The 72089-nt window shown below is 36.3% G+C and overlaps 2 protein-coding genes and 1 non-coding gene across 3 annotated transcripts; 2 read left to right on the top strand and 1 right to left on the bottom strand.

Annotated features, from left to right (window-relative positions):
* Nucleotides 1-29666: 29666 nt before the first annotated feature.
* On the top strand, nt 29667-32264 carry LOC133034392 (uncharacterized). The gene has a single exon (XM_061109472.1). It carries the CDS (start codon nt 29667-29669, stop codon nt 32262-32264), a length of 2598 nt encoding a protein of 865 aa, XP_060965455.1.
* Nucleotides 30150-30256, bottom strand: LOC115715439 (small nucleolar RNA R71). The gene has a single exon (XR_004011310.1). It is a non-coding gene; the product is annotated as a small nucleolar RNA R71 (small nucleolar RNA).
* Nucleotides 32265-57659: 25395 nt separating the features above from the next.
* LOC115718899 (SMR domain-containing protein At5g58720) lies at nt 57660-63394 on the top strand. Its single transcript, XM_030647710.2, has 11 exons — nt 57660-58748; nt 59035-59060; nt 59916-60035; nt 60318-60403; nt 60655-60890; nt 61671-61747; nt 61825-61881; nt 61998-62065; nt 62168-62274; nt 62438-62508; nt 63006-63394. The coding sequence occupies exons 1-11, from the start codon at nt 58205-58207 to the stop codon at nt 63126-63128; spliced, it is 1515 nt and encodes a 504-aa protein (XP_030503570.2). The 5' UTR covers nt 57660-58204; the 3' UTR covers nt 63129-63394.
* The last annotated feature ends 8695 nt before the right edge of the window (nt 63395-72089 follow it).

The following is a 72089-nucleotide window of genomic DNA, read 5'->3' as shown; positions in this document are numbered from 1 at the left end:
AATGTTAAAAATTCGTAGGTTTGGATAAATTCGTAGGATTAAAAACTATTTTACTAAAATGATTATATCTGGAGTTCTAGAGCTCGGATTGAGGTGATTTCAGTGGCGTTGGAAAGATAATTCAGAGATATATCAATTATGTAGAAATAGATTTATCGTAATTTTAACTTTATTAGGGTCAAAATTAAGCTACAAAGTGACGACCTGTTAAGTTTAGTATAGAAACCCTAAGTTTTAAAATTCAAATTTAAAACTTATATCTAACAAATAAGATTTTTATTTAATTATTCTATTTAGAGTTAAATTAGCATCAGATTGTAGAGGTTATTTTATTATTTTCTTTTATAGGTTTAATTAGATTATAAAACCTAAATCTATCACATTCCTGATACGTAATATGCAGAGCCTCTAACCCTGAGAAAAATAAAACTCAATCTCAATCTCTTTCTTTCAGCCTGAACACAATTCTAGCCTGAACACAATTCTTAGAGAAGACACTCATAAAATCCTATACCCTACAAGTTATTCATCTCGCTATCTATCAAATATTTATAATGTTCCTTCTTGTTTCGTTCTCTTCGCCAAACAACACTCATGATTTTCATCAACATAAGATTGAGATCATCATCACCATTCTAATAATTTGAGATTTCAAGATCTAGCACTGATTAAGAAGAGTCATCAGGAGGTAAGAGAGTTCTTCCACTTATTGTTGTGAACTTTTAGGTTAAACTATGAAATTTCGTTTTTATTTTTTTTCTGAAAATTATTGTCTTAGTAAAATAGTCATATCTCTCTCAATATTGATCCGTTTCAAGCGATTTTTGTATCATTAGAAAGCTTATTCGATGATGTAAAATTTTCATGAAGAAATTATTCACCATTTCGGTGATATTCTATGTCGAAAATTATCATCTTTCTGATATTGTTGTAAATCGTTTTTTTCATATTCCCAGAAAAAGTACTTTCAGTTAAAATACCATAACTCTCTCAATTCTCATCCATTTTTAATGATCTATATATGGTTTCAAAGCTTATTCGATTTCCCATAAGTTTTATGAAGGAACATTTTGTTAATTCGGAGTTATACTATGTCGAAAAGTTATTTTCCTTCTGTATTATTTGCTTCGTTTCTTGAATCTTGTTCTTCCAAAACTGTTTTGGTAAAATTGCAATATCTCTTTCAAGATAATTCCAATTTCGAAGATTTTGGTATCATTGGAAAGGTAATTTAATTTCCTAAAACTTTCATGAGGATGTTATCTTCTAGTTCTGAACCTTTCAATACAAAAAGTTTGTATTTTTGCTAAGTCATATAATTCGTTACTCTATATTCCTTCTCAGAAGTAGTTTCAGTAAAACAATCATAACTCCCTCAATTTTAATCTATTTTTAATGATCTTTACATCATTGGAAAGATAATGGAATTTCCCATAATTTTTATGAAGACAACTGTCACTGAATTAGTGTAGTTGTTGGTCAAAAATAGTGATCTTTCTGCTATACTGTAAGAGTACGAATTTTAATATTAGGGCCTTGACCCATGTCTTATTATAGGTAGTAGTGACGAGATAACAAGTCTTAAGCAGCGGGATTTGAGGTAAGGAAATTAAGTATTTTTTATGTGTTGAACTGTATAATTTAAATTATTTGTCTATTGAAATATTATTTGTGATGTATTATTGTGAATGTGTATATAGTACTGAGAATGTGTGGTATGGACACAATATGGGTTTGTGAATTGAAATATATTATGGTTGGTACGATTTGTATGTTGTATGTTGTATGATGTATGTGGTGTGTTGTATGTTGTATGTTGTATGTTGTATGTTGTATGCTAACGTCTCAGGTACAAATGAGGGGCCATGGTGGGGTATGATACGGGGTAAGGCCGTTGAATGTAGAGATACCCTACCCTACATTTGTCTGATTCGTGTATGACATTGTTATGGTGGGGTATGATACAGTGATGTACTGTTGAATATAGAGATACCCTATCCTATAACAATGGTATAGGGCTACATAGGCCCAGGTTATTATATGGGCAGATTAGGCCCAGGATATTGTAGGGCCAGGCTAGGCCCAGGTTATGTAAGTAATGGCTATGATATGCCAATGTTATGGTAAAGGCATGATATGATTGAAATAATTTTTATATGTTATTGCTATGATTGTGCTATGAGTATGATGTCAGGGTTGTGATCCCTCATATATGTAATGGTTTCGTTTAGTACAAATATATGGTATATGATATAGCTTTCTATATCTGGAGTTATTTAAATTACAATTATGAGCTAAGGCATATAATTTTGTTAAGACTGGATATGTTAATGTTATAAAGAATCGTATTATTGTGAATTTTAAGATATGTTTAGTGTATTGAATGCTATTGTATGTTAAGCATTTCCTTACTGGGCTTTTAGCTCACCCCCCTTACTTTCCCCCTACAGGCAATAGACAGGAAATATTGAATGTAAGTTTGATGAGTTGGGTCAGTTCTGGTATGTATACTGCGAGGGGCTATGGACGAGCAAACGGTCTAGAACACCGGTGGAGCCTTGGTTTTATTTTTTTATATATAGTAAAGTAATCTGAGCTCAGTGGGATGTTACAAGTTTATTTATTTATTTTTTTGTACTCAACTACTTATTCCCACTGTGTATTTCCAAACATCTTTGAATCTTTTTAATTAATGCATCAAAAATAGTATTTTGTAAAATAAGGCAAAATATTGGGGCGTTACAGTTGGTATCAGAGCAGATCGTTCCTTAGCCCGAAGGATACTCACAGTATACATACAGAAGACTGAAAAGATCCCTCTCTCTATAATGTAAGTGTTAGTTTTAATATGCTTAGTTTTGCCATTAATAGTTTTATATGTGATACATAGATTTTTGTTAAAATATGTTTCCTAGAATTAGTGCCTCATCTGTAGTGGGTGCTTAGAGAAATTAAGAGTATATCACCTGCTATGATCGATTACACTTTTTATGAAGAATATGAATAGGTTTTATTTTTCTTTATTGTCTTGAATTGAAACTAGGAATGACAATGTTCCTTTCTTGAAAATTTAGAATAAATTATATTAGGAATTCATAAGACTTTGTTTGATAAATAGAATATTACTAGTTAAGCTTCACAACATTAAGTTTAGATATATTCATGGAATCTTCTCTCCTTATAATTGAACTCTTTTGTTTCTATTAAATCAACATTTTTTGTAAGAGCTCACACATGCAACTAGAAGATCAGTTAGAATCAATGTGAAAGGAACGACCAATAGAGGTGGGGGCTAAGGATGTATGTTCCGCTGACCCACAGATGGTTGATGTTCCAGAGAACCCAATAATAGTAAGGCTAACGATCTAATAGAGGCATTGGAAGGACTATGAGCATGATTAAGATGATTTGTTGAAGAAGTTTTCACAGGCTCAGCGCAATAGATCACCAACACTAGTAGTGGAACTTGAAGCAAATAATGAAAGGTACCAATAGCCAACTACGCATATATTTTCACCTATCTATGAATGGTTGAAGAAGCGGTCTCTGCACCTAGCTATGAATGGAAGCCCAACATATAGGAAGTAGGGATGACTTAGAATAGTAGACGTTATACTAGACTGGGACAATATATTTTACGAAACCCACTTATTAAGAAGGATGAAAGAATAGATCTTTAAGGAGCAAGTACTATCTTGTTGGATATTCCATAAGTTATACACTTCTAAGTTAGATGGTAAGAAGTATGAAGAGTGTATGCAAAGACTGTAGAGAGAAGTCTATAGAAATGAGTCAGGAGAGGACGATGCCATCATATAGAAAGGAGTGTAGTGTGCTGAATAGAATCCAAAAATAAGAAGATAGAAAGAGACATGATAAAATTGCTTGAGGTAATAGCTTATGAAGGTATCTTAAACATTAAGAGATAAACAGAGCATTAACAAATAAAAGATTACCGAAGGAAAGTTGTAAACTTTAAACTCAAGGTCATCTACTTGGTGGAGGAGACAATAGAGTAAAATGCGCATGGTTTCGACAGTGACATTTTCAAAGGAGAAAGACTAAGAAGGTCTAGGCACGACTTACAATTTGGGTACAACATGAAGAAGAGACAACAAGAGGACAACTACTTGGAACAGGTCACAATTGCACAACTAATACATTGTGAATACAAATTTATGGTGGGTGGTACAACAAACAGCTATAGAGAGGAGATCACAAATTCAAAAGAGGAAGAAGAGAAATTAACTTTCACGAGTGACATACTTAGATTCTACACACCCATCGACACAACAATAGAAGGGTAGTGCATAGCTTCAGGAGAAAATGCTAGGAAAGACTCCTTAATATTAGAGACATGGGAAAAGTGAGACACATATAAGGCCAAAGTGACGTATCTTAAAGAATTTCATGGCATGACAAGGGCCATACGAGTCTTTGAGAAGTGTTGGGATTAGAAAATGCTCATGAAACGTAAATGGATTCAAGGCACATCGTAAGCAAACAAAGCTACAATCCACTCACAATTTGCTTTATGGACAATAGTATAAGTATGTTGGAGTGTCATCATAAGAGTCAACTAAGGAAAAAAAAACCTCACAAAGAGTGCAACTTTGATTAAAAGTGATGGTATTTCTGCGCCTTACATCGCTCGAGAAGAGAATGACAATGGATCTGACAAAAGTTAAAATTATTGAGAGGAATGAATTTTTATAAATATAGATATTTTTCCCGACCTAGAGGGTTAGTAATGGAGAATCCTAGAAGAACACATCTAAGCTGGAATGAGACAATAGCCATTATCTGGAAAATAACTAAAGTTCATCTAATTGAAAGTGAGGAACTTATAAGGAAAGGGATGGATATATTGATAACATGATTGCATTCAAATATGGAATAAAATGCTTAAGTGAATTATAAATTTATTTTTTAAAGGTAGTTTAGAAAATAAGAGTTAAGGATCCCTCACTAAGGAATTATAAATACGGAGTCTCTAGTAGTAAATCAAATACAAGTTGGGGTATAGGAGGTATAATAGTGATGGACAGAGTAAGGTCTGTTCGACATGGTTTACCAATTATATATATAGTATCCTTACCCTGATAACTTGGATGATCAATACATTATGAGATTGGTATGGTTGACTTATTGTTAATAGTCAACAGATAATTAATAAGTTAGTGAATTTAAGATATAAATTCTTGATCTGCTTATTGGAAGCTCGGATATATAGACCCATGGTCCCCATACTAGTTGAGACCATACTGCTTGTAAGACTTAGTTAATTGATTTTAATTAATCAATTATAATTCTAAAGTTAGACTATGTCTACTTTATGAATTTTCACTAAGCAAGGGTGAAATTGTAAAGAAAAGAGATTCTAAGTTTATTTATTAATTAAGAAACTTTATATGTCTAATTAATAAATGTATTAAATGACAATATTATTTAATAATTAATTTTAGTTATTAAATAATTAGAATTGTCATTTAAATGGTTGAATTTGAAAATTGGCGTTTTTGAGAAAATGAGATGCAGAAATGATAAAACAGCAAAATAGCATAAGTGAGGCCCATTATCCAAGGCCCATGGCCGGCCAGACTTATAGGGTTTTATCATTTATTTTTTCATTATTTTAATGCCAAATAATTCTAACTTAAACCTAGGTGGTTACCTATAAATATATAGTGATGGCTCTCATTCACACTTAACTTTAAGAATTCTGTTAGATGAAATTTGAGCCTCTTTCTATTCTCTATAGCCGAAACCTCTTCTTCTCTTTTCTTCTTCAATAATTTCGAAATCCTTGAGTGATAGAGTAGTGCCCACACACATCAAGTGGTATCTCAATCATAGTGTGTAAGACTGTGGAAAATCAACCAACAAGAAGGAGATTCAGCATCAAAGGAAGGAGAGAAAGAGATCTAGGTTTAGATATTGATAATGCTCTGGTACAGAAAGGAATCAAGGGCTAGATATCTGAACGGAAGGAGTCATTATATTCCACTGCACCCAATGTAAGGTTTCCTAAACTTTATATGTGTTTATTTCATTGTTTTAGAATTCATATTAGGATGTTAATGAAACATACTTGTTAGTAAATCTAGATCCTGGTAAAATATTTCCAACAACCGGTATCAGAGCCATGGTAATAATTTACTTTCATGAAATATGAATTAAAACGATGTTTTGCATTGATTTGGATGGTTTCATGTGGTTTATGTGCTTATTTGATGATAGTTTAGAAATCGCAATATATGTTACTGAAATATTTTTTATTTCGAACTGGAATTATTTTTTCTGAAAAGTAAGCGAAAAATTAATAAATTTAGGCTTTTACAGAACCCAATTTAGATTTTTTATGAATTAGTTATGATTTTTTAAAGTTGAACGACAATATCAGGATTTGAATCCACACGCGCGCGCGGACGCTGGGACAGCTCCTTGTCAAATGAGGCTGCTTGCAGCCTCTTTGCTCGGCCAGACACCCCATTTTGCACGCGCAGGGGTATGCAATGCATACCCCTGTGCCTCAAACTTGTTTTCGTCATAACTTTTGATTCAAAAATCGTTTTTCATTGAAACAAAAGCCAAATTTTGGTAGAATTTTGTGTAGAATCTAAATTTTCAATTAAAAATCTAATTTTCAGAATAAAATTAATTTTTATTAATTTTTTAACTAATTTAAATTAGTTTCTGATATAAGTAGGCTTTGAATTTTGAAAATTTGACTTCTCACAAAAGAGCCTTATGGTTATTTTTGAAATTTTAGATTATTTTATTTATTTTATTATAAGATTAGATATTTTTTAAAAAATTTTAAATGATCTTACTTTGATATTAAAATATTATCTTTTAAAAATAATCTTGTACTAATTTCAAAATTTGCTAACCATATCATATCTTTTTCAAATTTGTTATTTTCAAAATATATTTTATTAATTAAAATTATAAGATTAGGAATATGTTAGGTTTAACATTTTATCTTATTAGACATTTTTTTTATTAAAATTATATTTTGGCAAAAATAACATGAAGATTTGAAAAATTAGTTAGTTTAGTTTGAATAGATATTTTAGGGTTTCAAACCATAAATTTTTCAAACTTATTATTTTATTATTTTTTTAAAAAAAAATTCTAACCATATAAAATATCTTATTTTTCAATTAGTTTATTTATGTAATATTTAAATTTATTAAATTATAAGACTCAGAATATAATAAAATATCTAAATTTAAAATTCAAGATATTATATTATATTATCTTATTAGAAATTTTAAATAAATTTAAATTTTGAATAAACTTGATATTTGAAAAATTGGTTAGATATTTTTGATTTTTTGTTATAATTTAAGAAATTTAGGAGTTTGTTGAATTTTGAATTTTTTCAAATATTCTCTAACAACCTAAATTTAAATTCTAGTTAAGATATTTATTTTAAAATTTAATTTTGTTTTAAATTTTAAAATTGAAATATTTTAGCTTACTTTCCAGATATTCCAGATCAGTTATTTGTTTGTATTGTTTGATTATATTATTATGTATTCAAAAAAAATTTTACAAACCTATTATTATTTGATCTAAATTGATATAATTAACTTGTTGACAGATCCAATGATCTGATTTTAATCATAGTTCAATTGTCAGTAGATCTTATAAATAATTTGTAATAGGTAAATTTTGCAATTTCTTTCATCTATGTAAACCTAGTAACATGATAGGGCACATCCAAATCATTTGACCTGTGTGAGCCTATATGTTTGTTATTGGGCTTAGATGCATATAGGAAGCCCATTTAAGTTTTACTAAGTAAATGGACTAGGTTGCTAAAATAAATTTTGACATAAGTAAATTTATTTAGGCCCAATTAGATTTGGGCTTATTCAATGAATAACAATTGTTTATTTAAAGGTTAAATTCCTCTCTTTTGGGCCTTGTGTGAGAGTTGGGGGCCAATAGAAGTGGGTACGACATACTGAACCCAACTCCCCCTCACATGAACTACCCCAATTGTGAAGGCCCATTTGCCTTATTTAAATAATTGTTTTAGCTTAATTATATTAGTCTAACCTAATTAAAATTGAATTAGCAACATAATTAACTTTTAAAATATATGAAATTTATTTTTTCATTTAATATTTTAAAGTTAATTTTAGAAAAACACTTAGTAAATGAAATTATTCTAGATAGTTATTTCTAGTACTAGTTATTTTTTCTAATATTTAATTAGGAAAATATTATAGATTGTGAAATTAATTGTTTAATAATTAATTTTGGTACAATCTAAGTTAAGTATATTTTTCCTAGTATTAAATTAGAATTAATAATTAAGTCTTCTCTATACTTAATTATTTATTTCTTGAATTTAATACATTTAATTAAATTGAAAATTTAAATATTTAAGTTGATTTTCATCATGATACTTAAATATTGTTATTTTCATGTTATTTAATTAAAATTGAAAATTATTTTAAGTTTGAAATCTTATTTCATATAACTTAAATTTGAATGATTTTCAAAATATATTTTATTTTATTTTATTAATCTTTTTCCACAATTTCGAGACTGCATTTCTTAAATGCAGAAATTTCAAATTTTATTTGAAAAATAGATTAAAGTTGTAAATTATTTATTTTAATTTTGGACCAACGTAAATCAATGTTTTTTTTCATTTGATGATTAATTAAAATAAATGAAGTAAAATATATTTAATTAGAAAATGAATTAATTAGTCAATGAAAATCTAGATAGATATTATTTGTTTTTGCTTGAAGTATTTTTCTAGTGTATTTAATTAAATAGAAAATTTAATATTTAAGTTGATTTTCATCATGATACTTAAATATTTTAAATTTTTCTTATATATTTAATTAAATAGGAAAATTATATTTTTTATTGTAAATTAATTTATTAATTAATTTTGGGCCAACATTAAATTAGAATAATTTTTCCAGAATTTATTTTTTTTATTTTAAAGCATTTTTTCGAAAATAGTATTCTTAAATAATTCAATTTTTCGAAATGCAATGTATATTTATAGAAAATTAAATTTGAGTTGTAAATTAATTTTGTAACAACTTAAATTGAATATTTTTCTAAATATTTATTGGAAATTATTACTAAGATGGAAATAATTCATGTTATTTTCATACCCATCTAAGTATAATTTATAAATATTAAATTAAAATTTATATTTAGAATTTTTCATTCTAAATTAGTAATTTTAATTAAATAAATATATATTTAAAATAAATTGATTAAAATAAATATTAGAAGAAAATACAATTTTTTTTAAAATAATGAGCTTTATTATTATTAGGATATTCGATCTCCATTGTTGGTCTTACAATAGTTAAATGTTTTCAATATAACCTCGAGACGCTAGACTTCGTTCCCCTTATGGATGGTTATTCGTTGAACACATTTAACACCGTAAGATCTCATTTGATAAGTGTTTTGTAAGTTTTCGTCTCTGTTGCTCCAAAATTCGCCCAAAATACGTGGACCAGTCGAGAGGGGACACGTGGATCAGATAACTTGGAAAGATTTGCTAAGTCTTTTTATGCCACCAGGAAGCGCTATTAGCATGGGTCCCGGAGGAGACACCCGGAGTACAAGGTACTCCAGGAAGCTAGTATAGCATGAAGGCTCTCCGAGAGGTGTCAGGTCTCTCCCGAGAAATCAAGTCGCATTTAATGCTGCATGGGAGGAAGCGTGTTGGGACTGTAACACGCAATAAAGTCTGACTAAGACAACCCCCGAACAAGAATAGGCGCTACAGTAATGATCATTTAAGTCTAGCGACGGCTACTCTGCGAAGAGTCACGTCAATCACAAGACAAAAAGGACATTCTCCATAAAGACCCTACAGCACCTAGGGATTTGACCATGCATCACCCATGGTATATTCATCGGAAATGCCCAACTTTATGGATACTTACAGACACATGTGTAAGAACAATTCTAGGGATTACCCCACCAAAACACTATAAATACCCCCTCAAAGCTCATTTAATGGGGTCGAGAATCTTGGTTGCAAAAGAGCAAGAAGAGAAAAAACTCACCAAGAACATTCTCTGTATTTAAGAGAAAAACATTCTCTCAAGTGTAGAATCTGTATTAAATACATCCATTAATAGCAGTGGCTCGTGGACTAAGGCTCATTAACGCCCCAACCACGTAAAAAGTCTTCATCTCACTTTCTTACAGCTCCTTATTATAATTATATTTTAATAGTTGCCGAAAACCTCGGTCAACATTTTGGTGCTTTCATTGAGAGCTGAGGAAAGCTGCTTCACAACAAGCGTTTAACTTCACGACAATGGTGGAGACAAGAGCTACACGTCATCCTCGCCCTCTAGAAGACGCTCAAGATCCCAATGAGGAAGATGTAGCCTCAAGGGCAGCAGAGGAGTCCGAGGAAGAAGAAGAAGAAATAGTTCCCGATGAAAACTACGAGGAACATCTCGACGAGTATGCCTATGACGGAGGAAGCTACTCGGAGCTGGTGCTCCTTAGACAAAAAGCTATCGATCATGAAGCTGAGATCGAAGCTCAGAAAGCGCAAAATCAAAAAATGCAAGAAGTGATGCTAGCCATGCATAAAGCCATGGAGGCAGCTGGTATTCACGTGCATCCCAAGGCGATGGCCGCTGGACTCGACGGGGAGCCAGCAACGTCTTCGCCTAATTCCCAGCAACAAAGGCCTAGGGAACCTAGCCCTATAAGGCACCCTGCTGAGGAAAACCAAACAAAAAACCCTACTTCTGCCCCTGGTCGAAAGAAAAAGGCGCAGGATCCGCGAAAGGTCCGCTCGGATTTCCCTAAAGGGAAAGGTCCGCAGAGGGACAAGCCCCAAAGAGGGAGTCTTGGCCCTCAGGATCGAGGGGACCGGAAAAGCGTTTCCGTGCACCAGGAACCAGGGGGTAGAGGAAGAAGAGGACAGAGATATCCACCCATTGATCTGAGAAATCAAATCAATGGGAATCAAGGTGACCTCCGGGATCACCTTGACCAAAAAAGATACAGGCCCGTAGTCTCCTCGGGTACTGTAAACGAAGGGATTATGGCAGAACTTGCCATACTTCGAAAAGATATTGCTCGAGTCTCCCGGAGGCAGAAGGGAGATGACTCCGACTCGGACAGTGAGGATCGGGAGCCTTGTGCCAAACATATCCTGGAGGCGGAGCTCCCTAAAAACTTCAAAATGCCCGAAATGGCAGCATATACTGGGAACTCCGACCCCAGTGATCACTTGTCACGGTTCAACCGGGTCATGACAGTCATGCGGGTCAGCAATGACGCCAAATGCTTATGCTTCCCCCTCACTCTGAGCGGATCGGCAGAGGAATGGTTCAAGAAATTGGAACCAGGATCGGTGGGCTGTTGGAACAAACTCCAAACCAACTTCCAGAGACAGTTTGTTGCTGCCAGGAAGGTCAACTTGGAGGTTAGTGCCTTGACCAACATCAAGCAACTGCCCACCGAGACCTTGAAGAATTACATCAAGAGGTTCCGAGAGGAAGCCTCGAAGACCAAGAAGGTCGACGACGGACAATGCCTTGCGCTTCTCCAAGCAGAATCCGCACCGGGACTCCCTTCCGGAACGAATTACATGCAAGAAGGCGCCGCTAGCCTTCGTGACTTCCGAAGCGAGTCCAAAAATATATTAACCTCGAAGAAGCCCGCATCGTGGCTTACGGAGGCTATTATCCCACCGGGATAGCGGGATACATGCCAGGAGTATCGCCTCGGCAATCGTCCCGACCGCGACCCCTCCGGTAAGTGGCATACGGTTCTCTGCTACTCCGGATACGGCCTGTGGCCAAGCTTTGGCCCCGCATCATCCCATTACGCAACCCGTCCGGGTGAATGGACGGACCCCTTCACAGGCCGCCCCGACCGCTAGCTTAATGTGCCCTACCTGTGGGTCGAGGAGCAAAAGGTCCTCCAAGGGCGCACCCGAACGGAGAGAAGCGCCAAAAGAAGGGGTACACACCCCAATACACCCAAGACACGTAGCTCACGGACTCTCGAACGTGTATATTTTGCCACAAGGCAGAATACGCACTACCGGAGACCACAGCCATTGTACAAAGACAGCTCCCGGAGAGATCCGAGTAAAAGGTGCGAGTACCACAACGACATTGGTCACAGCACCAATGAGTGTAAAAATCTCAAAGACGAGATTGAGAATTTCATCCGTTTGGGCCACCTCTATGAGTGGATCAAAAATAGGTTGCCCCACCTTAATCCAGGGCGGTGGCGGGGGGTATGCCTCCGGAACACCGGGGGTACAGCAGAGTATTGCCTCCACTGCTCCCGCAGTGACACCCAGCATATACCCGGACTACCGCCCCGGCCTAATGGACGGGTAGCCATGATCTCCGGAGGTCCCCATATCGGAGGAAACACCCGCAAGGAGCGAAAGAGATATGCCGAGGCCGCAATACACAGTGAGGTGTGGGAGGTCACTCAACTCCCGGCTCAAAGGCCTCGGCTAATGGACCAACCCATAACGTTCACGGAAGAAGACGCCAAGGCGGTGCGTTTTCCTCATAACGACCCACTGGTCATAGAGACCCCCATCGCAAATAAGGTGGTGGCTAGGGTCCTGATTGACAACGGGAGTTCCGTGAACTTGCTCTTCAAAGAAGCCTTCACTGCGATAGGGTTGACCGACCGGGACCTCTCGCCTAGTGGATCGCAGCTCACAGGGTTTAACGGGACGACGCTAATCCCGATGGGAAAAGTCGGCTCCGCTACCCTGTGCCCCGATACCCCCCAAAGCACATTCAAGTATTGCACCTTCGTGGTGGTAGACTGTCCAACAGCCTACAACGCAATCTTAGGCCGACCGGCCCTCGTCGACTTTGGTGCAATAACCTCAATCCGACATCTATGCCTAAAATTCCCTACCCAGGAAGCCGGAGTCGGAACGGTGAGGGGAAATCAAGGAGAGGCCAGGCAATGTTACAATGTTGCCACCCACTTGCCAATACTCATGGTCCGGGGGCCCCCTGAGATAGAGAAGGCTGAAGAGGACGAATTGGATCCTCGCATAGGGTCCGAAAGGGTCGTAGAACCAATAGAGGACGTCGAAGAAATACCAGTGTGCGACGACGACTCCACCAAAGTACTCCGGATAGGGAGAAGCCTGGATCCGGAGGAAAAAGATAAAATAATAAAAACACTGAAGGGCGCCATCGACATTTTCGCATGGCGCCAAGAAGACATGACCGGCATTAGCCCTCATGTCATCACCCATGTACTCAATGTCAACCCGGACATGCCCCCTGTACAGCAAAAGAGACGCCCGCTCGACTCGGTGAAAGCCGAGGCCTTAGAGAAAGAGGTGGATAAACTTTTGTCCAATGGCATGATCCGCGATGTATACTATCCGGAATGGCTGGCCAATCCGGTCCTGGTGCCCAAGCCAAACGGGACCTGGCAGGTTTGCATAGATTTCACAGATCTAAACAAAGCCTGCCCAAAGGACTGCTTTCCGCTGCCCAGGATCGACCAGATGGTAGACGCCACGTCCGGATTTAAGCTGCTGTCTTTCATGGATGCCTATGCTGGGTACAACCAAATAAAAATGCATACGGCAGACCAGGAGTGCACTAGCTTCAGGACCGATAAGGGGGTATACTGTTACCTAGTCATGCCTTTCGGACTGAAAAACACCGGAGCCACCCATCCCCACTTGGAGAGTATTTGTGGATGGAGCTTCTAATGAGAACGGTTCAGGAGCCGGAGTGGCTATGATATCACCTACTGGATTACGGCTCCAGGCAGCACTCCGATTCAACTTCACAGCTTCGAATAATGAAGCCGAATATGAGGCCCTGATAGCAGGGCTAAAATTGGCTAAAGCTGTAGGAGCCAAGAGGGTGGAAGTCTACAGCGATTCTCAGCTGGTCGTAAACCAAGTTTCCGGAGAATACCAAACTCGCGGCGAAAGGATGGCCGCGTACGTAACAATAGTCCGAGAACTACTCCACGAATTCACGGACTATAAAATAGAAAGAATCCCCCGAGAAAAGAACGCTCACGCGGACTGTCTGGCTAAGTTAGCCTCGGACAGCGAAATCGAAGAGCTGGGGGTAGTACCAGTGGAACGCTTGGCAGAGCCAAGCATCAAAATAAAAGAGACCACACAAACGGTTGGGCAAGAACCCAGCTGGATGGTCCCCATCATAAAGTACATAACCACAGGTGAGTTGCCCCAAGAGAGGGCATTGTCTCGAAAGATTCAGTATCAGGCTCATCGTTATGTAATGATGGATCAAATTCTCTACCGGAGAGGACTCAGCATGCCTTATTTAAGGTGTGTATCGGACCCTGAAGCTAGACAAATCATGTTGGAGGTCCATGAAGGGTTCTGTGGAGATCATACGGGAGGACCCAGCCTCTCAAAGAAAATATTGAGGCAGGGGTACTTCTGGCCAACAATGAAAAAAGATTGTATAGACTATGTCCAAAAGTGTGACTCGTGCCAAAGGTACGCGAACATACCGAGAGCTCCTCCAAATGAGATCACTTTGATGACCAGCCCACGGCCCTTCGCGTCCGGGGAATAGATCTCATCGGGTCTCTACCTACGGGAAAAGGAGGGGTAAAGTATGCAATAGTAGCAGTGGACTACTTCACCAAGTGGACAGAGGCTGAGCCTATGAAGACAATAACTGCTAAGAAGGCGTTGGACTTTGTTATCAAAAACATAGTGTGTCGATACGACTTGCCTCACAAAATAGTCTCAGACAATGGAAAGCAATTTGATTGCGAGGAATTTACTGACTTTTGCAACCAACACGGAGTGGTAAAAAGCTTCTCCGCGGTAGCCCGGCCTCAAACAAACGGCCAGGCGGAAAATAATAAAATCCTAAAGGTCACCTTGAAAAAGAAGCCGCCGTCCGTAAAAATAATCGGCCTGAAGAATTGCCAAGGGTATTGTGGGCCTACCGGACGACCCCCAGAACCACAACCGGTCACTCGCCGTTCTCAATGGCGTACGGTTGTGAAGCAATGGTCCCGGTGGAAACATTATTCCCATCCCACAGGAGGACGACTTATGATCCGGCCACCAATCAGGCCCTGCTCCTAGAGGCTCTGGATCAAGCCGAAGAACTCCGGGATGAGTCCCAAATACGGATGGCTGCTTATCAAAAGAAGGTGACCAAGTATTTTAACTCTAAGGTTAAAAATAGAAAATTCGCTATTGGGGATATGGTCCTACGAAGGGTTTTCCCAGCCACCCAAGAACCCGGAGTGGGGGTACTTGGACCAAATTGGGAAGAACCATATGAAATCGAGGACGAAATCGGTTCTGGCACTTACAAACTGAAAAGAATGGACGGAACTACTGTCCCAAGAGCCTGGAATGCCGATCACCTCAGAAAATATTACCAGTAGCGAATTAAACTTAGATTTTGTTCAAATGGTTTGTACCGTCCAAATGTATGCCTCCTCTATATTAAATAAAACTGAGTGCCTTAAAAACAAAGTTTCTATGCCACTCAGGGGGGTACTAGGGCATACCGCACGGACAAACAAAAACAAACTAAGTAAAATATCCTGACCCAAAGGGCAGGTCAATCTAAGTAAAATATCCTGACCCAAAGGGCAGGTCAATCTAAGTAAAATATCCTGACCCAAAGGGCAGGTCAAAAAATATGCGCAAAAATAAAGAGCATAAGTATAAAAACCCTGAGCCAAAGGACAGGTTAAAATACCTAAGTGTGACAAATAAAGATCGCATATATATAAGAAAAAAATATCCTAGCCCGAAGGGTAGGTCATACACATGTAAATGGCCCGGGGACAGGCCTTAAAGATATAATTGTCTCCCCTTCAAATAAAAGCTGCCGCCTATATGTAAATTGTTCTAAGGCAGCAGCAAATATGTACAAACAAAAAAAAAAGAGTTATAAGAAGAACGGGTAGAATCTGGGTCAATAATACGGCAGCTCAGTCAGCCCGCGGAGGAAGACGAGGTCCAATCCGTGCCTCAAGCGCAGCATCAAGCTTCTTCTTCTTTTCCCAAAATCTGGCAATCATGTCCTCGGGTTTGGGATAAAAAGTAAGCTTGATACTCTGATCATTGGTGGCCCAAGCCATGTAGACACCATCATCAAAGCGCTTCGGGCACCGGGCGCAGGAAACAGGAGAAAGGAGCTCGGCCCTCTTGGCCTTCCTGGTAGACTGATCTTTGTAATCCCTAAGCTCCTTCAACTCTGCAGCTAGAGCGGCCTTGGATTCGATATCCGACTGGTGAGTCTCCTCTAGAGACCTCACCTTGGCAGCCATTTCATCCAAAGCCTCCCTGGCCTCCCGGAGATCTCGCCTGGCCTTCTCGACAGCCTCGGTTTGAGCCCTTAGTTCCTCCTGATGATGGGCCTCCATCCTGTCTCTCCGCTGGGCCTCGGCCTGGATCATGGCCTCCGCCTGAGCCTCCCTCCGGTTGGCCTCCTCTTCCTTGGCCTTGGCCGCTGCCTCCTGGCGCTCGGCAGCCTCCTGGTAGATCTGCCTCTCCGCTGTGAGGTCTTGGAGGACCTTCCTGACGTCGTTCATGTCCCCAAAGTCGGACAGAGCGAAGCCATGGTTTATGATGTTCCTGGAGAGGCGACCAGCCTCAGCAGCAAGCTGAACCATAACGAGGTATAAGGAAAAATTTCTCAAAGGAAGAAAACAAAATACAAACAACAAAAAGGAAACGCAAAAAGTTGCAAAGTACTTACCACTGTGAGGGAATGGCTGAGGTCCTGGACCTGGAAGATAGAGTTCAGGGAAGCACAAGTGGCAAACTGCTTGGGCGCACAACGTGTAAGCTGAGAAGCAAACTCACCGGTCATCTCCGCGGCAAAGGGAGCCAAAGTGGGCCCTAGGAGGGGACGGAACCAGTCCGTTAAGGGGTCCAGATTGAGGTTCCACGGATCATGATAGTCCGGGTGGTTGATGCTCGCCTCAACCTCAGCACGCAGAATCCTCCTAAGGGCCTCCACTTCGGCATACCCCCGGGAGTACTCGTCCATAGCATAGTTGTGTTTGGCTACGCGAAGCTCCTGCCTCACCTCATCCCCCGGAATCGGGGTAAGATCAATGTGGGGAGGAGCAGGATTTTCCTCCATCGGGGAAACCCCGCCGTCTAGGCCATGAGCAGGAGTGTCGGCCCTCCGAGGCCTCTTCGGCTCGTCCTGAGCAATCATCTTGCCCTTACGCTTGCGAATCAGAGCCACTTCAGGCTCCTCCTCGTCCTCCTCTGCTACCACTGGAGGGGCTTGAGGCTCTCCAGTACCCTCAACGGCTTCCTCCGAGAAGTCCCACCCTTTCCCTTGGCCTTCTCCCGGAAGCACCTCCTCGTCATCCACTAAGTCAATGGTTTCGGGGGGAGCGCCGGAAGGAACCTTCAAGGAAGGAGCCGGGGGAGAGGGGGTAAAAGCCGGAGGAGCCACGGGAGTATGAACCCCGGCAAGCTGTTCTAGGATGGCATCCATGGAGGTACCTGTTCCAATAAAATAAGCAAGTGTTAGAAGTTCGTGAGGAACCGCTTATAAAAGATGCAGCAAATAAGCTACTCCTACCCGAACTTCCTAATTCGGCCCTAGCAAAGTCCCGAACTTTAATGCTGGCAGTATCATCTCCAAGATAACTGTCTGAGGGCCGAAACCAGCTGGACGCTATGTAAGCCGACGGACCTAAGGGAATAGGTTCCGGAGGGCCGGAGCCCATCCGGGACCGACCTAGGTAATCTCCTAAGTTCGTAAAATAAAACTCATTCAAATGATCCCCCCACCGGGTCGACGGCATCTTAAACCTACGGAGACGCTCGTCGAACCCTATGGGCCTATGACTGGTATATTCATCAACGGAAGGAACATAGCGAATTATCAAGGGAGACTTACCACCGGCATCGGAAGTGCTAGCACCGGGAGCACCCGAGTTTGGTTCGGGGGCTGAAGGCTGAGGCCGGAAAGTCTGATTCTCAGAAGAACCTTCAAGACGAAGGGACCTCCCGGCGGAAGGACCCCCAATCTCTTCTTGAAGTATCTTGTCAAAAAATTTAGCCTCGGACTTCCCGCCAATGGCTTGGCTCCTTCGCACCACCGGACCCCCCACGCGAAGCCCTCTCCCAGAGGCAGCCTGGGCCTTAGAATACGCCTTCTCCTGGGCCTTCCGGTAGAGATAATCTTGGTACTTCTTCTATGCCGTAGCAATGAGCTCATCCCGGAAGGCCTTCTCCGCAACCGGCGCCCTCACATTGGGGCAGATGACCCGTGAGAGGTTGGAGTCATCCACGGATTGATGAGAAAGGATAAGTTTGGCCTTCCTACAATTCTCCGTGGTGACCAGGCCCCCGACATCAAGATCGGCTTGGTCGTAGGAGGCGAAGGCTTGGGCCCTTCGAAGGAAAGCCTGAGTGGGAAGCGTCCGCTGGTAAGGTGGGATCCGCACCCACTCCGTGAGAAGCTCCGGATGGTCCACGGCCCTGAACCCGGACGAGAAGAAAAAGCGGTGGCGGCACTCCTTAACATGAGTCTGCCTATTATATGGAACCACCCCCTCGTTAGCAGGGTGGATCCGGAACCCATAAAAACCATCCTTAAGTTTGTCCCCTTTCTTGGGGACGGATACAAGTTCATAAAAATATAAAATTTCCGCCGGACTGGGAGACCCCCAGCCACGGGCGGTGTAAAAAATAAATAAGCCTGAGAGCAGGCGGTAAGCTTGAGGAATAAGTTGGTATGGCGCAAGGCCGACAAATACAAGAAAATTCACAAAGTAATGTTGGAGCGGGAGCATGGCACCGGTCATCAAATGGGTCTGACTCCAAGCCCCGAAGCCCTCATAGTTGTGGTTAGGCGTCTCCGAGTCACGAGGAGGCCGGTGGAAGGTCCTCGAGGTGGAGGGTTTGATCCCAGCCACATTAATAATGTTCTCCACTCGGTGAGGACAAGTCGTGGTCGATCGAAGCTCGCCGCTTCCCAACTGGGCTTGCACGGGACTTGTACCCCTCCCGGGCAACGGGTCCCGGAGAAACCTCCTCCAGGTGGCCATGCTTTTCCCTTTCTTCTTCGAAGATTTCGAGCCAGAAGCAGACATTTTATGTTCTGAGAGAAACAAAAGGGAAAAAGAAAAACCCAGCAGTTAGGTCCCATACCAAGCCCTAAATCAAGAAAAAGGGAGTGGGGGTCCCCTAACCGCTGGAAAGAGGCCCCCTCCGGACACGTGTCACCTGGGAAACTCTGGAGAGAATCCCTCAACAAGTGTCGGGTGCAGTGAAATCGCAGAAAGTGGTTTCGCAAAAAGAAAAAAAAAAGGAGAGAAAAGCCATCCTATGCCCTAAGCAACTGTTAAACGAAGAACACATGGCCCTCTTCAAACAGAACTGTATAACTACAACAGGGGCATGATAAATGGTGATTCTACAACTAATGCAGCAAACATAAAAAAAAAAAGAACTCGAAGAATTTAAACACTCACACACCCAGAAGCCTCTAAGTGCGAACCCAGAAAACGAACGAAGTAAATATAAGCATGTTATTATCTAAGGATGCAAGAAACTTACAGTCGATCGTTGAACTGGAGGAACTGAAAGGTGGTCGAGTGAGAGTTGAGAAGCACTGGCAAAATCAAACACTGGAAAATTGAATGAAGTGTCTGAGTATTAAGATAGTTCGTGCTACTTCGAGAAATTTTCTCTCTAGGAAATTCGAGCAGAAATGGCAAAGAATGGAAAGTAACCGAAATGAAGGAAAGGTGGTGGCTTTTATAGGCAAAAGTGCATGAGGAACAGGCGTCTTCACCTACCAATCTCACGGTGGGGGAAACGCACGATTCGAATTTCCAAAGATCAACGGACCAGATCAATCTACCATTAAGGCGGTGGAAACGTTTGAGTATCCGTCTGACACCATCAATGCGCCGCATCAATCATGGGGCGTGAAACGAATCGACCTCTGCAAAAGCGAATCGCTGCATTTAATGCCATTATCAGACACACCTCCACGCGCCCCCAAGTCGTATCAGAAGACCGAGGAGGCGGCTGGAAACATTCCTGCAAAAAGCATATCGCTGCATTAAATGACATCATTTAATTTGCCTCCACGCGCTCGAGGCTCGAGCTAGGGAAACGAAGGGTCAACCGGAGACACTTGAACAAGCCTTGGTTTATTTTTACTAAGTAAACAAGGCTTGGGGGGTAAATGTTGCTCCAAAATTCGCCCAAAATACGTGGACCAGTCGAGAGGGGACACGTGGATCAGATAACTTGGAAAGATTTGCTAAGTCTTTTTATGCCACCAGGAAGCGCTATTAGCATGGGTCCCGGAGGAGACACCCGGAGTACAAGGTACTCCAGGAAGCTAGTATAGCATGAAGGCTCTCCGAGAGGTGTCAGGTCTCTCCCGAGAAATCAAGTCGCATTTAATGCTGCATGGGAGGAAGCGTGTTGGGACTGTAACACGCAATAAAGTCTGACGGCACAACCCCCGAACAGCAGCGCTACAGTAATGATCATTTAAGTCTAGCGACGGCTACTCTGCGAAGAGTCACGTCAATCACAAGACAAAAAGGACATTCTCCATAAAGACCCTACAGCACCTAGGGATTTGACCATGCATCACCCATGGTATATTCATCGAAAATGCCCAACTTTATGGATACTTACAGACACATGTGTAAGAACAATTCTAGGGATTACCCCACCAAAACACTATAAATACCCCCTCAAAGCTCATTTAATGGGGTCGAGAATCTTGGTTGCAAAAGAGCAAGAAGAGAAAAAACTCACCAAGAACATTCTCTGTATTTAAGAGAAAAACATTCTCTCAAGTGTAGAATCTGTATTAAATACATCCATTAATAGCAGTGGCTCGTGGACTAAGGCTCATTAACGCCCCAACCACGTAAAAAGTCTTCATCTCACTTTCTTACAGCTCCTTATTATAATTATATTTTAATAGTTGCTGAAAACCTCGGTCAACAGTCTCTATTAGACTCTCCCCTACGGTGACTACTTAGAGATAATCTTATAAAACATGAAGTAATGGTGGAAGCTCATAAAATGAGAATAACCTTGACTCTCGCCTACCGGGACAATGTTGGATTCTTATTTTGATCGAATAAAAGGTTGCTAGAATGGTATGCATTTTAGATGAGCTGACAACTCTATTCAATGAATGATACTTTGACTCTCGCCTACTGGGACACTGTATCAGTTTGTTGGAAACCTTGAAAATTATTTAGGTTTGTATGTTTTAGTATTTTCATTTGTCATTCCTACTTGCTATATGTTTGATAATTTCTGAATTGTGTATGAATTTATATTGAACCATGTTATTTTCTGTTATTAAATTGTAGTTTAATTTCGAATATTCATTGTTAGTCTAACTTGGTTTGTTTTTTCTAATGAGATAAATCCCTAATGGATATTCACCATTAGACAAACATAATAGTGTTAGATCTCGAAGGATAAATATTGTATATGCAACATCTAGCTGTTCATCAATTGATGACACCTTAGACTAGTATTTTACGATATGAAACAAGAAGATTGTATAAATAAGATTACTTTGACTCTCGCTAATCGGAGCATAGTTGGATTCTTATTTAAACAACGAAATTATCATAATTCCTCTTAGCTTATTCATTTCGAATTAGCTCAATAACATATCATTGGATGAATGGTCTATATATCATTTCATGTCATTCTATTTTCTCCCGTCAGAAATTAAATGACGCATATGATTATAATCCCGAAATTCTATTCCACAATGATATAAGTCCTCAATCTTAGAAATCTCCTACTTGTATGGGCAAATCTGACTTAGAGGTTATATTAGTAGTGGTGGTCCAAGAAAGAATTACTCATGTATATTTGGTATAAATTTAAGTCTTTGACTTTAAGTTTTAGATTCCAAATAATTTTTTTTAATACAATACAGTTTCACTTTCACATGTGTTTAATAACCATTTTCTATCAATGGATTCAAACTGTATGGAATATGAGTTTAGTATTCTGTGACCAGGATCCACTTGCACTATTCTAAGAACTTTTTAATGTAACTAAACATAAGTCATCAAAAATACACAACCACATTATTTTTATTAATCTGTGGCATTTGTATCTTGTTCATAGTGGTTTTGACAAGATCAATCTCTGGAAAGAGTTAATATGCCTATATCCACTGAAAGTAAGTTCATCTCATTCGCAGATGGATGTACATTCAGGGGTGGATATGAGTTTTTCGTTATATTCTTAAAACGATCACTCTATATTTTACCTTATGCAAAAGAAATTTGAAATGTTTGAAAAATTTCATGAATTTCTAGCAATGGTGAAAACCATTAAGGTAAGTGGTTAAAGATCTTGCGAACTGATAGGGGTGGAGAAATAGTTAGTAGATATGCAGTTCAAAGATCATTAAATTGATTTTTGAATTATATCCAAACTCACCTTCCCAGAAATTTCGATTTGCATATTGATGATTAGTTACTAGTCGTTGCCTAAATCCTTCTATGGTAATACAATTTCAGAATGATGCAATGGTTGGGTACTTAGTGTAAACCATTACTAGATTCATGGATGACCTAATCAAAATCTTAAGAAAAGCTAGAACTGTTAACCATGGTTTGTTAGCTATTCTAAGTGATTAGGGGTGGACCATCCATAGTCAATAGATAAGAAAGTGTTTGTTTAAACAAATACTACTTTTCTAAGAAAATGACTAAGTCTGAAAATAAAGTAGCAAATAAAGGAGATATTTTTTTCTTGATTCCAAAAATGTTCTATCATCTTATTCCATATGATGATCCCACTGTCTCTGTTGTTTTGACACAACCGAAGAGGTCAATACCACTTAGTTTTCTTAGACATAATTCACGGTACCTTGTCGTAGTGGGAGAGTTTATCATCTTATTCCATATGATGATCCCACTGTCTCTGTTGTTTTGACACAACCGAAGAGGTCAATACCACTTAGTTTTCTTAGACATAATTCACGGTACCTTGTCGTAGTGGGAGAGTTTCAAGGAACTTCACTTCTTATGACTTGGAAGACACTATTGATTAAAATCCACTGTGAGTTTAAACAAGTAATGGATTGTCAAGATAAGAAACTAAGAAGAAAAGCCAAGAGAACTATGGTTTAATCCATTCACATGGAGTAACCTTAATTTTTCTATTACAAGGACATAAAAGGAAATTTTGTGTATAAGTCTATTCAATGGACTTAACAAGACTTCCTGTTCCTAATATTATAGGTTTGAGTTTATCTAAACTTATGGCTTGTGGTATACCTGGTAATTACTTACTCTAATACAAGCAACTTACTTTAGTAAGATGCTGAAGCATTTTCTTTCTAATAGCAATCTATAGAAGCTTTTCGACTTCTAGGCATAGATTTTATTTATCTAAGGAAAAGTCTCAACTATTCCAGAAAAGATAAAGCCATGAAAGAATTTCTTAAATTAACAGTGAGAGGTCTCAGATATGCTTTAGTATGCCTTAGACCAGACACTTGCTGTTGAGTGGGAGTAATGAGTAGGTATCAGATTAATCCAGGAGAAGAACATTGGAAGACAATCAAGTAAATCTTAATATTAAGAAGAGGAACTATATGTTACTCAATAAGGGTGTGTTTAAAACTCTTAGACTACACCACATCAGATTTCGAGACTTGCCTTTGTGCTAGAAAGTCTGCTGATAAGATGGTGATTACTCTGGGGGTGGAGTAGTGATTTTGGAGAAGTGTAAAAACCTATATGAAATCTTTAAGTCCACCAGAGAGATACTGAATTTTAAAGTTGCAGGAAAGGTACTTATTCAGTCCTAGGAAAGTTCTATAGAATTGTGGCACCGTTCCAACCTGCCTTAACTACTAGGGTTACTTCCTGAATAACCAAGAAATAGTTGCCAAAGGTATAGAATCCAGTATCCCAAAAGAGTAGACATATAGAGAGGAATTTCACATTATCAATAATTTTGTGATTAAGGAAGAGTAATGGTGGAGAAAAGGTTGTGTTTAATTAAACCTTTCAGATCCTATTACGAGGAGTTTATTACTACTACACTTGAATTGTATATCAAGGTGTGGAGATTATTTGAAATGCACATTTTATTTTATATTAGTGCAAGTGGGAGTTTGTTGGGTTTTATGCCCTAAATAAAACTCATTTCAATATAATCAGATTTACTTATTAATATAGATCAGAAATAACATTTAATGTTGCATGGTTCACATGATTTATTTCATGATTATATGTACATAATGTATGAATTCTATTTAAGTCAAGAACATATCAATTTGTTAATGATTATAGTGTTGTCAACACAGTGGAATATAATCTTAATTATATGTTCGAAAGTTTATTCCCTGATTTGTCAGAACACTGGATTTAGACTGACATGGTATAATCAGCGATAGGTATTCTTACACCTTGGATAAGTGTTATGTCCTTTCCAGGACATTGGCAAAGTTTACCAGCACCGGATGTATGGAGTATACATCGGAAGGGACCGATATTGAACTTTGATTAGATATATTAGAATTTACTGTAATATCTATTCAATTCAATATCACCTGTTGATCCTAGATCAAATGATCTTAATCCTGATATGATTAGGTTCAATCTCAAGAGTGTTATTTGTGTTCTTTGATTTGTTAGTTAAGCCTACTTTGGGTCAGGGTGATACGTACATTTTGGGAACACGGTAGTGCAATTAAGTGGGAGCGCTAACATAAATATGGAATCTATAACTTTTATCTGGCGAATAGAAAGTAAAGGATGATTTCCTTCGAGCTTAACCAAACGAAAAATAAATGGTGGAGATCTCATTTTACTTAGCTGAAATATCATTTATACAGGGTTAAGGGTTTTAAGGATAAAATACATTGTAGGGTGTTACCGTAATTTAATCCCTTTACAGTGTAAATCATCTATATAGAGGATCATTGATCACATTAGGATTATAACAATGCATAACTAATGACGTGTCTATATCGTGGAACATATAGAGCGTTCTATATACTGAGAGTGCAATTCTAAGTTCTATGCGTGGATTCAACGAAGAATTAATAAGTCAGTGCATTTAAGATATAAATTATTGATCTGCTTATTGGAAGCTCGGATATATAGACCCATGGTCCCCATACTAGTTGAGACCATACTGCTTGTAAGACTCAGTTAATTGATTTTAATTAATCAATTATAATTCTAAAGTTAGACTATGTCTACTTTATGAATTTTCACTAAGCAAGGGCGAAATTGTAAAGAAAAGAGATTCTAGGTTTATTTATTAATTAAGAGACTTTATATGTCTAATTAATAAATATATTAAATGACAATATTATTTAATAATTAATTTTAGTTATTAAATAATTAGAAATGACATTTAAATGGTTGAATTTGAAAATTGGCGTTTTTGAGAAAATGAGATGCAGAAATGATAAAACAGCAAAATTGCATAAGTGAGGCCCATTATCCAAGGCCCATGGCCGGCCACACTTATAGGATTTTATCATTTATTTTTTCATTATTTTAATGCCAAATAATTCTAACTTAAACCTAGGTGGTTACCTATAAATAGATAGTGATGGCTCTCATTCACACTTAACTTTGAGAATTCTGTCACATGAAATTTGAGCCTCTTTCTATTCTCTATAGCCGAAACCTCTTCTTCTCTTTTCTTCTTCAATAATTTCGAAATCCTTGAGTGATAGAGTAGTGCCCACACACATCAAGTGGTATCTCAATCATAGTGTGTAAGACTGTGGAAAATCAACCAACAAGAAGGAGATTCAGTATCAAAGGAAGGAGAGAAAGAGATCCAGGTTCAGATATTGATAATGCTCTGCTACAGAAAGGAATCAAGGGCTAGATATCTGAACGGAAGAAGTCATTATATTCCGCTGCACCCAATGTAAGGTTTCCTAAACTTTATATGTGTTTATTTCATTGTTTTAGAATTCATATTAGGATGTTAATGAAACATACTTGTTAGTAAATCTAGATCCTGGTAAAATATTTTCAACACCTAACCCGTCACATTGTCCAATCTTGCATATTTTTTTAATTAATAATAAAATTAATAAAAATTAATTTTAATTTGATAATTAGATTTAAATTTGAAAAATAAGAATCTACGTAAAAATCTACCAAAAATTGAAATTTATTTCATTAAAAAATGATTTTTATAACCTGAAAAATTGAAAAATTAGAAAATTCGGACATTATGTGGAGAGGCTGGCCGAGAAGACAGCATGCATGCATGGTCATTTGGGCACACGAGCTAGCATCAAACACGATGTTGATCGAGCTTTCTCGGACAGCTTCTTGTTTGAGCAATGTTGTCCGAGCGAGTGTCCCAAAATATCAAGCCTCCGTGGGCGCATCTAGGGTTTAACCCTTGCAAAATTTCAAAACTTCAAAATATCATTTTCAATTTAAATCCAAATTCAGTTTTGTAAAAGGATAATTTGCTTATTTTTAACCAACTTTCCAAATAAAATAATTCCAGATCAAAAATCAAATTATTTTTTATAGAAATTTTGTAATAACACAATCAATCATCAAACTCACAAAAATTATCATGAACACATCCAAATCAATCAAAAAAAGTTTTAAATCCATTTTTAATGATAATAAATGATTACGATGGCTCTGAGACTAGTTGTTGGAAATTAATTTAACATGATCTAGATTTACTGACATGTATGTTGGATTATAATTCTATAATCTTACATCATATATATAAATTTCTTAAAATAATGAAATAAACACATAAAAGTAATAGAAAACTTTACATTGATGGGAACCAGAATAATATGACTCAATCTGTTCAGATCTCTAACCCTTGATCCTTTCTGTTGCAGAGTATGATCAAGATCTAAACTTGGATTCTCCTTCAATTGACAATTTAAACTACACAATCTTCCTCACTATGCTAAGTATTGCTTTGAATCATGTGGGTAATTTCTCAATACCAAGGACTACGAATTTTTTTTTGAATAAACATGATTAATGGTGAAAAATACACATTTCTTGATCTTAAAGTTTAAAATAAATTAAATTTAAATTAATATTTTCATGAAATTAATAGAATATATTTTTATATTGAAAATATTTTATTTCAAATTAATTTATTGTTATTATGTAGGAATTAAAGTGTGTTGTTGAAAAAAAAATGAAAGCAAGTAGCAAAATTGTAAAGAAGGAAAGAAGAAGCCCAAAAAGGAGCAGCCCAGGCCCAAGCCACTCTCTCTAGCATCCCAGTTAGCCGTGGGCCACCACTGCCTCGTCAGCGCCAATTGGCACCTCGGCATTCATTCTCGCTGCTCCCACATAAGCGCCTGCCTGGCACCAATTACCCTTCCAACTCGTGCGCCACATGGCGCATCCTTATTGGCTCACCTGCTCCCAAATATTCTCTTCCCAATTGCAGCCCTGCCACACGCTAGCTCCCATGCTCCCATACCTGCATAAAAGTCAATTAATTGAAACATTAAATCACCGAAGCTTTTATCAATCAACAACACAATAATAATAATAATAATAATAATAATAATAATAATAATAATACATAATGATTAGAGTGGAACCATAGCTTCAGAAATCAAAAGCTGCCATCCTTTTTTATTATTATTATTGTTATTAATTTTATTATTATTGTTGTTATTATTACTTTGTAACCCAAAACTATTTTTATTTTACATCTTAATCCTTTTTGAGACTCTATAAATAGGAGCTCATTTCTATTATTTGTGTGTAATTTTTAGTGTAGAGAAACTATAGCAAAATTCTCTCAACTTTTCTTCTCATCTTTTCTCTTTAGAAATTTTATGAGAATGATTAGCATAATGGTCTAATCTTCCTTGGAAGGTTAGGGATGATTCTATATGCAAAGTGAGGTTATTTTGTATCTTTGATTCACTTTTTGTTGTAATGTTTATTTGAGTAATGCAAGTTCATATTCCACTTTTATTTTTATGTTCTTCTTCCATCTATACTATCTATGCTATTATACCAAATATATATATAGACTTAGTCATGCTCTTTCTATATATTTTTATTTAGTGATTATAGTAATGGTAGTATTGCTCATTTCTATCTTTTATGTTCATTTTTATTTACTTTTTGTTAAATGATATATAGGTTTAGTCATGCTCTCCCTATGTGTCTAAAAATTAATAAAAGTAATATTAATGTTCATTTCCTTCACTATCACCTCCATCTCCATCTCTATCTCTTTGTCATTATTTTTACTAAAAATATATAGATTAGTCATGCTCTTTCTATGTGTTACTATTTAGTAAAAATAATATTGATGTTTAGTTTTATATTTAATCTTTTATTGCATTATTGCTTGATGTATAATGTCATTTCTAGGTTCTACATAAGATTAAATTATTTCTTTTATTTTTAAGAACTTGTATACTCAAAATATGTTGAACTTTAATGTTACATCATTTGTGTCAACTTAGTGAATCAAAGGTACAAAATAGCTAAACAAGCATATGGATGATTCTTGAAGCCTTTCTCTCTTCTACTATTGATTACACATCTATTTGCTTTCTTTTAATATTTATTATCAAATTAAAAATCACAAAATCATTGGTTACTATTATCACTTATTATTAACCTTTTGTTTTTATTTTTTTTACTAACGCTTTTGTCCATAATCACCTCCCTGTGGAATCGACCGCCCGATCTATACTACAACCACTGCTAGTGGATGTCACATTTGGGCGTTAAACAAATTTTGGCGCCGTTGCCGGGGAGGTAATTTTTCGAAAGCTAGCGAAATCTACAATCAAGAGGTTAGTAATTTTTTTTTTTTGTTACATTTTATTTTCTTGTGAATATTGTCTTATGCTGTGTAAATATTTGTAAAAAAAGAAAATTACCAAGAATTCAAAGTATGCTCTAAGGTTGCGGTTTTATCCGATCTTCCTTATCAGAAATGATTTCTTGAAAAAAAAAAAAAAAGGTCTATTCCCTTTATTTTTTTTTTATTATTTTTTTACTTTAATTTTTGTTTAGTGTGATTGTTTATACTATCTTTTAGTTATTGTTTCTTTTTTTTTTTTTCATTAGTGTTTTATTTGTCTTTTTCTTAGTACTCATAGTATTTAAGTCCTCTAAAAAATCATAAAATACAAAAAAAAAAAAAAGTAAGTTATAAAAACTTCTTCATAAAACGCTTAGTATTTGGTACAACGGTGTAATATTGTATATGACACAAACCAAGATTGTTCTGTCTAGAAAGATTGGTTTTTAAATAAGGTTTGTGTTAGTGTACCCTCCACCTTACCTGGGAACCTCGGTTCTGTCTAGGCAAGGTTGGGACGAAGCGGTACCTTGGCAACCTTTCCAATTGGCCTGGGAACTTTTTTTGTGTTAATCATTGTAATATTACATTTTTGTGCTATTTACTATAACAAAAACAACCTTGTTTTATCAAAAATAAGCAACTCATTTTTGCTTAGAAAGGTCTTTGGTCGAAAAGGTTAGTGAACCCTTCACACTTACCTGGTAACCCCGGGGAGTTCTAGTAAGTTGTGAAGGACCATTCTAAAAACCTCCAAAGTAACCTGGGAACAAGTTGAACAAAAAAATTAAATATATTTTTAAAAAAAAAAAAAAAAAAAAAAAGCAAACAAGAGTGGATGAGTAACTCTTCTTCTGACGAAACCACTTCTAGTGAAACTTCGTCCAATCCATCCACTACTCCTTCTCCCATTCACACGATAATCGGTAATCCTTTCGCAATGAATAATAATAATGAAATACAACAGAGAACACTTAATGATTACCTTCACCCCACCCAAGCTTCCATACCATCATGCTTCATATTTCCACCTAATATGCCAAGTCTTGGTGTCAAACCCGGTATTATTCAACTTTTGCCAACTTTTCATGGAATAGAAAATGAAAATCCATATGTGCATATTAGGGAATTTGAGGAAGTTGTTGACACTTTTTATGACCGAGCAACCATCAATGATGCTGCACGCTTAAAGTTTTTTCCCTTCTCCTTGAAGGATAAAGCTAAAAGTTGGTTGTATTCTTTGAGATCTAGGTCTATCGGAACATGGGAAGAAATGACCAAAACATTTTTTGTTAAATATTTCCCTGTCCATAAGACCAACAGTTTGAAAAGACAAATCTCAACATTTTCCCAAAAAGACAATGAAACGTTCTATCAAGTCTGGGAGAGATTTAAAGATCTCTTAAGTCAGTGTCCACACCACGGGTACGAGAGTTGGCGCATCGTCAGCTACTTCTATGAAGGCCTCACAAGTCGTGAGCGCCAGTTCGTAGAAATGATGTGCAACGGTGAGTTCCTTCAAAAGGAACCCGAAGAAGCTCTTGAGTTTCTCATTGAGCTTGCTGAAAAATCTCACACATGGACTGGTCCAAGTGCTGCTGAAAGCACCAACAGAAATCGACCAGCTGGGATTTACCAACTTCGGGAAGAGGACAGCTTAAAGGCCCAAGTCGAATCTTTAAAAAAGCAAATTGAAATCCTTACGACTAAAGATGGCCAAAAAGGGTGCATGGTTGCCCAAGCACAATCCAGACCACTCGAACCTTGTTTCGTTTGTGGAGAAAATGGGCATTTAGCTAAGGACTGCTTAGTTTACAAAGAAATGAAGGGGGTTCATGAGGAGCAATGCAATGCCTTAGGGCAATATAACAAGCCATTCTCCCATACGTACAACCCTGGTTGGAGAAACCACCCGAATTTCAGTTGGAGAGATAACTCTAACCAAGCTCAAACATCTGGAGGACAATGGAGAAATGAGCATCAAGCTCAACCTCCAAAGGCATATCCTACGCCTCAATACAATGCTCAACAACAAGGGAACTCCCTTGAAAGCACTATTCATGCATTCATTGAGGAACAAGCTAAAATCAATCGCCAATTAAAGGAAGATGTCCAAGAAATAAAAAGTCAATTTTCAAAATTGACCGCATCCTTGGCTATTTCTGAGAAAGGCAGACTTCCTTCCCAGCCTCAATTTAATGCACAAGGGCAACACATGGCTGAAATCTCCACCTCTAATGATCGCATCGTTAAAGGGGTTAACGCCATCACAACAAGAAGTGGTAAAGCTTTGGAAGATCCATCCATCAAAACCACTACTTCAAATTCAAAAGTTGCCCCTGACAGTGCACCGATAAATGGTCAAGCAAAAGTACCATTTCCCTGTGCTCTTAGACCTGTTGGGAAAATTCCTGAAAACCGAGCTGAACTCCTTGAGCACTTGACACAAGTGAAGATTAATCTTCCTTTGCTTCACATCATAAAACAAGTGCCAGCTTATGCCAAAATCATCAAGGACTTGTGCACTGCTAAGAGAAAGCACCATGTCAAGAAGACTGCTTTCTTAACTGAACAAGTGAGTGCGGTGATCGAACAAAAGACACCGCCAAAATACAAAGATCCTGGTTGTCCCACCATTTCATGCCAAATTGGGACTCATGAAGTCAGCCAAGCTTTGCTTGACCTTGGCGCGAGTGTGAATCTCATGCCTTACTCTGTGTACTCGCAACTTGGTCTTGGAGAAATGAAGCCAACATCTGTTGTGCTGCAGCTTGCTGACCGTTCTATCAAAAAGCCTCGGGGTATCGTTGAGGATGTTCTTGTTAAAATTGAGAAATTCTATTATCCCGTGGACTTCCTTGTTCTGGATACTCAATCTGTGGTCAACATGGAATCCAAAATTCCCATCATCCTTGGAAGACCATTCCTTGCCACTGCAAATGCTTTGATCAATTGTCGTAATGGTCTAATGAAAATATCATTTGGAAATATGACACTCGAGGTCAACATTTTTCACATTGGGAAACAACTTCAAGAGGATGAAGAATGTCATCAAACATTCATGATTGACAATCTTGTTTCTGAAGAGATTCAATTGCAAAGAAATTTCGTTAATCTTGATGAACTCCTCTCACGCCTTGAAAATGCAAATCCCAGTTTTGTTGAGTCCACTCTTGCTACCGTTGATCAATTGGACACACAAAACAGAGGGAAGAAATTTTGGAAGCCACACTTTGAAGCATTACCTCGTGAGAGGGAAACGCTAAAAGCTTCTGCCGAAGAACCTCCCAATGTTCAACTGAACCAACTTCCAAAGGGTTTGAAACATGTTTTTCCGAGAGATGGCCAAACCTTTCAGTTATCATCTCGTCCGACCTTCAACTTTCTCAAGAATTGCAGTTACTCGAGCTACTGCGAAAATACAAACTTGCGATAGGTTGGACGTTTGCTGATATCAAAGGTATTAGCCCTCGAATTTGCACCCACCGAATTAATCTAGAAGAAGAAGCTATCCCACGAAGGGACCCTCAAAGAAGACTGAACCCACCAATGAAAGAAGTGGTGAAAAATGAAGTGTTAAAACTTCTTGATGCTGCTATCATTTACCCGGTGGCCGATAGCAAATGGGTCAGTCCAGTTCAGGTAGTACCTAAGAAATCAGGTGTTACTGTTGTCCAAAATGAAAAAGGGGCCCTTGTTCCCACCAAAACTGTGACGGGTTGGCGCATGTGCATTGATTATCGAAAATTGAATGCCGCCTCCCGTAAAGATCATTTCCCGCTCCCATTCATTGATCAAATTCTTGAGCGCGTAGGCCGGTCATCCTTTCATCGCTTTCTCGATGGTTATTCAAAGTTACTATCAAATTGAGATTGCATTAGAGGACCAAGAGAAGACCACTTTCACTTGTCCTTTTGGAACATATGCTTTCGGCGTATGCCATTTGGACTGTGTAATGCACCAGCTACTTTCCAAAGATGCATGATGAGTATTTTCAGTGACATGATTGAAAACACCATGGAAGTTTATATGGATGACTTAACCGTCTTTGGAAAATCTTTTGACGCATGCCTTCTCAATCTTGAGGCTGTTTTAAAACGTTGCATCGAGAAAGGTCTTGTGCTTAATTGGGAAAAGTGTCATTTTATGGTATCTTCTGGAATTGTCTTAGGCCACATTGTTTCTGAAAAAGGGATTGAGGTTGATCAATCTAAAATTGACCTCATCTCTAAACTTCCTACCCCTAAGACTGTCAAAGACATTCGGTCATTTCTTGGCCATGCTGGTTTTTATAGGAGGTTCATAAAGAATTTTTCAATGATTTCTCGTCCATTATGCAACCTCCTAGCCAAAGATGCTACTTTTGAGTGGACCCCAAAGTGTGAGGAGTCCTTCCAAACACTTGTGAATTCACTCACTTCTGCTCCCATTATTCAATCACCCGATTGGAGTCTTCCTTTTGAAATCATGTGTGATGCCAGTAATTTTGCTGTTGGAGCTGTTCTTGGACAACGAAGGGAGGGGAAACCTTTTGTTGTCTACTATGCAAGTAGAACTCTTAATAGTGCTCAAATGAACTATTCCACAACTGAAAAAGAGTTGCTTGCCGTTGTCTTTGCTCTTGACAAATTTCGAGCTTACCTGATTGGATCACCTATTACGATCTTCACCGATCACTCTGCCCTTAAGTACCTCCTTTCCAAAAAAGATGCTAAGGCACGCTTAATAAGGTGGATCCTTCTCTTGCAAGAATTTGACATAACAATCAAAGACAAGAAAGGTGTTGAAAATGTAGTCGCGGATCACTTGTCCCGACTTGAATTTAGTGATCCCGCTGATGGCCCACCTATTCATGATGATTTCCCCGATGAACAATTATTTGTTGTTACTAAGTTACCGTGGTATGCGCACATTGTTAACTACTTAGTAACTGGTGAGCTCCCTTCTGAGTGGAGTTCACAAGACAAACGCAAATTCTTGGTCGAGGTGCGAAATTTCTTTTGGGATGATCCATACTTATTCAAGCATTGTCCCGACCAGATTATGCGAAAATGCATTCCCGATGATGAGGTGTCTAGTGTGCTAAACTTTTGCCACAATGATGCTTGTGGTGGTCACTTTTCTGTGAAGAAAACCGCTGCAAAAATCTTACAATGCGGTCTTTACTGGCCCACTTTGTTCAAAGACACCAATGATTTTTGTCGCTCTTGTGTAAGGTGCCAAAAGTTAGGCTCCTTGTCCCGTCGGCACATGATGCCCTTGAACCCAATTCTTGTCATTGAAGTATTTGATTGTTGGGGGATAGACTTTATGGGACCATTTCCACCTTCTTTTGGTTACCTTTGCATCCTTCTTGCTGTGGATTATGTTTCAAAATGGGTCGAGGCGGTACCTTGTCGAAATAATGATAACGCGACTGTTGTGAAATTCTTAAAAGAAAATGTGTTATCGAGGTTTGGTACCCCTCGCGCTATCATTAATGATCAAGGCACTCATTTTTGCAACCGATCTTTTGAGGCTCTTATGCGAAAGTACGGTGTACTTCACAAAGTTGCAAATGCCTATCATCCACAAACCAATGGTCAAGCTGAGCTAGCTAATAGGGAGATCAAAAACATTCTTGAAAAGACGGTAAATCCCGACCGAAAAGATTGGTCAGCACGTCTTCAAGACGCACTCTGGGCATACCGCACTGCTTACAAGTCCCCTCTTGGGATGTCTCCTTATCGGCTTGTCTATGGAAAAGCATGTCATTTACCTGTCGAACTTGAGCACAAAGCTTATTGGGCTATCAAGGCCTTGAACTTCGATCTAAGTGCGGCAGGTATCAATCGAAAACTCCAATTGTCTGAAATTGAGGAGTTGAGAAATGATGCTTACGATAATTCTAGGATCTACAAAGCAAAGCTGAAAGTTGCTCACGATAAACAGATCCTAAGAAAACATTTTGAGCTGAATGAAAAAGTACATTTGTACGATTCTCGTTTGCATCTCCACCCCGGTAAGTTGAGATCGAGGTGGACTGGTCCATATGTGGTAAAACAAGTATTCCCCAACGGTTCTGTTGAAGTAAAGGACCCAACCGATGGGAGAATTTTTCGAGTCAATGGCCAGAGACTGAAACATTACATTGAGAGTGTGAGCCTTGTTGAAGAGGTCCTTCTTGAGAACCCAGATTATACACTCTGAATGTTTATTTTCCCTATCTATATATTATAGTATTTTATTTTATTTTTATTTTTGTTTTGTGTTTTTGTATTTTTGTATATTCTATGTTTGTTTTGGGTTACTGTTATCAGGTTATCTCCACTCTCACCCCGTGCATATTATCGTCGATCAGGTGTACTCTTTTCCTTATCTTTTTCATTTCATATTTTTTGTGACATTGAGGACACTGTCTAATTTTGAGTTGGGGGTGGTGAGTTCTGGTGAGCGTTCATTTAGAGAATTGTAATTGTCTTGTTGAATTTTTTAAGTCAAATTTTTTCAAAATTATCCAAGCATGATTGTAAAATTACAGTTTGAGTCAATATTTGCTATATTTTGTTACCAAGTTGTGATTTTCAGAGTTCTTTTGTGCACTTTCCAAACATGTGGTAAAATGGTTGTAAACACATATAGTTGAGAAAAATTTTGAGTGTAAAGTTTTTTATTTTTGGTGAGTTGTGAGAGCTGAGAAAACAACTTTTTGAACTTTTATTGATCATTTGAGTTGGTAAAGTCAAACTTTTAGAATTTCAAACATGACATTTACTAGAGGGATTAATTTTATGTCAAAAGAGCCTTTGTATTTATTTCTTTGTAACTTTATTGTATTTCTTTATATTTTTATTTTTATATGTTGTCTCTTGTCAAAAAAAAAAAAAAAGAAGAAGAAGAAAAAAAAAGATCAACATCAAAAAAAAAAAGATCATCAAAAAAAAAATCATCAAAAAAATATATATAATGAAAAAAAAAAGAACAAGAGCAACATCATTTTACTTTGATTTTCAAGTAGTTTCTATCTTCTTTTTTTTTAGAAAAAAAAAATATAAAAATAGCAAAAGTAATATCAATTTATTTCTATTTTCCTCCATTCTTTCCATATCTAAAAAAAATCATGTTAGTTTATTTTAATTAAAAAAAAAAAGAAGAGAGAGAAGCATCACATGTCTCTCAAAAAAAAAAAAAAAAATTGTTATTATATTTCTTTATTTATTAGTTAGTTAGTTGGCTCTTTATTTTGTAAGTTTTTCATGTAAATCCCAAAGGTTGTTTGTCATTTGAATTCTATTGGTTTGATATGTCTATCTTGTGATCAATATTTGTTCAAATTGCTTGTCCTAAAAAGTTTATCCTCTCTCATTTGTGCGTTAATTGTTACATTTCCAACTCCAAAGAGTGTCACCCTTCCAACATAAATACTTTCGATACCCGTGAAAAAAATTGGAGTTGAGACCTTTACACTTTTGAGATTTTTCGATACTATTTGTGTTAAGACTTGAAATAAAATAAATACAGTTTGGTGCACACACACAGAACTCTGTTGTTACAACTGAAATAATAAAGATAGCAATTTTTGACTCTCTACTAAATATTTTGAAAATGCTTGGATGCTTTTGCTCAGTTTGACTTGTTTATTCAATTCGATTATTTTCTTTCTCCGCTTGAATTGCTAGGGACTAGCAATAAGCTAGTTGGGGGTTGTGATTAATGGTGAAAAATACACATTTCTTGATCTTAAAGTTTAAAATAAATTAAATTTAAATTAATATTTTCATGAAATTAATAGAATATATTTTTATATTGAAAATATTTTATTTCAAATTAATTTATTGTTATTATGTAGGAATTAAAGTGTGTTGTTGAAAAAAAAAATGAAAGCAAGTAGCAAAATTGTAAAGAAGGAAAGAAGAAGCCCAAAAAGGAGCAGCCCAGGCCCAAGCCACTCTCTCTAGCAGCCCAGTTAGCCGTGGGCCACCACTGCCTCGTCAGCGCCAATTGGCACCTCGGCATTCATTCTCGCTGCTCCCACATAAGCGCCTGCCTGGCACCAATTACCCTTCCAACTCGTGCGCCACATGGCGCATCCTTATTGGCTCACCTGCTCCCAAATATTCTCTTCCCAATTGCAGCCCTGCCACACGCTAGCTCCCATGCTCCCATACCTGCATAAAAGTCAATTAATTGAAACATTAAATCACCGAAGCTTTTATCAATCAACAACACAATAATAATAATAATAATAATAATAATAATAATAATACATAATGATTAGAGTGGAACCATAGCTTCAGAAATCAAAAGCTGCCATCCTTTTTTATTATTATTATTGTTATTAATTTTATTATTATTGTTGTTATTATTACTTTGTAACCCAAAACTATTTTTATTTTACATCTTAATCCTTTTTGAGACTCTATAAATAGGAGCTCATTTCTATTATTTGTGTGTAATTTTTAGTGTAGAGAAACTATAGCAAAATTCTCTCAACTTTTCTTCTCATCTTTTCTCTTTAGAAATTTTATGAGAATGATTAGCATAATGGTCTAATCTTCCTTGGAAGGTTAGGGATGATTCTATATGCAAAGTGAGGTTATTTTGTATCTTTGATTCACTTTTTGTTGTAATGTTTATTTGAGTAATGCAAGTTCATATTCCACTTTTATTTTTATGTTCTTCTTCCATCTATACTATCTATGCTATTATACCAAATATATATATAGACTTAGTCATGCTCTTTCTATATATTTTTATTTAGTGATTATAGTAATGGTAGTATTGCTCATTTCTATCTTTTATGTTCATTTTTATTTACTTTTTGTTAAATGATATATAGGTTTAGTCATGCTCTCCCTATGTGTCTAAAAATTAATAAAAGTAATATTAATGTTCATTTCCTTCACTATCACCTCCATCTCCATCTCTATCTCTTTGTCATTATTTTTACTAAAAATATATAGATTAGTCATGCTCTTTCTATGTGTTACTATTTAGTAAAAATAATATTGATGTTTAGTTTTATATTTAATCTTTTATTGCATTATTGCTTGATGTATAATGTCATTTCTAGGTTCTACATAAGATTAAATTATTTCTTTTATTTTTAAGAACTTGTATACTCAAAATATGTTGAACTTTAATGTTACATCATTTGTGTCAACTTAGTGAATCAAAGGTACAAAATAGCTAAACAAGCATATGGATGATTCTTGAAGCCTTTCTCTCTTCTACTATTGATTACACATCTATTTGCTTTCTTTTAATATTTATTATCAAATTAAAAATCACAAAATCATTGGTTACTATTATCACTTATTATTAACCTTTTGTTTTTATTTTTTTTACTAACGCTTTTGTCCATAATCACCTCCCTGTGGAATCGACCGCCCGATCTATACTACAACCACTGCTAGTGGATGTCACATTTGGGCGTTAAACAAAACACTAAGAGAATTTTGAAATTATAGATAAAAAAAAAAATAATAGGTTTTCTTTTTAATTTAATTTGTTAGACAAGAGAGAGTCTATTATGGTTATCTTTGAATCAAAGGCCATAATGTTCTATTTATAGGGATTCATTAGGTTTAGGGTTAGAACTAAATGGGCTGATTTGAAAGATCCAATGACCTAAAACAAACCCTCATGGCCAAGCCCCTTATGAAGGCCCATGAGTTAGATTTTTGTCATTATTTTGCTTCCTTAATGAAACAAACTTGTCTTTCATCAGTAATGCTATTTTTCTGCTCTAGTTATTTAAATACTAACTCTATCTATTTAATAATTATAATTAATTATTAAATAAAATTACTATTTAAATATATTTATTAATTAGACCTTCTAAAGTCTCTTAATTAATAAATAAACTTTGAATTCTCTTTTCTTCTCAATTATGTCCTTCCTTAGTAAAATTCACAAATAAGACATAGTCTTTATTTAGAATCTTAAATCAATTAATTGAAACTACAAAATAATATTATCCCAGTTTATGTGGGGACCATGTACCTATGTAACCAAGCTCCCAATAAGTAGTTTTAGAATTTACTAGGTAAATTTTCTATCTTATTAATTCCTCCTGACTCCACTATAGATTCAGAATTTCACTCCTAATTACATACAATACTCTATTCACCAAGAATATATGAGCTATAAATTATCCATTGTTTCAATCTAAATAATCAAATATCCTCTATAGATAATTTACATTGGGTAGGGACAAATTTACTGTTCTACCCTTCAATATATTTTACCCTTAAATACTTAGTTTCTTATAAATGATATTTCAGTAAATTAATATAATTATTGAAATAAGAGCTCTTCCATTTATGTATGTTAGCCAAGCTATAAGGAAATCAACGTTTCACTTCTAAATAAATATAGAAGCTATAGATTCTATATTTATGATTAGCGCTACAACTCAATTGCGCTACCATATTCCCAAGATGTAAGTATTGGGCCGATCAAAGTGGTCAGTTGTAACAAACAAGTCAAAGAACACATGCAGTACAATTAAGCCAGAATCTAACCATCTCAGGATTAAGATCTTTTGATCTAAGATCAACTAAGTGACATTGACTTAGAAAATATATAATGGTAAGTTTGTAATATCTTTTCCACTATTAATATCTGTTCAGTCCAATATATAGCCAATACATCGGATACTAGTATACTTTGCTAATGTCTTAGAAAAGACATTCCACATATCATTGTATAAGTAAACTTTATTGTTAATTATCATGTTAGTGTAAATCTAGTGCACTAATAAATCATGAGACTAAATAGTTTGAAATATATAATCACAATTACCTTCCACTGTAATGACATCACTGTAATTGTGAGTAACTATATGTTCTGGATTTAATAGAAATTGTATATTAAAACTATAATCATGAAAACTACACGTAAACTTAAATGATTTCTAATCTTCTATTGATAGTAAATAAGATTTATATTGAAATGAGTTTTATTAGAGCATAAAATTCCAACATAATCTTATTCCCAATAATGAATAAAAAAGTACAAATAAATAAATATCTATAAAAATCTCACTTATTTCTAGGCCAAAATCCCACAAACATTGGGAAAATAGTTATTCTCAGCTAGAAATACACCAAATTAGAGAACAGTGACAATGGATGCCACATCTCGGCTTGGAATTCATGAAATTGGTGAGAAATGTTGGAAATAGGTGTTTAAGGGTGTCATTCCTCGCATATGATGCCACATGGGCTGTGAGATAGCTCTCCAACATCCCACACTTAATTACACTACTTAATTCCCGAGTGAAGTGTACTAGCCAGTCTTGTGAGCCAATTTTGAGCCTAATAACTTTAAAACTGAGCTATGACTATGAGAAAGACATAGATCCGTCTTGAAAAGATATTTTCAATGCAAGTCCAACCAAGTCATTTGGATAAAATTTGAGAGTGTTATGCCCATTTTACTAAAGGGAAGTTTATTCTATTTTGCTCCAGATGCGAGCACTGACACGACCAAATAAGGGTTCTCGACAGTGCATGTTTTCAGACCCCTTGGGGTGTGTTTTAACTTGTTTTTTGATGGTAAATCATATTTTGGGAGTCTTGGGACCCCAAAACCTTATTTTGACGTCTGAAACCCTAACGGGAGACCACTGCCATCAGTTGGAGCAAAAAGATGGCAGTGATCAGCCATGGCTTATGGGAAGCCTTGGATGGTGTTTCTTGCTTATTTTAGTGATATGAATTCTACAAAACCACTTTGGCCTATTGGTTAAGAGAGCACTGCCATCTTTTTGGCCAAAAAGATGGCAGTGATCGCCTGTGTGGATTATGGACCCTTGAGTGACTTTTCTCACTTGTATTTGACATATTGATGTTGGAAACACACTTTGGCCAAAAAAACTCCTCATTCCATATTGTGGTCGACCACTGCCACTATTTGTGTCAAAAATATAGCATTGGTCGACCAAGTAGTTTCTGTTAACGTAGATTTTTGTTAACTAAAATAAAATAGTCTTTGCGTAATAAATTCTCTACAGAAATATATAGAAGTAATAAAAAATCAAATAACACCAGATATTTTATGTAGTTTTGTACTTAAAAATTGTTAGGGATATTTATTGAGTACGGAATATAATCTCAGAATTTGAATAATAATATTTTCTCTCTTAATTTTGTCGTCTATTTTTTCATGGAATCTGCTCCTATTTATAGGAATATAGGTTGGCAGTTACCCTTTTTTGGGATTGATTCAAATACAACTACTCTTGAAACGTGAATAATCCCCACGTTTCATTTAATTACATGTGGAATAATATCTGATAACTACCCAATCGTGCATTAGTTTTATCCCTTAAACGGTTATTGCTAACGTGGAAGGTTACATCTCGCCTGACATGAGTTTTCCCTGTTGTCCATCTTAAAGAAAAATACTAAGTGTTGGGAAGTAGCTCGTCTCGTCATATTCTTTTATTAGTATTAACAATGTGAGGTGACCTTCTTGCTATGTGTGATGCAAGGCAGTTATGTTATTACATTTATTCTGGTCGAGTGGATGAATATTACTTTCTTATCTGTATATTCCGAGACAGGCATACATCTCGTTAATCTCAACTCGATAGTTATTATCCTTGTCTCGCTCTTGACCGTATAGCCAACGAGTTTTGAATATTATCTATCAAACTTCTACGTAAGAACAACGAGTTATTTAATATGTAATTAAAGATATAATATTATTATATCTTTAGAGTTGATTCATATTCCTTTTGTAGAACATGTATCAACTTCTGGAGTACAGCCAAATTTTGGGTATAATAATTGCCCCTTAAAAAGTACTTTTTAATTTAAAAAAGAACTTCTTAAATGATTACAAGAGTATTTTCATCTCAACCCATTTTTGAAAAATTTCATGCTTTGGGTTTTGGTAGTTCAGAACTTCGAGGCACATCATTAGCATTAAATGTTCTGACTGTTCTCTTTTGCAATTTTTCCATCCGTTAGATCAAATTTCTCTTGATCGAACGGTTATTAAAATTTAGGTATAAAAATTGGGAATAACAATCCATTTCACCATTTTTGTATTTCGAACCTTAAAATCTTTTCTGTAAATCCCGATTGTTTTCTCCTTAAAATTTGCATGCCCTCATTGTCCTTCACATCTTGCGTATTTCAATCGATATCAATCATCATCCCAGAGATTTTTAAGACTCAATCTCACGATTTTCAGAAACCATTATCAGGCTTTTCTCTGCCCATGAATTCCAACCACAAGGGTAAGTGATACATCCTCATCTTCTTAATTGTTTTCTTTTCTAAACTCATATTCTTGCTTTCTTCATTGATATCTTTTTAATAGTGCTATTTGGTTATTTTTAGGTAATTTTATTTTGGTAGTTTGTATAATTTTAGGGTTTTAAGGATAAAATCTAGGTTATTCGGCTCATAGATTCTTGGGTTAAATTGTTTTAGATTTTCCAGAAATCGGGATAATATTTGCCCATAAACATGACCCAATTTATTCCAGAAAAAACAATCCCAGAATTCTTATAAACTAATTGTCCTAAAAATTTTGCCTTTCCCTTCGAATCCAAAACTTATGTTCCTAAAACTATTCTTGAGATAAACGATGCCCAGATTAGATATCATCTAATAAAAACCAATTAGGATGAGGTTTCAAGTCGTTATAGACGATTTTTGTAAGAAATAATCGAGAAAAAATGTCGTTTTATGCGCGAAGTAGCTTGGCATGAACCCCAAATTTTATCTTCTATTCCTTTTAGTGAGACCCTTGTTTTTACATCGAGTCACTGTTGCTTTTTCACCAGGTGACTTTGTTGGGTTTTATGCCCTAAATAAAACTTCTTTTCAATGTAATCTTTATTCTTTAAATATCAATAAAGAAACAGAAGTATTTTCGTCACTCTTTTGTGTGTCATTTGGTTCATGTTATCATTTACTTGTTTATTTGATTTATAAATTCATCCGAACCCTTTTCACATTTATGTTCTTGTTTATTGTGTTGTCAACACAGTAGAAAGTAATCAAGATTATGTGATTAAATAGGTACTCCTAGATTTATCAGTACAAACAGGGTTTAACTGATATGACAATCTACAACATAGTTTACTTGCACCTTGGGTAAGTGCTATGTCCTTTCCAAAGCATTAGTTAAAGTAAAGCTTGGGTTGGATGCATGGAGTATGCATCGGAAGAGAACGATATTAAACTTTGAATCAGATATATTAAACTTACCGTAATATCTATTCAATTCAATATCACCTAGTTGATCCTAGATCAAATGATCGTAATCCTGGTATGGTTAGGTTCAATCTCAGGAGTATTGCACATGTTCTTTGATTTGTTAGTTAAGCCTACTTTTGGGTCAGGGTGACACGTACATTTTGGGAACATGGTAGTGCAATTGAGTGGGAGCGCTAAACATAGATATAAAATCTATAGCTTATATCTAGCAAATAGTAAGTGAAATGATGATTTCCTTTGAGCTTGGCTAAACAGAGATAAATGGTTGAGTACTCATTTCAGTTCGCTGAAATATCATTTATACGGGGCTAAGTGTTTTAAGGATAAAAATACATTGAAGAGTGTAACGGCAATTTAATCCCTATACAATGTAAATCATCTATAAAGGATCATTGATCAAATTGGGATTATAACAATGGATAATTGATAGTGTATCTATATGGTGGAACATATAGAGCGTTCTATATAACTGAGAGTGCAATTCTAAGTTCTACTCGTGGATGCAACAAGGAATTAATAAGTCAGTGAATTTACTTGGTAAGTTCTTGGTCTGCTTATCAGAAGCTCGGATATATAGGCCCATGGTCCCCATACTAGTTGAGATAATACTACTTGTAAGAATCAGTTAATTGATTTTGATTAATATTGTATAATTCTAAAATTAGACTATGTCTAGTTTGTGAATTTTCACTAAGCAAGGGCAAAATTGTGAAGAAAGAGTTTCTAGGGTACATTTGTTAATTAAGAGACTTTGGTTAGTCTAATTAAAAAATATATTAAATGACATTATTATTTAATAATTAATTTTTAGTTATTAAATGATTGAAATTGGCATTTAAATGGTTAATGGAAGATTGACATTTTTGAGAAAATGAGATATATAATTGATAAAACGGCAAAATTGCAAAAGTGGGGCCCAATATCCAAAGCCCAGACCGGCCACTTATGTAGGTTTTTATCATTTATTTTTTCATTATTTTAATGCCAAATAATTCTAACCTAACCCTAGGTGGCATCCTATAAATAGGTAGTGATGGCTTCAGGAAAAAGATGATGCATCTTAATTCCTTCTGAGAAAAACTGAGTGCCTTCTATCTAAACCTAGCCGCCACTTCTTATACCTCTTCTTCACATCTGAAACCAAACCCTTGAGTGATAGAGTGAGTGCCCACACACATCAAGTGGTACCTCAATCATAGTGTGGAAGATCGTGAAGAATCCAAATTCAACAGAAGGACATTCGGGCTCAGATCTTGGTGATACTCTGCAACAGAAAGGATACAAGGGTTAGAGATCTGAGTGGAAGGAGACATTATATTTCGCTGCAACCACTGTAAGGTTTCTCATACTTTATATGTGTTTATTTAATATCGTTTTAGAAGTTCATATTTAGGATGTTAAACAACATACTTGTTAGTAAATCTAAGATCCTGGTAAAATATTTCCAACAGACTTAGATTTTGAAATTATGACTACACAATCTCAAAAATCCAAGACCCCTCAGGATCCCACAATCACATTTGAGGCTGAACTGATTGAATCAAAGGTTAGGTCCATAGGAGCATTAAGGTCTTTCGACATTAAATACGAGAAAGGATGTCGTGTTAGGTTTGTTGCTCCAGGGGAATTTACCTGCTTCCCTCCTGAAAGAATAATTCGAGAAGAGGGTTGTAGTACTAGTGGCTTATCTAGGATAGGCGCTTGGATCCTTGAGCACATCAGAGTTGGAGCAGTACTCCCTTTGAGAGATTATTACAAGGAATTATGTAATTATCTCAAAATTGCCTGTTTTCAGTTAATTTTGAGTTCTTACAGAATTTTGGCATGCTTAAAGGTCTTATACCAAATTATGGAGTGGGAGTGTCCAACTCCTTTTGAAATTCTATATCTTTACTCCGTAAAGGCATGTCCCACAAGGAAGTGAGGATTAGGTGGCTTTATTACCTCGGGACCCTTACAAATGATCGAAGGATTATTGTGAGGCTACCCAAAAAAACTGAACTCAAGGATGATTTCTTCTGGACATCCGGTCTCTCCCCCATCAACACAACTGCATCTCGCCTAATACGTAAGTATTACCTTTTCTCAAAAACTTAGTTTTGAGTTTTCAATTTATTAATTGTAGGCATTTTAATTATTTTGCTTATTGTATTGACAACGGTCTCAAAAAGGCCTATTCCAACTCCCGAGATGGAGAAACGACACAAGATTCTCTTAGGTCTTCCGTTTGGGTTACATTCAGCTGAATTTCTTCTAAATGAGATTAATCTGAAGACCTATAATATTCTCGGTACCAAACAATCCACTTGTGACTTCAAAGTCCCAAAACATTCTAAGTAGCAGTAGGTTCTCGTCCCTTCTGATGAGAAAGATAGGGACTATATGGCTCGCATTCACTTCTTGAAGAAAGTAGCCCCTCGGGAAGCTGAAGAAGAAGCATCCCGAGGTAATAATTGTGGATGGCTCCTTACTGTGCTTAAGGCTGAACATACCTCGCTAGTTAAGTTTAAGGATAGCAAGTATAACTTTTATACTTGGGATAGTTTTTGTATAGATTGCATTGCTCATAGGTTTGACAGTTGGTACTCTGAATACCATGTCCAGTTAAGCTACAACAGTTCATATTTTGGGATTGCCAAACAATATAGTACCAATTTTGATAGAGTGGACCATCCAGCCTAGGAGATGTCTCCAATAAATACTTATGACATATATATGATCACTGGTTCTAGAAAATTTAGTAAATATTGTAGTTCTTCATCATCCTTGTCTGATAACTGTGTTAATTTTCTCTAAGTGGGAGTTTATTCCCCACAATTTTTTATTGTTTATTTTGAACAAGTGTTGGCTTATTTCTTTTCTCGCAGATATGGACCTAGATCTTAAAGACATGATCAACAGTCCCACTCTCACAAGCAAGAAGTCCAAGAAGCGAGTGACTTCAACAAATGAGGCCTCAGGATCTACCAAGGAGACCTCAAAAAGAGCCAAAACTACCGCAAATAAAAAGTGATCTTCAAATCAACTTACTATCGAATCTGCAAAGTCTCCAGAGAAGGTCGTGCCGACTGCTACGAGTGCTAGTGAACAGGCCCTTGGGTCTATTCACCAAGTAAAATTTTTTGGCTCTCCCCCAAAGATGGCATTGCTAGAACCTTCTTGCCCCTTGCCTGTCCATGCTGTTATGGAAGGCTTGTAGCTTTGCTCGCTGCATGCTACCAATAACTGGCAACACTACAAAACTTTTGAACCTTGCGACTAGGATTTAATCAACAAAGGGAGTTTTGAGAGTTTGGTGAAGAGGAGCTACGATCTTATGCAGTCGGTTAGTTTTTACTTTCGTTCTTTCCTTTTCATCGTTCCTCTTTTATACTTTTTCTTATATTCTTTCTCTTTTGTCTTTTGTTGCCCAACAAAGAGGTCTCCAAAGAGTTGAGATGCTTGAAATAAAGCTTCGCTAGACTAGAGAACATCGTGAGGTCTTGGCCAAGCAATGGACTAACTCACAGTCTGAGGTCTCTAGAGTTAAAAAGGAAGTCGATGAGTAGCAGAAGACCCTCAAGACCGACCTTGAAAATGCCCAAAAGAAAATTAAAGAGCTCGAGAAAGCAAATAAGGCTACCCAGGTCGAAGCTGATAGAAAGCTTGAAGAAGTCAAAGCCGAGGCCAACAAAAACCTTGAGGAGGCCAAGGCTGATGTCAAGACTAGGGTCAACACAATCGCCAGGCGATCTATCTATCGAGCCTGGTTCGCTAATCCTGGGATGGATTTAAGTTTTCTGGATAACAAGGCTGGTGAGATGCTAGCTTACTGCGAGCAGACCAAAAAAGAGGAAGCAGACAATGTAGAAGATGAAGTTGATGAAGAAGAAGAAGAAGATCCAACTAAGTCTCCAACCATGTAGACTTAGTCATTTATCTTTATGTTGTTTTTTTTTTCTATATTCAGTAAAATGGCCATCAGGCCGAGACAGTAGTTGCCCTTTTTGGTATTTTGTAAAAACTTTTGCTATGTTGGATAGCCAACATAGCTTATTTATATATTTTCTTTCATGCCTCATATCTTGCTTCTTGAGTTAAACATGTTTATTTATTGCATTTTATTTCACAATTTAAATATTTATTTCTCGATTTAGCTTAAGATACTTTGAGTTGAATGCATCTCCAATGTCATTTTCTTTGAGATATACAAGTAGTAAATAATCTACTATGTCTTTCACGAGCAGTTTTCAATCTGCCATGTTTATACGCAAGTAGTTCTAATCTGCGTTGTTATACACGAGCAGTTCTAATCTGCCTTGTTATACGCGAGCAGTTAATGATCTGCTACACATTTTTTTAGAGCAAACTTAAAATATTTTGAATAATTCACCTTAGGAACTATTTTGAATATCTTTTGATTGCTCATATGAACAGTTAATCCTCTATTCATATTTTTAGCTTAAATATTATTTTTAAGGGCACATTTGTGTCTCGTTCATAATACATGCCAGAACAATGCGAGCTGTTAAATATTTAGCTCGCATATAGCTTCTTGTTATTTTATGAGATAATCTCACTTACAACTGTTATTTTGGTTTTTCTTCTTAAAGAAAAGGTTTTTTAATTTCTTGACTTTATATTGTCAAAAGATAATTTTAATCAATTATCCTTTCCTTTGTGGAAAAAATTTTAATTTTTAGGTTTGCAATACAGTATATATTTCTAGGTGGACTCTAATTATTATACACATATATATATGCCACCAAGTAATTTTAAAGAAAAGAAACTTTGTAATTACTTGAACAAATTTTAATTTTATTTATAACAAGCATTAATCATTACAGAGATAAATACAACATTTACATATTAAATTCACTGGTAATAAGATCGTAAATGTTCACTTTTCTAGTAGTTTTTTATTAGCGAGCCGTTAAGCCAAGCTAATTTGTAAACCTCAGTTCCTACGATAGCTTCAATAACATACGGACCATCCCAATTTGGGTTAAATACTCCTGCAGCAGGATCTCGCGTACTTGCAAATACACGTCTTAACACCGAATCTCTAACTTTAAAAAGCCTTTTTCGGACTCTTTTATTAAAATATCTTGTTATTTGGTGTTGATAGGCTACATTGGTTATCTACGACTTATTGTGTCTTTCCTCAAGTAGATCTAAGGATAAATTCAAAAGTTCTTAGTTTTCCTCTTAATTATAAAATTTGCATCTGTGGGTCGCAATATTAACTTCTACAGGTAACATTGCTTCTAAGCCGAATGCGAATGAAAATGGAGTGTGTCCTGTCACTGTTTTCTCTGTCGTTCTATGGGCCCAAAGCACCTGTGGTAGTTCATCTACCTATCTTTCTTTAGTAGCATCGAACTTCTTCTTAATAGTATCTCTTAAGGTTTTATTAACAGCTTCTACTTGTCTGTTTGCTTGAGGTCTCGATACTGATGAGAAGCTTTTAATAATTTTATTCCTTTCACAGAATTCAGTGAACAATTCACCATCAAACTGAGTTTCGTTGTCAGATACTATTTTGATTGGAATTCCAAACTTGCAAATGATGTTCTTGATAACAAAGTTGAGAACTTTTTTGCATGTTATGTAAACTAGAGGTTCATCCTCTGTCCATTTTGTGAAGAAGTCGACTGCTGCCACTACGTATTTTGCTCATCCTCGCCCTGTGGGTAATGCCCATATCTGATCAATCCCCCATATTGGAAATAGGTATGGCGAGGTCATCATTCTCAACTCTGTTGGTGGTACGTGAGGTCTATGTGAAAACCTTTGGCATTTGTCGCATCTCATAACAAATTCATGTGTGTCTTTATTGATTGTTGGACAGTTATATCTTTGACAAATGATCTTCTTGGATAGACTTTGCCAACCTGTATGGTCCAGCAAAAGCCTTTATGAATTTCTTTGATAATTTTATTGGCTTCTACTGGTAACACACATTGTAAGAGAAGCATGGAATAATTCCTCTTGTATAATTTGCCCTCAACTAATGTATAGTGAGGTATTGAGTACAAGAGTTTACGTGCCTCAGTTTTGTCTGTAGGAAGTTCTTTATTGACTAGATACTTGACAATAGGTGTTGTCCATGTTGGTGAAGTATCTATCATCTCGATTTCTTCCTCTTCATATATGCTTGGGTCACTCAAGACTTCAACTGGTAGCAAATTCAACTTGTCGAGATCAAACTGGGATGTTAGCTTTGCTAATGCATCTGCATTAGAGTTTTGTTCTCTTGGAATTTGTTTGATTTTAAAATAATAAAACTTTTTCAAATTCTTCTGAACCTTGTCTAAATATTTTTCCATTTTTAATCATTTTGCTTGGTATTCTCCCAAGACTTGATTTACAATCAGTTGTGAGTCACTAAAGCATGTAAGATTCTTGACCTTTAGTGCCTTAGCTATTCACAAACCTGCCAACAAGGCCTCATATTCTGCCTCGTTGTTTGAGGTATCAAACTGGAACCTCAATGTGTAGTGGAATGTGAAGTTTTCAGGCGACATCAATATAACTCATGCCCCCAAGCCATCTCATTTGAAGCCCCATCTACATATAATTTTCATGTTTCTGTTTCATGCTCAACATCTGGGTCTTCTTTTGAGTTTATCCCTTCAATTAGAAAATTAGCCAAATCTTGCCCTTTGATTGACACTCTCAGGTGGTAGGCCACGTCAAATTGTCCCAACTCAATTGACCACTTTATCAATCTTCCTGAAGCATCAGGTTTTGATAAAACTTATCTTAGTGGTTGATTTATTAAGACTTTAATTGGATGCGCCTGGAAATATGGTCGTAATTTTTGAGATGCATGGATTAGGTATAATGCAAGTTTTTCTAGAGGGGGGTATCTCGACTCTACCCCCAGTAACCTTTTACTGACATAGTAAACAGGTTACCGGTGCTTACCCTCTTCTTGCACTAAGGTTTCTTTAATGGCATGCTCCGAGGCAGCTAGATATAGGTATAAAGTTTCTCCAGTTATTGGTTTGGCGAAAATTAGGAGTGTTGACAAATTTTTCTTTATGCCTTTAAAAGCTTCCTCGCATTCTTCTTTCCATTCAAATCTCTTATTGCCTCGCAAAACATTAAAACATGGGAAGCATTTATCTATTGACTTCGAGATGAATCTGTTTAGTGCTGTCATTTTCCCTATCAAGGCTTGAACTTCTTTTGGCTTTGTGGGTGAGGACATCTCGAGTGATGCCTTTATTTTTTCAGGGTTGGGATTAATTCCTCTTACATTTACTATGAAGCCCGGAAATTTTCCTGAGGAAACTCCGAAGGAACATTTCTTTGGATTAAGCTTCATATTATACTTTCTAAGTATATGAAAATATTCCCGGAGATCCTTTATGTGATCTATACTTTTTATAGAGTTTACCAGCATATCATCGACGTAGACTTTCATATTTCGCCTGATCTGGTTCTCAAACATGCCATTCACCAATTGTCGGTACGTTGCTCTAGCATTTTTTTAATTCAAAGGACATGACTTTATAGCAGTAAAGTCCTATATTTATTACAAAGATTGTATGCTCTTGATCAAGGACATGCATCTTTATCTTGTTATATCCAGAATATGCATCCATAAAAGTCATTAGCTCGTGTCCTGCTGTCGCATCCACTAACTGGTCGATCCTGGGTAGTGGGAAATAATTTTTAAGACACACTTTATTCAAGTCTAAAAATTCTATACAAGTCCTCCAAGTGTCGTTTAGTTTTGGGACAAGAACTGGGTTTGAGATCCATGAGGGATAGAAGGCCTCGTGTATGAAGTCATTAGTCAACAGTTTATCAACCTCTTCTTTAAGTGCCCCTTGTCTCTCGGAGTTTAAAGGTCGTTGTTTTTGTCTTTTTGTTGGATAGCTGGGGTCAATGTTTAAATGATGACAAATTACGCTAGGGTTTATCCCTATCATATCTGAGTGGCTCCAAGAAAATTGATCCTGGTTTGCCTTTAAAAAATCAATTAATTGCTATTTTAGTTTTTCTTCCAAAATTTTCCTAATGTATACATATTTTGTGGGATTATTTGGATCTAAAATAACCTCTTCCAACTCTTCAATAGGTTTGAGCTGGTTATTTTCATCTTGGATTCTAAGATCCAGATCTTTTTCTTCCCTCTCGCCTTCTTCTGTTAGGATTGCCATCAATTGATGATTGGCTCTCCTATTCTAAAGTTCTATTAGATAACATTCCTGAGACAATAATCAATCTTCTTAGACTACTCTTACTCCTAACTGTGTTGGAAACTTCAAGGACAAGTGCTTGATCGAGCTTACTACCCCCAGTCCAATTAGTGATAGGCGACGCATCAATACATTGTATACTAATGGAAGATCAACAACTAAAAATTCCTGCATAAGCGTCGTTGTTAAGGGTGGCTCTCCTACAGTCAATGGAAGTTTAATGATGTCTTGGCTGGCAACACTATCACCCGTAAATCCACACAAGCTCACCATACAAGGTTTCAACTTCGCATCCTCTAGTCCCATATTTTTTAGTGCGCCCTTGTAGAGAATATTGACTGAACTCCAATTGTCTACTAACACTCTCTTCACCCTTTTATTGGCAAGCTGGACTATTACAACGAGGGGATCAACATGCGGGTATTGTACATGTTTGTACCTTCCTCCGAGAAGATAATTAGAGGTTTATTAGATTTTGCCTTTTTTAGTGGCTTTGGAGCAAATGTCGATTGCCCATTCTTTATTTTACTGATATACCTTTTTTGGGCATTATTACTATTTCCAGCGAGGTGCGACCCTCCTGAAATGACCAGTATATCCTCGCCCTCAACCGGAGGAGGTTTCATTCTCTGGTTATTCGGGTTATTAGGGTTGTTATGCTGGTTAGGCTAGTTAGGCTTGTTTCCTTGATGTCTTAGATATTGTCTGAAATATTCTAGCAAGATCAGACTTTCTATCTCGTCTTTCAGTTGTCGACATTCTTTATGTCTTTATGGACCCGACAGTATTTTGTTGAATCTCGCTTATGTCTAGCATGCCTCATGGGTTCACGTTTACGAAATGCAACCCTGTTTTCATTAGCGAGGAATATGTTCTTGCGAGTTTAATTTAACTCGATGTATAGTGAATGAATCGAAACATATTTTTCGTGCTTTTTCTGTTTCTTTTTATCCTTGGACGAATCTTTCGACTCATCTTTTCTTTTTGTTTTTGAGCCACTAGGATTGTCCACTTTAGTCGAGATTATACTTGATGGTTCCTTACTCGTGCTGTGTTTACCTCCCAAGCCAGTTTTCAACAGCTTCATTTCATTTCTTGCTTCCTCTTTATGCACAAATACTTGTGCTCTTTCATTGAATTCATCAATGTTCCTCACTGGGTAACCCTGTAGATCATCCCATAATTCACCTCCAGCCGTGGATAGGTTAGTTGTGATCCCCGCCTGAAGTGCAGTGAGTTGAATACTATCATTTAGGTTTCTAAACTTTGAAGCGCCAGTGCTAAAAGCGACTTAAATAAGCCTTGAGTGACTCGCCTGATTTCTACTTTATGATGGTTAAGGACAATGCTTCAGGTCGTCGGTCTCTAGCAGCTTGAAATTGCTTTTTGAAGTCCCTGGATAGTTGTTCCCAGGAGGTTATAGAATAATGGGTAAATTTATCGAACCAACTGCCCGCAGCTCCAGTTAAGGAGGTTAGGAATAAAATACAATGTAAATTATTTGAGACATTGCTGGCTCGCATGATAGTGTTAAAGTTGTTTAAGTGAGCGATTGGGTCTGTGGTCTCATCGTACTACGGAATATGTGGGTTTTTTGAATCCTTGAGGAAACTCATAATTTAATATATCTAGATGAAATGGCTCAGCCTCTTCATCTAAGTCGTAGCCAGGTAATTTTTTATGTTCTCCATCCTGATACTTTTTGAACTTATCCTCTAGTTTAGTTATTCGCAGTTGGATAGGGTCTACGTGTTCTTGATTTGCATTTTGATTGAGTTGATGGTGCAAATCAGGTGCATTTTGGTTTGGTTGCTCGCAAAGATCAGGTTGTCTTCGATTCAGGTGTTTGGAAAGATCAGGCTACCTTCGCTCATAATTACTCACAGATCTTGTCTCTGAATAACTCTCAGATTGGTAGCTTTGTGTATTGCTCATGCTTTCTTAGTCAGCATAATAACATCGAGTTCTACTTCCTTCTCGCGTATGTCTGCTTGACCGACTATGCCCTCGAGACCTCGATTGTCCCGAGCTTGAACTTGTTTCATCTCGCACTGGCCTTCTCCTCTGAAAGAGATTTAATACACGTCATCTGTTCAAGTATGTGTATACATTGTCTCTATCTGCTCGAGATGGTCGTTGACGATGTCTCGGAGGATGCCCGCTTGACTTTGGTTGATTTCCAGGGTTTCTCTTATTATTTCAAGGGATTCCCTAGTTCCCTAGTCGAGGTTGCCTTGCCTCTTCATTCGTACGAGATGCTTCTAGCATATCGGTTTGTTCATTCCCTTGGTTATTAAACCCATGGGAAGTTTGTGGAACATCACGTCGATGTTCCTGATTTTTTTTATTATATTTAGATTAGTTTAATTATCCATGGGGGACATCCCTTGTGTTCCCAGGTTGCTTTTCCTGGGTATTAGGGGTCTCCTGGTTCACTTCCTGCCTTCTGGTTCTGGAGCCTTGAGGTCTTCCTCGTGGCCTCCTTGCTGTAAGGTCTGGTTGGTTATGTGGAACTGTTCCCTACACCGTCCTAGCTGTTGTAGCCTTTCTTTCCAACTCAACATTTAGTTGGTTAGATTCAGCCAATCATTACCAAAATTGCCTATTTTCCAACTCCACCAATGGTACGTATCTAGTTGGGTCATAACCTCCTCACTCCTAGGAACGTATCTAGCAGAGTTATTGGTATCATCGTTCCTTCTTTATGGACCTTGATCTCCATCACCATCGTTCCTCCTTAAACGTGGTGTTTTGGAGGTGTTGGGCCTTTAAGATCCCATGGGCTCCTTGCCAAGACGACGAGTTGTTTCTTCGGGATGATTACTGTCATTTTGATTGTTATCAGCCATTGAATATGGACAGATTTGTGTTTGTAAGGAGAGATTTTTCTAAGTTTTTATCATCAAGGCTCTCAATGAAAGCACCAAACTGTTAACACAGACTTTTCGTCAACTAAAATAAAATAGCTTTTATGCAATAAATTTTCTACAAAAATATATATAAGTAATAAATAATTAGATAACACCAGATATTATATGTAGTTTTGTAGTTAAAATCTACATACTCAACGAGTCCTTATTATTAGGGATATTTATTGAGTATAGAATACAATCTCAAACTTTGAATAATAATATTTTCTCTTTTAATTTTGCCGTCCCTTTTCTCATGGAATCTGCCCCTTATAGGAATATAGGTTGTCAATTACCCTTTTTTGGGATTAATTCAAATACAACTGCTCATGAAACGTGAATAATCCCCACGTTTCATTTAATCACACGTGGGATAATATCTAATAATTGCCCAACCGTTCTTTAGTTTTATCCCTTAGACGGTTATTGCTGATGTGGAAGGTTACATCTCGCCTGACATGAGTTTTCCCCTTTGTCCATCTTAAGGAAAAATACTAAGTGTTGGGAAGTAGTTCGTCTCGTCATATTCTTTTATTGATATCAACAATGCGAGGTGACCTTCTCGCTATGTGTGATGCGAGGCAGTTATGTTGTTACATTTATTCTACTCGAGTGGATGAATATCTCTTTCTTGTTTGTATATTTTGATGCAGGCATACATCTCATTAATCTCAGCTCAATAGTTATTATCCTTGTCTCCCTCTTGACCATATAGTCAATGAGTTTTGAATATTAGTTATCAAACCTCTACGTAATAATAACGAGTTATTTAGTATGCAATTGAAGATATAATATTATTATATCTTTAGAGTTGATTCATATTCCGTTTGTAGAACACGTGTCAACTTCTGGAGTACAGTCAAATTTTGGGTATAACAGTTTCTATACCACTTGGTGGTTTTTCTCACTTGGTCTTGACATGTTGATGATGGAAAAGTACTTTTGGCAAAAATTCTCATTCGCATTTGATGTGGCCGACCACTGCCACTCTTTGTGCCACAAAGGTGGTAGTGGTCGGCTAGGCTTGTTCCTTGGTGAAAAATAGTTTCTTTCACTTGTGTTGCACTCATGGGTGTTGAGGGAACACATTTTGACAAGTCTCTTTTGGTATTTAGTGAGTGGCGAGAGGTGCCATCTTCTTGTGGCAGTGCTCTCCAAAAAATTGGAGAGCACTACCATCTTCATGTGGCAGTGGTCGCATAGGCTATGTTGCATGAGATTCTTGTACAATTTTGACTTTATGTTCAAGTCGAAGTCTTTTTATGCCTAAATAAGTTAAGTTCTTGTTGATTTCCTTGTCGGATTGATATCTCTAGGGTAAAAATGCTCGCGCGAGCTCATAAATCCAATATGGGCACACTTGGGCGTGTGAGTCCCGACATTGGTCAATATTTTTGTGTCTCCTAGACGTGCTATGGGGCTCTCAAGAATGATGTCTTAACTTATTGTCAAAGTCTCAAGATTGATTTTTTTTTAATTTTCAAAATCGAGTATAACAAATATTATTCAAAATATTTATGATATATAATTTGAATTTCATAATAAATATCAACTAAAAATATGTAACAATTTGTACCTACTTTTAAATATTTTCAGGTATATAAATACTTTAAAATTTTAAATTTAGATTTTTTTTTTGAAATTTTTACACCAAAAATACAAAATGGAACTTTTATTACATATATACTTACACACGGTTACCTAAACATTTTTACTTTTTCTCTTTATTTTATTACATATATACCACATGCATACTTCCCCACGTGCATCTTCCCCATCCCTCTTCAATCAACCATCAATCACTTCCCTCTATTTTTTTTTTTCATTTTTTCCTTTGATTTTTTATTTCTTTTCAGTTTTTTATTTTAAATATCTTGTAACCTCCATTAATGACTTATATCAATCATACTTTACATCATTTCCCTCTCTTTTTCTCTTTTTCTCTCTCTCTTTTTTTTTTTTTAATATTTTCAATTTCTTTTCAGTTTTTTTTTTTAAAAAAAAAAATAAAACCTCCATAGCTGAACTCTTCTCCTTCCCCTGTGCCAAAGAAAAGTTCTAAAATGGGATTAAAATCTGTAGCTAATAGCAATAAGGGCAAACGTCCTGTTGTTCAAGACGATGACTCCGATTTTGCTCCTCATATGTCGAAACGTGAGCGAGCTCCTCCTAAAAAGAAATCAAACGTTACTGCCCATGAAAAAATTTCTCATGCTCCTGCTAAAAAAAAAATGATTAGGATGGTGCTCCTCTTCGATCGCAGATTTGTTTTCGGTTTCTTTTTGGTTTTCCCCCATTTTTGAAATTTTTTCATATTCAACTTTTGTGGGTTTTGTGTTTATTGATTTCTCATTTTGTAATAGTTTTTTCATAGTTTTTTAATAGTGTAAACACCTTCTGTATGTATTTTTTTTAATATGTTTTTTATCTAGTTGTTTCCTGTCCATTTTGATATCATCAATGGGTAACAATGAGATTTATCATGGATGTTGATGTTCAAAGAGTTTTTCCAGTATTTTAGTTTGTATACAGTTGTTTTGTAGTTTTATTATAGTTTTGCTACTTGCATATGTTATTTCATTATAAAACTAATATGCAACTATTTGCACAAAACTTACTATGTATAACTACTATTTCTTAGTCCCCGTCAAATTAAATTCCTGCATAATATATAAACTATCATAAAACGATAATGCAACTATAAGGGAACCAAAACAAAAAATAAACAGACTTATACGTAACTGGTTGTACCTTAATTCGAATTTACTCTTCTTATTGTGTTTTTAAATAAATATAGTTATATTGGAAACCAGTAATCAATCAAAATGCAACTGTACATATAACGTAGATGTATTATTCATGAGGTGTTTTTTTAAAATTTTTCACATCATACATTATTTTGGATTTGGTGGGAGCTCCAGATCTGTTTGTTACAGATCTACATTTCATGAATATGGATTTCGAATAAAACAGAAAACAAATGTGTAATTTCAGTTTTTTCACAGTTTTTCTGATTTCTTTTCGTCATTTTCTGTTTAGATCATTGCAGTTCTTCTTTTCCAGTTGATTTCGCCAGAATTAATGGTTGTATTTTTCTCGTTTTGGTTTCATTTTGGTTGTTTTGCGGTTTTGAAACGATGGAGGTATGTTCATCTTCATCATTTGCTTTGTACAGCTGAAGGTTTAGTGCATGTGGTATTTTTGTAAATATTTGTATGTGGACTATATAAATGTTTAATGGGCCGACCCATAGTATTTTGTAATTTTTTTTTCCTTTTTTGTATTTTTCTGTTTTTTCCCTTTTCTTTTATCATTTTTAATTTTTAAAATATTTTATTCATTAATAATAATTCCATAAAATATAAATTATAATTATAAATAATTTAAAAATAAAAATATCTAAAATACCTCACAAAAATCAATATTTAAAACCACCACACTAGGCTATATTACCTAGTTATAAATACTTTCAATTTCAAAAAAAAAAATACTTTCAATTTCATAAATGAAAAAATAAAAAAATAAATTAATAGAAATAACTTACATTATTTGAGCGAACGACGTCGTTTAATCGCCGACACGCGTTTTGAAGCAAGCAAATAATAGAGTGTGGGCCACATATTCCATTTCAGATCAGATTCCATTTTACTCAAAAAAAAAAAAAAAAAAAAAATCACATTCCATTTAAAACTTAAAAACAAAATCAAAATTAAATTTTTTTTTTTAAAAAAAATAGATAAATAATTGGAATCCTAATTCAGTTTGGTTTTATCTATAAAACAATATAAATAATGGGTTGATCAAAACACAACTACCCCAAAGGGTGGCAATCTTTTCTGAATTGGAATCTTCAATTTGATTGATCAAAAAAGCCTTCAATCTTTTCGTCTTCTCTGGTTCTCCAAATTAGGGTTTCTGGTTAAAACCCCCCAATTTAATCGATTTCAGAAACCCTAATTTGCTGAAAATCGTCGCTTTGATTTCTTTATTCTTCTTCGATTATTACCGTTTGGCAGGAGCAACGTTTTGCTAACCACTCATAGCTGCCGGCCGTAGATGAAGCACGAGAAGAAGAAAAAGAAGAGGAGAACTTCCCAGGCTCCAAAGAAGATCGACCCTGTGAACGAAGAGAAGAAGGTGGTTCAAGCGCTTGCTGAAGCTTTCTCTTCCGCCTCTTTGGATGATGCCATCTCTGCTTACCGGGAAGCCAAAGGTGATCCGGATAAGGCTGCTGAGATATTAGGGCGATCCTTGTATGAGAGTTCTGACGATCCGTCTACGAGCTCCACATCGGGTGAATGCTCGGGCTCTGGATCGTCAGATGGTTATGTGGAGATGAGTTACGTTGACAATTTTGTGAAGGAGAAGGATTCTAGAGCTTGTAAGCAGAAGAGGCAAATTGCGGCCACTGGTACTGTGTCTACAGTTCTGGGAAAGGAGTACATGAATTCGAGCCCGAGAAAGGATCCAAGAACGATGAGTATGAAGCTGAAGGGTTTTGGTAATGGGGGTTTCGACGAGGAGAAGGCTGAACAGTTTCTTTGTTCTATGCTTGGAGAAGAGTCTGAGCTGAACTTGGCGATTGTTAGAGATGTTCTGTGTTAGTAATTCTGTCTTCTTATTTATTTATTTTTATTCAATCATGGTGTATGTACGGATACCTCTGGGAAAATGACTTGGATTTATCTTATTATGTACTTTGAAATTGTTCCCTTTTTAAACAGAAAATTATACGTCTTTAAAAGCCTTTTGGAGGATTGTATATTTGTTTTGCAAGTTATTAAACAGAACATTATATATTTATATATATATATATATATATATATTTGATGATTTAGTTGAATATTCCTTTCTCTGAGTATTCTTTTTTTTTTTTTTTCTCACAGGTCAATGTGGATATGATGTAGAAAAGGTACTGTGAACATTGAGTTTGATAATTTTATATCATTTTTTCATGTTTATCCTTAAAATGCCTTTTCATCTCCTGCAACTCATGTAAAATGTTTACGATCAACTTTTTGTTATTTCATTTAACTGGTTGATCAATCTCTGGTAGTTTGATTGTCTCTTTAAAAATATTTAATATCAAGTTTTGAAGTGCTGATATCTGAATTGTGGATGTGCCGGGACATTATTATTAATATATTAGTGAATAAGGTTATGTGTATTTACAAATTACATGGGTTCATCATCAAATAATTTGCAGAAGGAGTTCCTGTTCCCCAAATATTGTAGGTTTAGACAGGGATCATTGTTTGCAAATAATAATAATAATAATAATTTGTACAAGAAGCTTTTCACTCTGTTTTTTAAGAGTATAAAATTTTATAGTTTACTTCGCTGCCTTAATTTAGATTTGGAGTTTGTTTTTGTTGGTTGGGCACTTTGTCCTTATGGATGGTTAGTTCTTAATGGAAATTGGACACATTATCCATTTCTCTACTTTTCTTTGGACTCATATGATTAGGCTGTGCTGGTGCACTAATATATTTATGAGATTGCAGACAATGTGGCATTAATTTTTTTTTTATTTTATGTCATGCTGTTAATTTCTAGTGTAAAGTGTAAAAGTTCTCTACCGATGGTTGTCTGGAATATAATTGTCAATTGTCTGAATTCTTGTTCACCTAGGACTTGGTTTATGATTTTGGAAGATGACAGGATGTCATGGGTTTTTCTTTTTCACCCATTTTGCAACTGAAATGTCGTGTGTAAACAACAGTTCCTTGCTGCTATAGTCTAATTGATGGTCTTTATGATTTTCCAGGCCTTGGATGCGTTGCTAGATTTATCATCTTCTTATGATCAGTCTACAAATGGTCCTACTCCTAGCTATAGTCTGAGCTACAAAGACAATAGTAGATATCCTAACGAAAATTGTGATAATGTAAGTGATATCATTTTTTAGATGATTTTAAGTGACTTGTAATATCTTCTCCTCCCCTCTCTTCTCTCTCTCTCTCTCTCTCTCTCTCTCTCTCTCTCTCTCTCAACTTGTTTTTTTTTCTTCAAATGAGTAATTTGGCTTTCTCTAATTGATGTGTAGAAAAGTTGGTACGTTGCTATGTAATTTATTTCTACCCATTGTTATTATATACAAAGTGATTTGTGGATATTTTCTTTTTTAAACATTTTGATAAGTATCTAATGCTTTCAAGAATTTTGACAGCTTACTGATAAGGTCTCTGATTGCTCCTCTCTTTCATCTGAATGTGAGCTACATGATAGTATATGGTCTGTGGATTGTGGTTGCAGGTAGCTTATTTATCTAATTTTTTTTTACTTTTTTTTTGTATTCTTCTCCATTTTGTGATAGTGTGTTAACCAGCATGATATGTGTTTCAAATCATAGGTATTAAGGGTTTCCCTTTATCATGAAAAATAGAATGGATGATAATTTTATTATAAATACTAGAAATCCATCTCATTTAATCAAGATCAATTTCAATCTCAGTTTCCTATAGCTGTGGTCTTTAGAATTGAGAACAATATTTTCTTGACTGTAGGAGGAACTATAAGGATGTTCTTGCTAGCTCTGATAGTCATTCTCCTGCTAACAAAAGGAGTACTGAATCAGGTCTCTCTCAGAGCGTGTTGGATTCTTTGTTTAATATCTCCAAGAGTCCTACATATCAACCGCAAGTAATGAATTGGAGAAATGTTGCAAAGAAATTGCAGCTGCTGGGACCCCAATTTGATGTTTGTCCGTCTAGTGATTCAAATGCACAGCAGGATATTTATGGTATTCAACTTTAATAATTTGATTTATTTTATAAGCTACTATTCTCAATCCCACTTTCCCTAATTTATCATAATTAAAATGCCATAACTGTACTTTTTGTTTCTGCTACACTTGCAAATTTCTGAAGTTTTGATTAAGAGATTGTATCATTTTTGTAAGCTATTGTTTATCTTAAAACCAACTTAGTACATTATTGTTTAATAATACCATTTTAAAACCAACTTAGTATATTATTCCCTTGAATTAATGTTTCTTATCTTTTAACTACGGTGGTAGATTCTCTGTGTGTTTTTTTTTTTTTTTTTTTTTTTGGTGATGGAAAGATTCTGTGTGGTTTTAGTACAAGATACTAGTGATCAACTACTGTCTTCTTTAGTATCATTAATTTTAGTTGTAGATGTTTTGTCTGAACGGATTAAAAGGGTACATGTATTATACTTACTGCTGTTGTTTGGGCGTGAGTACACTACTGAGTGTTATTTTTCTTTCTCAACTGCCAATATAAAAATAGATCAGTAATTTAAAATAGAAATAAACACTCGTAACAGAGTGCAATACAGCACGGAACACCTTGTCTGGTTGGACTTATGTATGCTTTTATATTTTGTATTTTCATTATTGGCAATAGTTCTTGGACCCAAAAATTTTACTTAATTGGAAGGTGTTATTTATTCCTTTTAAAAATCGTCCTCTACTTGTTTTTCAGTTATTTTAAATGATTAAAATTGCACCCATTAATGTTTGGTCACCAGTTATTGTAAAGTTTTCTTGTCCTTGTAGCTAAAGGAGATGAATATCATGCTTTTAGAAAAACTGCAAATCAACAATGGAGCTCAGTAAGGTCCTGCTATGAGAAAGTAAGATGGTTCTTTGCAATTTTATTTATTTGGCGAGTAGTTATTTATAGTTATTGACCAGCAGATTGGTTTTGCAGGCAGCAACAGCATATTCAAACGGGGCGAAGGAATATGCTGCGTACCTTTCTGAGAAGGTATTAATACTTGAGAAAGAATGTTCTATATTTTCAGCATGGTTGAGTAATTGCATTTATGTTAGTAATGATATCTACAAATAATTAAAACTGATACCTGATTTTCTTTTGGGCAGGGGCAGGAACAAACTAAATTGGCACAGAAAGCTAGTGAAAGGGCCAGCAAGGACATTTTTAAAGCTAGGTTGGTTAATTGTTAAAAGAGAAAAATGAAAAGCTTCAGCATTTTCTTTTACTGGTTCCATCTTTCTTGTTGATGAACTAACGCATTGCTGCTAATCTGCAGAAACAAGAGTATACAAAATGTGATAACTATTGATTTGCATGGGCAACATGTTAGTCCAGCAATGAGGCTCTTAAAAATGCATCTCATATTTGTTTCTTATGCACAGAGTAAGAACCTACTGATTATTTAATTTTTTCCCGTGCTGTCTTCTGCTCTTTCTATTAGGCTGGTATTTGACATTATGTCACCCAGCTAAAGTACTTTCTTCTCTCTTGTTTGTGCCACGTCATGTTATCTTGCTTTGACCAGTTTTCCATTTGTATTCTCCAGCGGTTCAGATCCTCAGGGTTATAACAGGATGCGGGACTCATGGTATGGGCAGGTCAAAGCTAAAACAAGCGGTATGGGTTGTGGCCTTATTATTTTCCTCTTTTTATAACAAGAAATAAGGTGTGGGAAAAAGAAAAAGAAAAAAAAAACAAGTCATTTTACATGCAGCAACTGTCTTTAATTCATTAGGAAATATGATCAATTAGATAAATTTTTGTTAGGAGAATGGATTAAGGTAGAAATTATAACTTTACATATCAACTATTTACAGCTAGAAACAGCTCTCCATAGATGGTATAACACTCTTTTCTCTTTCTAATACCCAATTATCCCTCAAACCTTGTTCAAATGCAAAACGTGTAAAACACTAGAATAGTATGAAAAACACTATTCTAGTAAGACCTTCCAAAATGACTCAGATTGAGAAAACACTTTTTAAGTTCTTTCAATTAATAGTATGGAAAATATTCAAGTATGCAACCTTTAGATATGAACCGTCCTTTACCAGAAAATTGCACTTACCCAACTTAAAGAGATCAAAACAAACTTACATTATCCCTACATGCAGGTAATCAAACTTCTGGAGAAAGAGGGTGTTGAATGGAGTGAAGAGAATCGGGGAATTGTGCTTATCAAGCTAGATGGACACAGAGAATTCAGCTTCATAGATTCCGAGAGTGACACAGAGTGACGTTACTGACTAATTAGTGTCTGTATATTAGTCTGTTCATTCACTTGTAAGCCTTGTGTAACCTGGTGTCCTAGGCTCTAGGTTAGATATCAAATATCTGTGTATATCAACACTCGTAACTCTAAATTAGTTGATGGGATACTCTGCTTTGACATAACAACCATGTATCTTAGTTCTCGACTCGACAGTAGAAACTTCATTATGACATTATACTGACGAGGATGTAAATCATGTTATGAAATATACTTTTCTTATTTATTTGCAAATTCAATGATGCTAATTTCCCCGTTTTTTATTTTTAAGATGCGGACTTATATTTAGGGGTGTTCATCCGATCCAATCCGCACTTTTTTGCTCAAACAACATCCAATCCGCACCAAGTGCGGATTTCATATTTTGGATCCAATCCGATTCGCATAAGAGTTTAAATCTAATCCAATCCGCAATAGTGCGGATTGGATCGGTTATTTTTTTAATAATAAATTATTTAATATTTCATAGAAAAAAAATTAAAAAAAAGACTATTGTTTCTTAATCTCCAATAATAATCTATTTCTATCTCTATTTATATACAAATCAAACCAATATACATATATATATACTAGCAAAAAACTACGTGCGAGGCACGTATACTAAATTTTATGCTAGGTTTTTTTTATGTTATTTGAAAGTGAGATTATTATTGAATACTGAATGCAATATATTAGTGTTTAAGAAAGCTTAATGATTTAAATATGTTCTTAAGTTAATCCAAAAATAAACTAAAAATTGATGTTCCAATACTTAAAAAAACATTACTTAAATGGGGGTAAGATAAAAAGAAAATTAAAAATCAATCTCTAAATTGTTGATAATTGAAGATAGCATTAGTCTAAAAATTGTAGATAAGAAAACTAATGATAGTCATTGGTAGATTTCAATCTTCATTTTCTTTGATAGAGACAATAGTGTAATTTTTGTATTTTGCACTTTTCATTCTAGCCGGATCCGCATATATCTGGATTATCCATTTTTTCTTTGATAAATTGAATATGGTAGTGTCGACAAAGCGGCGGTTTTCCTGCAAACAGTGATGTATTTTCATTCAAGATGATTAGACATGGTGTGCATAATTTATTTAATTAAAAAATCAACTTATAAAACGCTTTGCTTTGTAATGTTTGCATCGAGGGACGGATGGTAGAGAAAATGCTTTAGATGGCACCTCTTTTAGTAATTGACGAAATCGAGGTGAGGAATGAAGATGGAGACCTTTTTTATTGTATAAAAATAATTGGGTATCAAATTCCAACTCACATAACATATTGATTTTAATTATAAATTGAAAGTGTCTCTTACCCCTACGAGGTCTTGTTACTCTTTTATTGTAGGTTAGTCCCCCAGCAAATTCATTTGAGTTCTGATTATATATATTAATATTTATCAAAAACAACATCCAAAATAATCATATGGAGTTTCATCACGTGAAGGAAGTAGCAGAGTTTTGAAAAAAAAAAATATGAATCAAATGCAAACCTGATTGAAATTGACATTGCTCGAAGATGATGAATTTAGAAATAAATTAGTTTCACAATCGACATTGGTAGAAATATTATCTCCACAAGAAGATTCATCTTCATTTATGGTAGTGTGAGTGGAATCATTTCGCAGTCTTTTTGTTTGTTGTTGACTTGACGTTGCCGTATTCTCAACAATATATGTGTGAAGATCAATATGACTGGGATTACTACTTACACTAATCGGATTGATCTTAAATGTTTTTTGTTTAGCATATCTCTCTCTTTGTTTTTTACATATTGCTTTCTTTTTTTCGATTGGTAAATCTTTATATGGAATCCGCTTTGAAGGTTCTTTGTCACGATCTTGTAAAATTAAATTATGAACATTAATTTCATATGTATTAGTTTCTCTTAAACAAAACACATTTTTTAAGTTTTAGGTATTTTGTGTATGACATCTTACCATGTGTCATTATGCTAATGCAAAAAATGTATGTTTCAATTGTAAGAATCCAATCTACACAAGTAAAAAAAGATGGTGTAATAAAGTAATTGCAGACATTAAATTTAAATAATAATAATTCAGAAAATCCATACTTACATGAAACGGTTAGATCAAAACAGAAAAACTCTATATGATTAGATATAGTATAGAGTTTTATTTTTGACAATATTTATTATATTTGAATATAATATTTGGACAATATTCATTATTCACAATGAATTGTTACAACTACTTTCTTTTTATATTTTCTTTTAATTTACAATCAATCAATGTCATTACTATTTTTAAAATTTAATAGAAACAATAGAAACGAAATTGATAATAATAATATAGGATAAGAACGGAATATGAGAGAGACACATGATCAAGATATATTCTTCTTAAAAGAAACAAATGAAGAAGCGATGAATAAATTAGAGAGTATATGATTCTGTTATATATATTGGAATGAAAAAAGAGAGAGAAGAGATGAGATATAAATGGGTTTTGGGTTGATGACATATATTATTATTCTCAGCTAGCTCTGATATTAATTAGAATAAGAATGTCCAAATTATAATAGGAAAATGAATACATAGATATTTAATTTTTAAATTCTTTATGGCGAACTAAATAATAAATAAAAAAAAGATAAAAAACAAAACAAAAGCTAAATAACAAAAAAAATAATAAATAAAAAAAAAAAGATAAAAAATAAAACAAAAGCTAAATAAGAATTGATCTATGGATCACACCAATTATAGTAATAATAATAATAAGAAAAAAAAAAGAAGAGGAAGAAATTATCAAAACGGTGCGTTTCGAAACAGGGGATGAGGAAATTTTTGTCGTCGTCTTCGGAGAGCAGTAGCAGTCTGGCGAGGCTTTCGATGTTTCAGAGGATGATTCCTTGTAGTGTCGATGGAAAAGTGAGGGAGATTACATTAGCTAGCAAACAAACAAACAGAAAAAGTTGACAGTGGGTTTATTAATTATAAAATAAATATAAGTTGACGGTGGGTTTATTACATTTAATTAAATGATTTTCGTATAAAGAATATATAAATTTTTATGGATATATAATTACAAAGTGGGCAGATGAAATAGAGTTCAAATATTCTGTAAAAGAAGATTAATTATTTTGTACACATTTAAACGTGTAAGCCAAACCTTCAAATGGAATGGAATGGAATCCAATATTAATTAAAACACTGTTCACACACTGACACAATCTATCTATATGATGATGATCACCAATATTGTTATCTTCTTGTTTTGATATATTAATTAACAAAAGAATAAAATGGATTTAATTAATTAAAGAACCTGTTGTTCAAACTCGTAAACAAAGTTGACGAGGACAAAGTGAGCTTTGTGTGTGAAAGTGCAACTAGTAGATTTTCATGATTCAAGTTACCAAGTTGTATATCTTTAGATTGATTGATTTCAAGATATGAATTATGAACATGAATTAAAAGTCAAGCTATAAATCACACATCAATTTACAAGCTTCATCTGCACTGAGAACACATCTCAGCCGACTAGTGCTTGGGTTCCCCGAACCAGGGTAAATTCATCCACTAATTATCAAAGGTTCATATTACAATTTCCAATTCTCTCTAAAGGAATCAAATACAACCTTTACAGCAATTAGTAATGAATTACCAACGACAATCAAGAACACTGATTGTTAATGCACAATCCCTTGTGCAGGCAAAGAATCGAGCTCCTCTTCAACATGTCTTCAATCTGAAATCCCTTCAGATCTGATGATGAAGATGACACTGAAATCCCTTCAGTTTGAACTCAACAATTCCAGATTCAGATCATTCCGCCATTGATGAACACTCTCAAGCTCCAAGATCTAACCTGTAATCACAACAACAAGAAACAAGATACGACTATCTCTCCACAAACAACCGAAATAATTGTCTGAACGATTTAATGGATAACCCTTTACTAACAGAAACCGACTATATATATATCCACAAAATAAGTCCAGCTGGCACTAACTAGCACTTAAAATAGACTCTCGTAAACAAACGTTAGTGCAGATATAACAGACTAAAAATCCAGATACGACTAGACATTGAACAGAACAAACACTGTCACAAAATAATAACACTAACATTCTCCCCCTTGACAGGTTATGTTCAATGACTAACATACAAAACTAAAGACCAAAAAATATTAATAAACCAGATATAAAAGTCTTTAGGAATATAAACAAAGCCACTACAAAAACGAAACGAATTACATATATCTCCCCCTTCATTGAATATGATCTGAGGGTTCCTGTGCTGTGCCAGACTCCCCCTGGGAAGGTGGTCCTGTCGACACAAAGGGTGTTGCAGTGTCAGGTGGAGGATCTAGATCAAGTTGTGCTGAACTAGTGACAGGATCAAAGGCTGAAGGCTCCCCCTGCATATGTGCATTATTCCCAGATGTGTCTGATGATGCTCCAAACGAATCACGATGAAACTCAGGCAAAGAGATGTCAGGCAGAGAATCCCCGGGAAAATGGTGCAAAAGAGTGGACTTGATAGAGCAAACCATTTGATACATTGAGGCCTCAAAGGCAAGCTGACGCTTTTGATCCTTCTTATAGCGTTTGGCAAAAGATTGAAACTCAGTAAACATTTGTACCTGCTAGCTGGAATCCGAAAGTCCTTCGAACATAGGAGACTTGCCTTTACTCACTGTGGTTCCTGAGGGAGTGGTTGAAGAAGGCTTCCTGTTGACCACCGAGAGAAAGCTCTTACTGAGAACCGGATTCTGAACTTGATAATCATGTGTTGTGAGTGGAGGGTGAGCATCCATAAGAACTCGTTGAACTAAACTTGGAAATGGTAGCTTGTTACGAGTGCCAGTGGTTTCTGAGGCTTCCAGTACCCGTTCAAAAATGAGCGAGGGCAGATCAATGGACACATTAGTGCCTACAGCATACAAGAACTTGCCAATCTCAAGTGTAACAGCAGACAAATGAGAATTAGGAAACAAATTGTACAAGGAAACTCGATGAAGAACCCTATAGAATGGAGTCAAGTTAGTGACCAGAATTTCCTGTTTGTCCTAAATATAGTCCTCCCTGCCAGTTAGCACTCGACCCATCAAAGATTGATCTGGATTGAAGTGTTTCCCATATGTTGGTTTCCTGATGGACTCAACTTGCAATAAGGACGCAATAGTGGATGGACCAAAAGGAACTCTATGACCCCTAACAAAGGCACTCACACACCCTGGATGACCCTCAGCAATAACAGTTCTATCCAAATTGGCATAGAATTCTCAAACTAATATGGGATGGGGAGCAGACAAGTTAGTGACCGTGTTGACCCATTTCCTAAGTTTTAAAAACTCATGCAGTTCAGGAAAATCATCTAATATGACCACTTGTTCGAACCAAAGCTCACGACTGCCAAACCACCGTTGATAGACAGAGGCTTTAGAGGCATCAACAAAGCATTGTACTGTTGCTGGGTCGACAGTTGATATAGGTACTTTGGGAAGTTTGGACTTTTTAGAACCTCTAGACGACCGTTTGGGAGATGACTCTGTAGAGGCAACTGGAGTGGGTTTTTTCTTGGATTTCTTTTCAGGTGGATGATACGTGGTGTCAGAAGAGGATTTTCTTTTGGGTTGAACACGTTCACTGGTTGAGGTAGGAATAGAGACCTTAGATGGAGGACGAGGAGGGCCTACAGGTTTCGAGGGAGACTGGTGACTCGACGAAGAACGAGTGACTCGTTTGGACACAGGTGGGGAAGGAGATGACAGTGAAGGACAAACCTTTTTAGAGATAGGAGGAGCCTTACCTAGAAACGTACGAGGTTTCTGACTGACCGGAGGTGAGGGGGGAGACGGGGTCGACTCTGAACTCGGGAAATGTGCAGAACCACCAACCTCCGACTGGTAGAGGACAATGTCATGACAGGGATTAGGCAATGCAGACGCGACTGTAGGAGGCACTGTAGGATCATCAGTCGACTCCACGGATGGAACAACCATAGCAACGGGGGTAACTGCAATGGGTGTGATATTCTCCATGATAGAGAGGAAAATATTTGGATGATGCAGAGCTTAGGGTTTCGGAGAGGAAAGTGAAGAAGTGAGGCTGATCACTTTCCGTAGGCCTTAAGTATAGGCACCCTGACACAACTGACCAGGCAAAAAAATGATGATGATTTTTTTTAAAATTTGATTTTTGCCAAAGAAACCGTACGCGCCCAAATTGAATATTTACTACCACATCATACGGCACACTAAACGAAACAAACCAAAGTCATCAGGCAATGAGTGTATCAAAGAAACAAGAATTGTGACAAATATACCAACAATATTTGCATTTAGCCCACACTTAGACAAAACAGAAAAAAATAAAAAAACTTCGAGATACTCAAATTTTAAGACAAAAAAAAAATGATATCAGCTGATCAATGAAAAGTGTTTCTGAGGACACACGTACTGCACATCTTGAGCAACAGATCATTCCCCTTCCCCAGCGACAATGATACTTACGAGAGCACTACACCTTGAATCTCCATTTGTGTGTGAACAGTGATCTCATGTGGTCCAAGAAGAGTGAAAATTAGCTGGACCACTCTCTCAACTAAGCAACAACTGATAGTAGAAAAATAACGATTTTTGTATTTTTTTTTTTTTATGAAGCCTTTTTTTTTTATTATATCACTCTGGCTTTTGCTTTAGTACCCAGACATGGCTTTCACTCTCTTCCAGAGATGTAGCCGTCCTCTTTGAGTACCAAGAACTAATAGAGAAGGAGCATACTACTTATTAGAACAAGGTGTACGAGAGCTCTTCCCATTGCATCTGGAAGAGGTAGCCTTTTTGACTGGGGAAGATTCAAGTGTAGTATCAATCAAAGTAGTATATAGTAGATGGGGAAGGACAGAAGAACCCATTGCTGAAGAGCTGTGACATACACGCATACTCATAGGCAAAATTGATTGATCAGATGACACTAAGAACAGTTTAGATTGTACAGAGACCAATACATGTTCTTAAATGAGTAAAAGTTTGAGTATCTAAAGCTTTAGTGAACAGATCTGCTAATTGATTTGTTGTGGGCACATGAGATATTGACAGCATATTTGACTCAACTAGTTCTCGGATAAAGTGGTACCTGATGTCGATGTGTTTGGTCCGAGAGTGTTGCACAGGGTTTTTAGAGATGTTTATGGCGCTTGTACTGTCACAAAAGATGGTCAGTATGTGTTGAGGATATCCATAATCAGTAAGCATTTTATTCAGCCGTATCAATTGAGTGCAAAGAACTCGCCCGCCGCAATATATTCTCGCTTCGCAAAGTGGAAAGAGAGATGGATTTCTTTGTTTTTGCTATACCACGAGACTAGGTTATTCCCAATGTAAAAGCAACCCCCTGAAGTGCTTTTCCTATCATCTATACACCCTGCCCAATCAGAGTCACTATATCCTACCAAAGAGGTATTCGTGTCACAACTATACCAAAGACCATAGTTAATTGTCCCAGCTAGATATTTGAAAATTCTTTTGACTGTAGAGAGATGAGACTGTTTAGGATTAGCTTGATACCTGGCACATAAACCTACACTAAAGGATATATCAGGACGACTTGATGTGAGATACAATAAGCCACCTATCATACTTCTGTATAGAGTGGGGTCTACAGGGTCACCAGACTCATCTCGTGACAATTTGGACGTGGTGCCTATTGGTGTGTGTGTATGCTTGACCTGAGAGAATCCAAACTTATCTAACATAGACTTGACATATTTAGACTGTGAAATGAATGTGCCATGATCTAGTTGTTTTATTTGGAGTCCTAGAAAGAAAGTAAGGTCACCTATTAAACTCATTTCAAACTCATTAGTCATTAAAGTGACAAATGTTTGGACTTCACTATCACAAGTTGAGCCAAAAATGATATCATCAAGATATATTTGGGCAACAAAAATTCCTTTGTCAATATGTTTAATGAATAGAGTGCTATCTGCAGTACCTCGAGTGAAGCCATGAGAGATGAGAAATGAGGTGAGTCTATCATACCACGCATGTGGGGCCTGTTTCAGTCCATATAAGGCTTTATTGAGCTTGTACACATGGTGTGGATGATGTGGATCTTCAAACCCCTGTGGTTGTTTGACATAGACTTCCTCTTGAATTACCCCATTGAGAAATGCACTCTTGACGTCCATTTGAAAGAGTTTGATCTTCAAAAAGCATGCAATGATAAGAAGTAGCCGAATGGATTCTAATCGAGCCACAGGTGCAAATGTTTCATCAAAGTCGATGCCTTCGACCTGACTATATCCTTGAGCCACAAGTCGTGCTTTATTTCGAGTCACTGTCCCAAATTCATCAGACTTGTTTTTAAACAACCATTTTGTCCCTATAACATTTGCACCATCTGGTCGAGGGACCATTATCCATACACCCAGTCTCTTGAAATTTCCCATTTCATCCTGCATGGCAACCAACCAGTCTCGAACACTTTTGGGCTCAATCTGTGACAGATAGCAGGCAAAGGCTAACGAATTCTGCAGTTTACGTCTAGTGACCATGGTATCATTCAAATTTCCTATGACAGTGGCCTGAGGATGAGCTTTCTCAACCCAGGATGAGGGTCCGTTTTTATGTACTTTGACTTGTTGGGGTTCTTTGGTCAGGGCACTATCAACTTCATTTCCTCTTCCTGGACCACTGGCACTGGCTTGATTGTCACCTGATACGCCTGATGCTGTATTTAGAAACTCTGTAGGAGTGTCGGGTACACTTGAGGCTGTCTAGTGAGGACTGGTCTAGAGCCTGAGAGAACAGGAGAGTCATCTTCGATCCACACTTCTTCATGTCCTTCTAAATCATCAAATTTCACATTCATTGATTCGATTACAGAGAGAGTCCATTTGTTAAATACTCTGTAGGCCCGACTGTTGGTGGAGTACCCCAGAAATGTTCCTTCATCACTCCTGGGATCAA

Source organism: Cannabis sativa, chromosome 2, assembly GCF_029168945.1.
Source record: "Cannabis sativa cultivar Pink pepper isolate KNU-18-1 chromosome 2, ASM2916894v1, whole genome shotgun sequence".
Lineage (NCBI taxonomy): Eukaryota > Viridiplantae > Streptophyta > Magnoliopsida > Rosales > Cannabaceae > Cannabis > Cannabis sativa.
This window is presented reverse-complemented; position numbering and strand designations above follow the sequence as displayed.

Coding starts and splice junctions, on each gene's coding strand:
- LOC133034392 (XM_061109472.1), top strand. CDS start 29,667: ATGAGTAACTCTTCTTCTGACGAAACCACTTCTAGTGAAACTTCGTCC.
- LOC115718899 (XM_030647710.2), top strand. CDS start 58,205: ATGAAGCACGAGAAGAAGAAAAAGAAGAGGAGAACTTCCCAGGCTCCA. Junction 61,748..61,824: donor TAAGGTCCTGCTATGAGAAA/GTAAGATGGTTC, acceptor TTGGTTTTGCAG/GCAGCAACAGCATATTCAAA. Junction 61,882..61,997: donor CTGCGTACCTTTCTGAGAAG/GTATTAATACTT, acceptor TCTTTTGGGCAG/GGGCAGGAACAAACTAAATT.